Below are 72,089 nucleotides of genomic sequence, written 5' to 3'. Positions count from 1 at the left end.
TATTTTGGATGCTGTACACATACTAATATTAATGCAGGTAAAATGCCTAGAAATCGTTTCTAATCTTCGGTTTTTTATGTGGAAAAATTATGGAAATTTGTCACCACAGAGCTCAGGGATCTCTCAGGCAAAAGGAAAAACAGATGCAGGCTATACAGTGTCTGCTGTTTAGGTGCTTCCCTTGCCATTCTCCTTCCCTGTCAGCTTCCTCCCCCCTTCTCTTGCTGCATTGGGCACCACACTTGTCCTTCTTACGCCTGTCTAGTTCTTCAATTCCCAGGCCCACCGAAGAAGACTTCCCCTGTAGCCCAGGGGAAGCTACACTAGCTCCACTGCCTTGGAGTTGTAGTGGATTCCAAATCTGCTTTCCACCTATGAAGAATTCTCGTTTAAGACAGTAACATAGTCATTTTTCTCTGAGTATAAGTAGCAGCAAGTAGGATTTTGCCTGATGAAAATTTGCTGAATGGAGAAAGGCTATACAGATAATTTAGAAGCCTCAAAGGAGAGAGTGGCTTCAGATCAGTAAAGACTGAAGAAAGGATTAGAAGCTAGGGTCTAACAAACCCGTAGAAATGTTTTTGCCTGAAAAGGAAATGTGGTTGGGGAAGAGTGGAGGGGCGCTACTTTCAGAGTGATTAGTGGGTGGAGGCATGACCTTCATGGAGCTGCAGGTGGTTTGGGGCAGCTTCAGGTCCCTCCTTCATGGTCCCAGTTTATTAGGAGGGCACATCCTGAGAATGCAAGAGGCTGCTCCTATGGGACAAAAATTCAACAATATGTTCCTTATTTCTGACATTCATTTTTGAGTTCATTTATGAATAAGGAAATAAGATAGAAAAACATGTAATCAATAACATGGTCTTTCTATTACAATTGACAAAGGGCAATGCTGAGAAGTCAAATGGTGTCAGAGAGAGATCTGAGTGATGGGAAAGAAAGAAGGATGGAAAGAGTGGCACGTCCCAGGGACCTACAAGAACTTCCTGGAGTCACCTACACAAAGACCACTCTCTTCAGCATTTTGAGCTCTGCTTTGGCCAGCTGAGCTAAAGTCAACCTATGTGTTGTTAATACAGAGCCTCATGTAGTTTCTTTAAATAGAGGATAGTGTTGCAATTTCAAAAATACATTTTATTTATTTATTTATTTATTTATTTTTTACATTGTGGTTCGTGTTGGAAATTAGAGGAAGACCTAGGTCCCAATTTATTTTGAGCACATTTTGTCACAACGAGCTGTCAGAGAGTTGAATAGAAGGATTGAATGTCACTTTTCTTAGTGAGTGTATCTGACTACTAGAGTTAATATGCTAGTTCCCACCTTCACTTATACTCCTTCCTTACCTCTCTCCTGCATGTCTCTCTTCTAAATACCTGGCCAACTCTCAGATAATCTGATAGAAGACACATTTTCATCCTCTGCCTGACCATGTGTTGTCAATGTAATTAAAAGCAAAAGACTGGCACATTCAAATCTCCTGCTCTTGCCTCGGGACACTGTTTCCAGGCTGTTTCTCATATTTTGTACCCAAAAGGCTAAGGTTTGGTTTCCCCACGAAAATACATTTTATTAACTTCGAGCTGAAGCCCCAAAACCTGTATTTGCAAAACTCATTTGTGACTAATCTCTTCCTTTTTTTGCTTTTCCATGTAATACTATGTATCATTTCCTTAAAAAGAAAAAGATGTACATAACAGGATGACACTGAATTGAATAAAGAGGGGTAAATCCGCTGAAAGTATTTATCAGACACCGTTGGTAGACTAGGGATTAAAAGAAGCTGGAGAATGCAGGCGTTGATCCTGCTACCTCTTGCATGCTAAGCAAGCGCTCTACCACCTGAGCTAATTCCCCCATATTACACTTGTCCTTTCTGCCTGTTCTTATAACCGGGACACAAGTACAAATATCGTTCCATGTCCCACTTAAGTGTCCAGGTTTTCAAACACCTCCGGAAACTTCCTTACCAGGGCGAAGCCAGGAGTGAAGCTTCTGGGAGACGGCCTCAGACCTGGAAGGCAGTGACCATCCTCTGCTTTTTCAATCTGAGTCGGGATCCTGACAAAGAGAGAAAAGATCTCATTAGGAAAGCTCTAGTTCTAATCCGATTTCACTCTCCCATTAGATGAAAGAGAAGGAAGTACCGTCCCTAATTAGCAGTTACCTCAAATGCTCTGTTGAATGCATCACTTTTTGATAACGCAAACCTGGAAATAAACCCAAGTATCTTTTTATCGATTGATCCTTCAAGTAACTTATCTTTATCTAATATCTATGTTACTAATTGTTTCTCCATTCAGGAGATTTGAGATCTGTTGTTTCCTGTTAATCTTTGATAGATTTAATTTGCATTTTTGTACTGATTGATGTTGTTGAACATCTTTTAGTGTGTCTATTGGCCATATAAGTATCTTATTTTGTGAAATGCCTGCTCAAGTTTTTTGCCCTTATCCTTACTGAGTGTTTGTATCACTGAGTTCTAAAATGTGTTTTATATTCTCCATAAAAGTCCTTTGTTATATGTGTATGTAGAACACATAAGATGTATAACAACTGTGTGTGCATATAACATATATTAAATTTCTTTTGAAGTCTATGTCTTGCCTTTTCAATTTCTTAATATTGTCTTTCAAAGAAAAAGCATTTTAATATTTTATGAAATCCAATGTACCTTTTTTTGTAAGGGCTCATGCTTTCCTGGTCTCTTCTGAAAAAGCTTTGCCTACATCAAATATGTGCAGACTTCTTTTCTTCTTTTCTTCTGCAAGTTTGATATCTTTAACATTAAACTTCATGTATATAAACCATTTTGATTTAATTGTTGTATAGGATGTGAGGTAAGGGTAGGGAATCATTTTTTCCATACTCAGTTGCCTGGAACGATTTGTTTAAAAAGCTCATTAAATAACATTTTACCTGTGTCATAAATCAGTTGACCACAAACGTTGGTCTATTTCTGGACTATCTATTCTATTCCATCAATCTGTGTAAGTATCCCTGAGACAATACCACATTATTTTGATTAGCCTTAGCTTTATAGTAAGTCTTGAAATCACTTGGTGTAAGTCCTGTATCTTTGTTTTTCTTTTCCTAATTATTTTGGTCACTCTAGGTCCTTCAGAATAAGCTTGTCAATTTCTGTAGAAACAAACAAACAAAACAAAGCAAAACAAAACTCCTGCTGGGATATTTGTTGGGATTGTAGTAAATCTACAGATCAACTCAGAGAAAAAAAATGATGTCTTAATAATATTAAACTTTTCAATCTGTGAATATGGCAAAAACACCAATTATTTAGATTTTCCTGAGTTTTTCTCAGCAATCTTTTGTAGATTTCTATGTACAAGTCTTGTGCACATTGACAAGTTTATCTCTAAATATTTCATTTGTTTTAATCCTATTGAAAATGGTAACTTAATTTTCCATTTTTGTTGATGCTAGTACATAGAAATCCAATTAATTTTTGTATATTGTAATCTGTGACATAGCTATATTTACTTATAATGCTTATTTTTGTAGATGCATTAGGATTTTTCGTGTATCTGATTATGTTGTTTGCAAATGAATATATTTTTCTTATTCTAAAATGATTTATTTATTCATTTATTCTTTATTCATGCGTTCCTTACTTTCTGGCACTAGCTACGACTTTCTGTAACATGTAGAAGAAATGAGAACAGATATTTTGCACTTTTCTCCAATATTAAAGGGTACATATTTGTTCTTCCACTATTAACTCTGTTGTTAGTTGTAGGAATTTCTTAAATGCCCATTATTCATCTGAGGAATTTTCCTTCCGTTCTTAGTTTACTGAGATAATTTTTAAAAACCACGAATGAATGGCAAATTTGGTCCAATATTTCTTCTGCATCTAGTGAGATGATTACATGTATTTTTTGTTTTGTTAATGTAGTATATTACATTTAATTGACTTTTCAATGCTTGACTAATTTTTTATTCCCGAGGCAATCTCCCTTAACTCATGGTGCATTATGCTTTATAGATAATGCTGGATTCAATTTGTTAATATTCTAATTCAGTATCTGTTGGTAAGTGTGTCAGAGAAGGGCCTCCAAGTGCGGGACATGCCGGCCGCTTTCACAGCCCAAAGAAACATGGTGAGCACAGTGCTCCCTTCTAAGTGATGGGAACTTCGAGATGCAACAATGAGTCTTTACCTTGGAGGAAATGTCTGAGAATTTCACAGATCCTAAAAACTTTCATTCACGGACCAAGTCGATGAATGGTTTCTGTGTTTCTCTCCCATCCTCTGGAACATGCAGGGCTTAACAAAATCTATACCTTACTTGACACTTCTTGCTCACTGAAGATTTAAATGATACTATCAATACAGTGTACCAATGTTTTGCTGATAGTCCAGACAGTTCAATTCTCTTTGGACTAGATCATGAAAAATTGGGGGACTTGATATACCTCTGGAGCAAGAGCATAAATGCATACTTTTGTCTATTCCATGTGAATATGAACTGTTTCTCTTCCTCCTTCCTGATAGAAATAGAAAAGAATGCATTCCCCAAATCAAAGACTGCATGCCAAAGACCATGCAATTGTTGCTTCTATGTTCATATTGTTTATAACCTGATTAATTTATTAACTTTACATTCCAATTCTGTTTTCTTATGTATTTAAGTAAAAAGTGTTAATTATGAGAAATTCTGCACTATGGCACTGCTAATATTGCAATCTATATCCCAGACTTCGTTTTACCGACAGAAGAAAGAATACCCTCATCAATTTGTCATGTGGAAGAAGGGACATGGGTTTGTAGTGAAATTCATGACTTTTTCTGCCTGAATATTAATTAGCAGAAGCATGTTCCATTTCTTTATATAGACCCACTCTTAGAACCAAGGTGAACTGAGTGAAAAATACACTTGCCTTTTTATTTCTCTTCTCAAACTAACCATTCTTGAATCTACCTTTATCACTTTTCTCCCAGGACCTCCTAGTGGAAGAAACTGTGAAAATGGCTGGTGTCACTTCAGACCCAAAAGGAAAAGTGGCACATCATGTTCAGAATCTGATTAAATAGAGTGTCAGTAATTATTGCCTCTGCTTAAAGGATTCAGAGCTGAGTTTGTTCAGCTACCCTGTCCTGAGTAATGGCATCATGCAGGTGTACTTAGGAGTAAATTTAAAACTCCCCCTTACTTTAGGATCACAAATCTCCTAGGGTAATTGCAGGAGTGATTGGGGAAGAGCAGTCTACTCTGAGGAGGTCAGATGGAGACTAAGTGAATCCTGCGGAATCGAAGTAGTGTCATATGACAAAAACGCAACTCCAACACTACTACGTCTTGGATTTCTTCTTTGTTTCCTTGGTTAATTTTCTTGCTTCACTCCAAAAATCGTAGCATAAAGCAAATTATTGTTCTGCCTATTGCTTTCCACTTTACTCATCTTTCACCTGGTGTCTGTGTGATTATTTCTCCATTCGGGACTGAGACCTGTTATTACCTATTACATCCCTTCATTCCAGAATGTGGAACTCATTAGATAAGTTTCAGATCGTTGAATTTAATGGTTATTTTAGAGGTAATTAGATAGTTAAATTTAACACTTTTAGCTCCACATAATGATGGAGTGCAAATATCTATTTATTTATAAGTATCCATAGGCGGGGATCAGAATCAACATTTAGAAGACCCACTCCCCAAAAAAAGACGACCAAGAAAACAAATCGATTCTACTACCTTGGATTTATTAAACTTGCTGAGCAAAGAGCCCCACCTCTGTGGAGTCCCAGTACTGCCTAAAACAAGGGCGAGTCAGAGACCAGAATTTACAGGGTTTGGGGACTGGAGATATTCAAAGGACAGTTTTAGGGGGAAAGTTAGCAAGGTCCTTCTCAGGAGGGACTGGACAGAATTTCTAAACTAGGCGAATCATAGGTTTATTCAGCGGAACTTAGCTGCCGGAACATGAAGATCTGTGCAGAGTTGCTGGATCAGTTTGGCTTTGGTCTTATCTTGGATCACCCGGTCTGAGTAAGCTGGTGTTACAACAATTAGAGCTTAGTGCGGCGTGGCATGGTTTGTAGACTTGTCCTGTGCTGTAAGTCACAAGACTTTCGCAGCTTCTCTGTTTGTTCATTTCTCAATTTGTCCTCTTTCCTCACCAACAGGGCTGCCCAAGAGATCAATTTACAGTACAGCTACTGGAACTCACCTCTGAAGAGGCCCTCTGCAAATCCAGAACACTTTTTTTTTTTTCTTTTTACAAATAAGAAAGTTGAGGAGCAAAACGACATGTCTAACGTCACACATTGAGCTAAAGACAGATGGGATCTGACATGCGTTTGTCAGTAACAGTACTAGCACACATACAGCCCTTGTTAAAATCGTAGGGACTTTATGTCGTGAGACACTCAGGGCTCAGCTGATCTCGGTGTTCAGTTGTGCCTGGTTTTGGATTTGCGCCTCGCCCTTGGGCAAGTGCAGAATCCCGGGGTTATACAAAGCGCATCACAGTTAACCTCTTTGTCCCAGTTCGCAGAATGAGAGCTCAGAGCCCGGCCATGGGAGGCTCGGTTATATAGGCAGGAAAATCAAGGAACCCAGGTATGAACAGGGGCGTCTGGGGCGCGGAGAGAGCTCCTATCCCTGCCGTCTACCTATCTCTCAGGCTTGGCCCCTGGCGTGTAGAAAACCGCATCTCCCGAAATCCCAGAAAGTAAACGTCGCCTAGGTACTCTCTCTCTCTCGTCATTCTCCGGGATGTAAAAGACTCAGGGTCTCTTCACGGATCCCTGAAACCGCCTTCTCCGACGCCTCCAGGGTGACTAAAAGAGAGGGTGGGTGTTCTGTGTTCTCCCGCCGGCGTGTTCCTCTTCACATCCAGCCGCTTGTGTCTGTGCCCGCTAGGGTCTCGGGGGTTTTTATAGGCACGGGATGGGGTCGTGGCGGGCCGGGGTGCTCTTGGGAAATGCAACATTTGGGCGCGGAGGCAGGAGTGCCCGTCCTCACCTAGGTCCGTGGGCACAGGCCCGGGGGTGGAGCCCTCCTCCCCTCGCGTATCCGTACCGCGGTTAGTGCTCTCTGCTTTATGGCCGCAGCAATCTCAGACACTTCTGGAGCGTGTTTTTTTCTTGTTTCTTTCGCTCCCCTTTTCGGGCACCAGCTTTCAAACCACACGGAAGGTGTGTGTGTTTCCCCGATTATCTCCCGGCCTTCTTTCCTTTTCGCCTCGACTCCAGGCTGTGTCCACAACTAAGCTCTCAGCAGAAGGAGGCCTCCAGCTGACTCAAGGAAGGGCATTTCTCGCAGTGCAAAGTGCGGAAGGAAGAGGGGAGCCATACCGAGTGAAGTATTAACCAGAGTCGGTTTGCATAGAGGCGGCAATGGATAGAATTTCAGAAGTGAGGCGGAAAGACAGGCCAGCCCCGCGAAAGATGGATTGGAGAGAGGTGAGAATCTAGTTCAAAAGCCAGGAGAAGGAACAGGACGTCTAGGCAGAGAGGTGGACCATCTGTAATACAGCAAGGGGGTTGGTTGAGACTTCCTTTATTCAGTTATTCGAAATGTGTCTACTGAGCTATTTATTAGTCCCTGGGTACTGTGGGTGCTCCTGCGTATTCAAGCACCTTGTCGATGCTGCAGGATGCGGCCTCATTACCCAGGACCCAAAGCACTTCCAAAAATGAATCCCGAGGAACAGCCGTTTCTCTACTGGAGAAGTGGGCAGCCAGGCGGAAACACGCAGAGAAATAGTTAGTTCTCTTTGGGACAGAAGGCGTCAACCTCGTAAGACCTAGCGATCAGCAGAGCTCCCGGAGAATGTTTCCTAATCCAAAGGCCAAAGGCCATGAGTCGGGCTTCAAAGTTGTCTTGTGCATAAAATACCAACGAACTTATACCTGTTTCATCGAGATGGAATAAAATGCGAACACAAAGACTGTAACGGGACGTATTTCTCTAAAGTGCCCTTTTCAGGTAGAAAAACGAGAGCGTTTTCCTGAGTTTGCTAAAAATGGGGTGGGGTAGGGATCAAATATTCACTTTTGGGAAACATGGGCGAACACAGTGGGAACTGTGCTAGAAGTTACGAGCAGAGGAGCCTGGGTGGAGACTCATATTGGCCTTGACCGCCCGTGGAGAGGAACTGGCGGTAATTCCTCCCGTTTTCCGTCAATTTCTTCAAGGGTCGCTCAGAAGCTACGGAAGCAAAGTAGAAAGGAGTGATAGGGTCGGGCTACAGTACCAGCGGAAGGTGATGGCGTTGCATTTAAAAGGGTGGTCACTAAAACCCCTTGTCATGAAACACTGAAGCAGGTGACATTTGAAGTTTCCTTCCGCCGAGTTGTATTTTAAATGAAATTGCAGGGTTCGAAGAAATTTGCCGAGGATCGTAAAGAAGTTAGCAAAGACCGTAGGTTCTTTCCAGCTCCGAGAACTTTTAGGAAACTTCCTTTGGTGACTGGAATAACGTTCGCCTTCAAGCCTCTCATAAGACGCAGGGTGCCCCCTCCGTCAGCGGGGCCGGTTAGCTCAGTTGGTTAGAGCGTGGTGCTAATAACGCCAAGGTCGCGGGTTCGATCCCCGTACGGGCCACACGCACTCTTTTAATGTCTATCTCACAGTAACAATTGTGCCCAGTGATATCGAAAGTCACGAGAGAACAAGAAAGTAAATGTATATGTACCCAGTAATCTACGCAGACTCTTAATGCTTATTTCACGGTAACAATTGTGTGCAGTGGTATAGAAAGTCGCAAGAGAACAAGAAAGTAAATATATACGTACTCACTAATCTTGATGGGACGTAGTTCCCTGAATCGTAGGGTTGCGTTTGCAGTTTAGTGTTCCTGCAAGAGCAGATGATGAAGAGAGCTGAGATTCCAGAAGGAAATTGAAATCCGGGAGGAACGTGAAAAACAGAGGCGAAAACACGGAAATAAAGACCTGGGCTTTTCATTCTTTTACGGTTTCCAAAGTGTACAGATCCTTCTCTATCATGACTAACTCCTGATACGGGCTTTCTTAACTGTGCATCTGCTTACTTCCTGCAGACCAGTCCTTGGCTTGTGCAGGGTAAAAAAGCCTCTCAAGAACTCCCATTTTTCATTTCTATTTCCGCTCTTTTAGCTTCCCACACTCAATTCTAGAGATACTGGACTTAAGGAAATGTCCCACAGAACGCTGAGCCTTTCACCTCCTCTTTGCTGGTCTCACGGCTTTGTTAGACACAACACCATCTTCTGGGAAATGTCTTCCCTGACACCTCTCCTAGTTTTCTGAGTTTGGGTTGCCTTCCTCCTAGCACTCACGGAGATCCAGGTACAATTTGTTTTGTGGCATTCACCACGTTGTGATTGTCTGTTGCTTGGCCATCTTCTCCGTGAGATCATAACCTTCCTGGGGGTAGGATGCTTATTGCTAAACACTTTTAAAAGTCTGCATGAATCAATGAAGAGTGAGGGATATGTGTGCAGGCAGGATGGAAAGAGTGTCTTGTGGTCCACATGGGCTTCACGGGTCTGTAGAATTCATGCTATCTCAACACGGTGCATTTTGATCTGAAGAACAATAGGCTACACTATATGGTGCTTGGTTCCATTTCGCTGAATGTACTTCTAAGGCTCTGAGTGGCTCTATATGCCCCTAGGATTGGATAGTGGTAAAGGACAGAGCATGCGCAATAGATCCAAAGTCAGGAAAGGTCTGAAATGTCTTAACTTTGCTGAGGCTGAGAGACAGGAATGAACCCCTTTCCGCGTTGGGAATTTCTACTCCACTGATCCATAGCGAATAAAACAGTGAGCCAATGCACCGCAAACCCGTATTTTCTACTACACTAATGTGATTGGCTTTGACGTTTTCAAAATTCAAGTGATCGGCATGATTTAGAACTAATGTTTACAAAACTATAATTTGGGAAGTCCTTAGCTGTAAGCAGACACACAAACACAGAATAAAGAGAGCGATATGTCCTTTACTTCAGTGTCATTTATAACACTGGAGTAATAATACTTGGAGAAGCTGAAAAACTGTATTGACCGACTTACGTAAAAATTAATAAACATTCAGCATAATTTCTGGCACAGAGTGCTGTAAAAGTCCTTGTATGTGGAATATTGTTCACCTTTAAGGAAAATGCTTTCAAGGTCTGAGGAGAGAGATTAACGCATTTCTGTTGCTACTGGCTGTTTTGCTCATTTAGTTGTAGCAACAAGCTTCTGTGAACATAAAAACGAAATAACGCTTAAAAAAATAAAATAGATGGTGGAGGAACACAATAGGGATGTATAGTAAGGTATGATTTTCTAGGCAAAATTTGATTTGTACAAAAGAATGTAGTAAAGGATTTGTGCCTGAATCTTTTTAGTATTCCCTTTGAAGCTTCTTTCGCTTATATTCCAAGGCCTCAATTGTCTTCCTTCTCCCAACAGGATTGCTTCTCTGTACCACGAACATTCTGGTCAGATTCTCCGCTTGAGCATCTTGACCTCTTGAGCACTCATCTTTGTACTGAGACCCCGATAGATGCCCAAATGATGCCCTTCCGTAGGAGGGTTTCTTGCTTTGCCCAAAGAGCAATCAATTTTTCAAGCAATTTAGGGCTCTTTCCTCACCCACCGTCTGTGGAAGCCTTAGAGGGAAGCCTGTTCTTCCCAGGAGAAGAATCCTGGTGGGTTCTAACCTCAACCTGTAAGTCCACTAAGCAAGCTCCTACTGAACACCGATGATGCAAGCTCAATCCAAGAGGCCAGCACTCCACAGGGGGAAGGCAACCAAAGCAGTAGCTAATGCTTACTGAGCAGTTCTTACTGATCAGATCCATCTCTAGGTGCTGCGATCCAGCCAGTGAATCCCAGAGTCCTCATTTCCCATGTGAAGAAAGATGATTGAAGGAAGAAGCAGGAGTGGGGAGTGGGGAAGAGGATGGGGAGTGGGTAAAGGATGTCTTCAAGGTGACAACTTCTCAGATTCCACTCCTAAAAGCTTCTGAATGGGCCACCTCCACACTCCCAAGTCCCTTACCGCCTACGGATTCCTTCCCAGTAGACACTGTCACACAACATCTTATGTATTTTTCTTGTTTGCTTCTGCTCTGTTTCTCCCCTCACTCCTATCCACTAGAAGGTAGTTTCACAAAGGTGGGAATATATGTGTTTTTTCACTGTTAAACGGCTGTACCCCAAACAGTCTCTTAACAAGATATGTGCTCGAGAAATACATGTAGGTTAAAAGAAATGACTTCACCCACTCACCTCATAATTACAATTAGGTAACCTTGAGAGCAGGAATTTGGATGAAAAAGTTCCTGTTTCTTCCATCAGCTAGCGAGAAAGACCAATTATATGATATAGCTTGCAGTTTCTTGTGTCATCTATATCCCTTTACCGCTCATTTTACACTGACAAGCCAAAAAAAAAAAAACCCAAAAAACAAAGAAAACCTAAATCACTTTTCCATTCTAAGCTAACATTGAGTCAGTCTTCAAATTGCTGTCTCATAGCATTTGCATTTCATTATTTAGTGCACCCATTTTGTTTCCCTCAACCAAAATAGCAGCAAAAACTGTATCCCCTCTGATGTTCAAACTCAAAACCTTTAGATTTTGAGATTGATGTGTGGCCTGCTGCAGAAAGAAGGCAGTTCTCGCCTAAGAGTTGACATCCCACATGTTATTTCCCAAGCACTGCTGCTTTATCAGTTCCTAACTTTCAAAGAACACAATCAATGGTGCTTGGAAATCACTCTTTATCAGCCAATCCAATCCTGCAACCAAAGAATTTTTTCCTCAGGACAGGCGGAATCTACCCATTTCTAGTATTCACCTAACAATACAACCATCTTGAGGCAAGAGGCCAGGAACAATTGCACCTGTTTTGCTGACTTTTTCCCTCTTGTGGCCCAGTCATCTGGCTTCTCCCTCCTTCAGAGATCTTAGTCACTCTTACACCTCCCATGGTCCCCTTTTTTGAAAAGACACACAGGACATGTTCAGTCCATAATAGTTCACTGACTGACCAACTGAATGAACGAAGGAATGAAAAAATAGTCTTTAAAGGTGTCTCCTGTCCATACTACTTTGTCTTACTCTCTATCTCCACTTGCATCTACATGACTGGAGACAATCCTGCTACAAAAAGCGTAAAGCAAATCATGTATGCCATTCATTATACTGAGAGATTTATTGAGTTTACTTCATATAGTCCAATGGAACTTCACCAACAAAACTATGTGTCCTAATCTGCACTTTCTAGAAGTAATGGAACCTCAGATAAGTTTCGTTTCTAAGGTGCCAGAGCTGCTAAGTATCAAAGCTTGAACGGAGAAGATGTTTTAGATTTTAAAACGTGATTCTTTCTCTGCTCCAGTTCACAATCTTACTGCCTACTCCTCTCCACAGCACCGCATTCATTCACACACCAAATATCTCATTCCCCAAATCCCCTTTACTTACCTTTTGGGCTTCGTTTCCAAGTCAACTTTTGACACATTTTTCTCCTTCAAACACCACATTCAGTGATTTGTCAAAGAGTAAACATTATTCCCGCAAAACATTTTTGAATCTGTCAATTCCTTTCCGTTGATTCAGTACGCATTCACAGGGAAGATGCTCTGTGCCAGACACTGTTGTAAGTTCAGGAGATTCTAAAGATTCAAGCAGCCCAGTCCTCAAGAGAAGGCAGGATAAATATGGACAAGGGAAGATACCATTTCAGTCTCCGTGTCATTTACAGCTAAATAACGCTTTCAAAAATGTCAGTTTCAATATATCACTCTTTTGCACTCTGAACATTCCTGATTTCCTAGTGATAACATGATCCTGCTTTTCTTTGATTTTTTTTCCTCTTCCTTCTACCCAAATTGTGATTTTGCTTTAGAAAGTTGATTGATTAGATCCATTGCTGGATGAGTGTTGTTCAGTTCTCAAATGTGTTTACTGGTTTATTATCTGCTGGATCTATCAATTACTGAGAGAGGAGTGTTAACGTCTGCAAATGTAATTGGATTTTTCTGTTTTTATCTGGATTATCCAATTTTGCTCATGAGTTTTGAAGCCCTGTGTCCTTATATGCATTTGGGACATTATTTCTCTGGTGTGTTGACACCTCTAATTATGTAACAGCTTTATCCCTGGAAGTTTTCTACAATTTAAAATCTGGTTTGTCTGATTTGAATATATCCACCACAGCTTTCTTTGAGTAATGCCTAAATGACATGCCTTTTCGCATTCTTTACTTTCAATATGCTATGTAACTTTTAATGTCATATATAAGCATATTACTAGTGACTTTCCTATAGTCAGCATATTCATTTATAACACATTCTGACAATTTCTGGTTTTCAACTCATGGGTTTAGATCATTTACATTTAATGTTTTTATACATAAGTTTTTAGATAGATCCACTGTTTTTCTTTTTGAGGTGGAGTCTTGCTGTTGTCACCCAGGCTGGAGTGCAATGGCACAATCTCCCCTCACTGCAACCTCCGCATCCCAGGTTCAAGTGATTCTCCTGTCTCAGCCTCCCGAGTAGTTGGGATTACAGGCACCCGGCCCCATGCCTGGCTAATTTTTTTGTATTCTTAGTAGAGACGGGGTTTCACCACGTTGGCCAGGCTGGTCTCAATCTCCTGACCTCAGGTGATCCACCTGCCTCGGCCTCCCAAAGTGCTGTTATTACAGGCGTGAGCCACCGCGCCCATAGATCTACTTTTCAATGCTCTATTAATCATTTGTTCCCCTTGTCTCAATTCTTGTATGTTCTTGTTCCTAGTTTATTTCAGTTTATTTAAATCTGGTTCGTAAGTGGTCTAGGGATCACCATCCCAGGGGTCTAGGGATCGCCATAATGGCGCAATCTTGGCGCACTGCAACCTCTGCCTCCCGGGTTCAAGTGATTCTCCTGCCTCAGCCTCCCAAGTAGCTACGACTACAGGTGCCTGGCTAATTTTTGTATTTTTCGTACAGATGGGGTTCCACCATGTTGGCCAGGCTGGTCTCAAACTCCTGACCTCAGGTGATCCGCCTGCATTGGGCTCCCAAAGTGCTGGGATTACAGGTGTGAGCCACCGCGCCCGGCCTGGGCTTAACTTTTACATTTTATTTTATTTTAAGACAGGGTCTCACTTTATTGCCAGGGCACTGGTGTGATCTCTGTTCACTGCAACCTCCGCCTCCCGGGTCAAGCGATCTTCCCACCTCAGCCTCCTGAGTAGCTGGAACTACAGATGCATACCACCACATCCGGCTGATTTTTGTATTTTTTTTGTAGAGACAGGGTTTCACTGTGTTGCCCAGGCTGGTCTCAAACTCCTGGCGTCAAGGGATCCGCCCATCTCGGCCTCCCAAAGGGCTGGGATTACAGTAATGAGCCACCACGTCTGGCCTTGGGCTTACCTTTCTAGTCAACCTTGATTCATTGTCTTCCTTCAAACACCACATTCGATGATTTGCCAAATAACGGACACTATTCTTGCACAACTCTTTTGAATCTATCAATCACTATCCACTCATTTAATACATCTTCACTGGGGAGATGCTCTGTGCCAGACACTGTAGTAGGGTCAGGTAATTCAGAGGAAGTATAGACACCCCAGACCTCAAAAGAAGACAAGATAAATACAGACAACGGAAGATCCACCTCCAGATTCACCATCGTCAGTCTTTCTGTCATTTCCAGCTAAATAACACCTTTAAAAATGTTTCAAAATAACTAAGTCACTATTTCCAACTCTTTCAGTAATAGCACCCTTCTGTGTGCTGGACCACTCTTAATTTCCTGGTTATAACATGATCTTACTTTTCTTTTAATTTTTGTCTTTGCTTTCTGGCTAAATTTTTATTTTGCGTTATGAAGTTGATTAGATCCATTGGTGGATGGTGTGGTTCAGTTCTCCAACATGTTTGTCGATTTGTTGTCTACTAAGTCTACCAATTACTGAGAGAGGAGTTTTAGTGTCTTCAACTTTAATTGGATGTTGCTATTTTTACCTGGCTTATCTAATTTTGTTTATGTGTTTTGAAAATCTGTGTCCTCATATACATTTGGAACAGTATTACCCGGAGAATGGACAATCATAGTTATTTAGCAGCCCTCATTATTCCTGAAAAGTTTCTCGGCTTTCAAATCTACTTTGTCCGATTTTAATGTAAACATCACAGCTGTCTTTGATTAATGCTTGCATGAGGTATCTTTTCCACTCTTTCCCTTCAATCTGCTATATAACTTTTATTCTGATATATAAGTGTACTGTAGGTGGCTTTCTTATAGTCAGCATATTTATTTTTAATACATTCTGATGATCTCTAGTTTTTAATGAAGTACTTAGATCATTTACATGTAATGCTATTATAGATAAGTTTTTAGATAGGTCTGCTATTTAATAATTTATTAACCTTTGTTCCCTCCATTTTAATTCTTCTATGTTCCCCTTTCTGTCTTGTTTTGGTTTATTTAAATCTGATTAGTAAGTGGTCTAGGGATTACCATACACATATGTAACTTTTCACAACATACTTAGAAGCAATATTTTACCACTCAAGTTGAATATAGAAACTTCATCGAGAGTTAGGCCCATTACACTTACCCTTTTATCTTATTTATGTAGTATGTCTACATACAATGACAACTGTTTCTGATAGAGTTACAATTTTCGCTTTCAATCACCAAACATACCTTAAGGAACTCAAGAGAAGAATAAGAGTCTGTTATGTCTACCCAGACATTTTCTATTTCTGCTTTTGTTCCTTCATTGATGACGTTCTAAGTTTCCTTCTGGTATCACTTTTCTCATCTCAAATCTTTGCTAATTATTTTCTAGCATTCTCGCTAAGAATGAGAATGGATTTACTCACCTTCCAATGAGAATGCATTTATTTGCCTTTATGTCTGAAAGATACTTTTGCTCCGCATAGTATTCTGGGTTGATAGGTCTTTTTCTTTTGTTACTTACTAAATACTATGACATTTTTTTTCTGGCCCCTGTGGTTCCTGAAGAGAAATCTACACTCATTCACATGGTAGTTTCTTTTCCATTTTCCTTTGACCACTTTCAAGATTGTTTTGTGCTTTCCTCGTTTTCAGCAGTTTGATTATGATATGTTTTGCAATGGGTTTCTTTGGGTTTGTCCTGCTTGACCTTTGCCGAACTTTAAAAACCTGGTTTATATCTTTTGACAAATTGGATACATTTTCAGCCATTAATTCTTCAAAGTTCTATCCCACAAAGTCCTCTTTGTCCTCTTCTTTTCAGATTACAATAATGTGAATGTTAGATTTGTTGTTTTTATTTGTCCCTGAGGCTCTGTTCATTTACAAAAATCCTCCTTTCTCTCTATCATTCAGATTATGTAGGTATTCTTGTTCTGTTTTCAAGTTCGTTGGCTTTTTCTTAGCATCTGCATTCTGTTATTGAGATCATCCAGTTAAGCTTTTTATTTCCCCTAAGAGTTTTGGTTAACACATTTTTTTAATTCTTAAGTTTAAAATTGGTTTTATATATTCCAGATATTTGCTGACACTTTCCAACGTTCCATTCACTTCACGAATGTTATCCCCTAATTCTAGGAGCATTGTTATCATGACTGCTCTAATGTATGCGTCAGATGATTTTGACATCTGTGTCCTCTCAGTATAGTTATTCGAGGAGTCTCTTTGCCATGTGAATTAAGATCTCCCTGATTTTTCATAATGCTGAATATTTTGGGGCTTGCAACCTGGACTTCTTTGGATTATGTGATGAGACGCTGTGTTTTGTTGAAATCTTAAGAATAATATTGCTATTTTTGTTTTTGCAGACACAAAAATTGCCTTGTATTCAAGTTCCAAGTACCAACCAGCCTTCCATGTGTTGTTGTTTCAAAGATAACTCTATTTGCAAAGCCTTTGCACTGCTGTTCCGAGATCTCCGGAATGTGTGCAACCCAGTGGTCAGTGAGGACTGGAAAGTTGGCCATTGCGCAGTTCAGCTCTCAGGCTCTTTTTTGGTAAGTTGTTTGGGATTAGAGCCACTTATTCACAGCTGGCAGGTGCGTCCACAGGCTCATGAACAACTTTATGGGTTTGCTTTCTATAGTATCTGTCCAGGCACATTCTAGTTACTTGACACATCCTGGTTTCAGTCCCCTGACCAGAAAGCCGGGGCGGTATTTACCCAGGTGGCGCTGCCCTGCACTTTTCACAATTGTCTCACATTTAGGACCAAGCTGCAGGCAGAAACAGGGAGAAAAGAACAGGTGTATATGTCCCTTGGCTTCACAGCTCCTTGAAGAAACAGAAAATGAATTACACAGTAGATCTACACTATACTGAATGCCAGGAGGGAGCCGTCACCAGCCCTGTATTGTTGCTGCTCCTATGTCTTGAACCAAAGCAGCATCCTCCTCTCAGACACTAACTTGGGTTTGGAGATCTGAGTTTTTGGAGACCCAAGGTCCGAATAATAAAGCTTGGAGAATGTGGGCATCGATCCCACTACCTCTTGCATGCTAAGCAAGCGCTCTACCACTTGAGCTAACTCCCCACATCAGGGGAGCTTTATTTATCCTTAGTGGGTGGCATGGAACACAGGTGATTTCAGGGACTTCAGCGCAAAAGCAGGACTCTACTAAGAGCAGATCTCATTGATGGCCCAGGGCAAGGCCCAGTGGCTACTCATTCTCTGCAAAGAAGGAGAAAAGGGAACAAGGACAAAATCACAAAGGGAAAACACGTGCTTCCAAAATGCCAAGTTTAGGATATTCCGGGAATATCCTAAACCTAGAAAAAGGCACATCCCAGCAAAGGAGGACTTGCCTAGACCTGCCCAGCTAAGGTGTCACAGATTTTTAAAAAACGATTAAATGATAAAAAATGATTAAATGATTTTATGTGTGTGCGTGCGTGTGCGTGTGTGTGTGTGTGTGTGTGTGTGTGTGTGTTTATAAAAGTGGGATGGCATTATCACTTGTTCCTTGTAGCTGAGACTGTCTGGGGGTTGTGAGAGGGTACGCATTTCTGGAAGGCAGAAAGCTCCTGTTGTTTTCATAACTAGGCCCTTTCACGAATGAGGCCAGTGTGCTGACCACTCCCCTAGGAAACCCCTGAAGAGTGCTTCTTTCACTTACATCTGAGATATGGGTTGCCTCCTTGCATGTACAAGTTACGTGTCCAACTACACGTCAGAACAACAACAACAAAATTACAGAGCAGAGCCATGAAGAATAAGAGACAAGATCATATCAGAGTGTAAGAATATGTAAAATATCAGAGTGTAAGAATCAAAATTGAGCTATGCAGAGAAGGAGTGGACATACGTTGGAGAAAACCGGGCTGTTTTTAGGAATTCCTGTGGGAAGAAATAAATCTGTTCGATTTAAGTGGAGTGTGTGTGTGTGTGTGTGTGTGTGTGTGTGTGTGTGTGTGAGAGAGAGAGAGAGAGGAGAGAGAGAGAGAGAAATACACATGGAGGGAAGCAGTGATTGAAAAGCCTGGTCCCTTAGAAATATGTTGGGAGAGTTTTATGAAAACTTAAGATAAATTGAAAAAATCCCAGGCAAAATGCTTAAATAATTAAAGCAACATGTTAGAGAAAGGTATTTAGTTTTGAATGTCTGAGCTCGAACATGAGAAAACAGGAACTGGGGAGACAGGGAAAGAAGTCATAAAGATATTAAAGGATTGAGATTTATCTACATTTATCATGTCAGCTCCTGAGGTGGACAGCAGGAGTCTTTCCGCAGCGCCAGGGCCCATGACACTTCAGGGTGCTGAAACATCCTGCATAAATAGTGTAGCACGGATGATGACAGAGGTGAATGAAAATGAAGAAAAAGATTCTGGGGACGTCGTGCAGGAAGGATCTACAGTATTTGTCAAGACATTGGGTGGAGAGATTTGAGGGAGAGGAGACAAAGGCACTGGGAAGTTTGACCTAGTGTGGTAGACACAAAAGAGATTCTGAATTAATATCTGATGAATGAATCCACTCATTTGTTTGTATTTGTTACGTGAATGAATGTTACAGGAATGCCCTGGTGTGGAGAAAACAGATGGTGAGACTATGTGCTAGGGTAAAGCAAGAGCTCAAGTTTTTTTGTTTTTGTTTTTTAATTTAGAAAGAAATCTGCTTTTCATATCTGGTTTTCCTGTTTAAAACTACATAATTTGAGGAAAATGGTTGAACTCCTCTGAGCTTTAGTGTCATCTACAAAATTTGGATAATGTTACTGAGGGAAACTGAAAAGACACATCAACCAACTTATATAAAGAATAATAAACATTCACTTCCATTTCTAATGCGTGGTGCTGAAAAGTCCTTGTATGTGGAATGTTGTTCACCTTGAAGGAACCTGCTCTCAAGAGCTGATGAGGGACTATTTTAGTGCAGCTCTGTTGTCACCGGCTGTTGTGCTCATTTAGTTGGCACCAAGAAGTCTCTGTGAACATAAAATAAAATAAAGATTGCAGAGGAATAGAGTACAAACACATCGTAAGGTGAGATTTGCACCACAGAATATAGTAAAGGATTTGTGCCTGATTCTTTTTGCATTCTCTTGGAATCATTTTTAGCCTTTATTCTACGTCCCCCATTATCGTCATCCTTCTTCCAACAAGATTGTTTCTCTTCACCATGGATATTCTGGTCAGACTGTCTGCTTAACCATCTTGACCTCCTGAGCACTCTGTTTGTACTGAGACCCTGATTTATGTTCAAATGATGCTCTTCCATAGCAGGGCTTCCTGCTTTGCCCAAAGAGCATTCAATTTTTCAAGCCATTTAGGGCTCTTTCCTCACCCAGTATCTATGTGAAACCTTAGAGGGAAGCCTATTCTTTTCAGGAAGAGAACCCTACTGGGTTCTAACCTCAATCTGTAAATCTGCTGGGGTAACTGGGATTAGCTCAGATTAACAACTGGGGTTAGCTCAGCTACTCCAGAGCTTACTCTCTGAGAACGGATGGTGCTGCTACTTCCCATGAAGGCTGAATAAAAAGAGGCATCTTCAGGCAGGCGAAAGCGCTATGGTAGTTGCTGGCAGATTCCTTCTGACCGTTGGCTATCTCTCTGACCTGATGGGTGAAGGGTGACAAAAATTGGAGACTTGAAAAACAGGCAAAAAAAACCCACAAAAAACAAAAAAAAAAACCCAAAGAAATTTTAAAAGAACCATGCACAAATTCTTAGATTCTTTTATCCAAATCCTTTGTGTCTGGAAAATAATACCTTACTATATATCTGTATTCTGTTCCTCCATAGTTTATTTTATTTTATTTTATTTCAATGTTCACAAGAAGCTGGATGCTAGCTACCAAATGAGCAAATCAGCCATGACAACAGAACTTCACTAAAACCTCTCATCAGATATTGATACAGTCAAGGCCCTCATGAATGCCTATGATACAAATTCAGTGGGAGAGGCCAGAATTCCACAGGGAGAAAGCAACAAAAGCAGTAGCTAACACTTGCTGAGCAGTTCCTACTGCCCAGATCCACCTCTAGGTGCTGAGAACCAGCCAGAGAATCCCACAGTCCTCATTTTTCATATGAAGAAGCATGCGAGGGATTGACCACCCCAGTCCTCATGTGTCATCAGTTTTCCAAGGAAGCCAAGTAGCCTTCTGTGCAAAAAGCTCTCCTAACCCCCGGTTGCCTTGATGGTAAAAGTACTCTGACGACAGTGTTAGGAAAACATGAGCACAGGTGTCCCGGCAAGATGACTAGAAGAAGGCGAGGCTAAAGTTGTCAAGGTGACAGAGTCCCTGATTGTCCTCCTGAAAGCTGAATGTGCCACCTCCACATTCCCAAACACTTTACTGCCTAGCGATTCCCTCACAGTAGACATCGTCAAATCACTTCTTACGTATTTTGTGTTGTTTCCTGTCTGTTTCTCCCCACTCCTCCCAGGTAGGATGTAGTTTCACAATGGGAGGAATATTTGTGTTGTATACACTTTCTCCCCACTCCTCTCAACTAGGACATAGTTTCACAAAGGTGGGAATGTTTGCGTTGTATTCACTCTTGACCCAAAACAGCCTCTTAACAAGATACGTGTTCAAGAAATATTTGTTGGATGATGAAAAGAATAAATGACTTCACCAATCCACCCAATAATTACTGTTAGATGAACCTGAGAGCGGGAAGTTGGAAGAGAAATTTCCCCTGCTTCCTGTGTCAGCTAGAAAGACCAATGATATGACATAGCTTGTAGTTTCTGGTGTACTCTTCTGTTTTCACCACTCATTTTACTCCAACCAGTGGAAAGTCGAAGAAACAAGAAAACTTAAATAATCTTTCCATTTTCTACGAATATCGGGTCAGTCTTCAAATCCTTATCTGGTACAGCATTTATGTTCCGATATTTAGTGTATGGAACTAATATACTAAAACAATGCCCTCTCTGAGGCTTGAACTCAGGACCTTCAGATTCTGAGACTGACGCGCTGCCAGCTACGCTAAGAGGGCCCGTGTTTGTAGTTCCATAACATCCGATTTATCAAAGTTTATTTCCCACCTGCTTTACGGTTTCAGCTTTTAAAAACCACAATCAATTCTACTTGAAAGTTACTCTGTATCAATCCATGCCGCACTAGGAAGATTCCACACCCAAGACCAGAGGGGTCTACGCCTTTCCAGTATTTCATAGGACCGTCTGGGTTCTGCGTTACCAGGATCAATTGTACCTGTCTTTTGCTACTCTTTTTCCCTCTTGCAGCCCAGTGATACGGCTTTTCCTTCCCTCAGAGATCTTAGTCACTCTTACACTTTCCATGGTCTCCTCTGTTGAAAAAAGACACGAGGTTCTCAGTTCATGATAGTTCACTGACCACCTGGAGAAGTCAATGAAGAAATCGTCATCAAACATGTCTCTTGACCATACTACTGTCTTCCTTCATATCTCCACTTGCATCTACACGACTGAAGACATTGACGCTACAAAAAGCACAAACCGCTTATAATAGTACCCTCCTTGTTTCTTACTCCTTTGTTTTTTCCTGTGTGCTATTAATTACACTACGAGATTTATTACGTTTACCTGGTCCAATTGAATTTTGGTAACGAAACGATGTGCCCTAATGTGCACTTTCTAGATGTAATGGATTCTCAGATAATTATTGTTTCTAAGGTGCCACAGATGCTAGGTGGCAAACCCTGAACTGAGAAGTAGATTTAGTTTAGATTCCAAAATGGGAGTCTTTCTCTGCTCCTGTTCATTATCTTTCTACCTGTTTTTCTCCACAGTGGTCCACAGTAGTCCATTCATGCATACACCAAATTCTCAACCTCCTCCTGGGCCTAGACTTCCAAGTCATCTTTGACTCATTGTCCTCCTTCAAACACCACATTCAATGATTTGCCAAATACTGAAAATTATTCTTGCACATCTCTTTTGAATTTGTCAGACAGAAAGCCAGAGTCAGGGAATGAAGGATTTGGCACAAACTCAATTCTTAGAAAAAGGTCCCACAGGCAGATCAGGAATAGGGTGTATGTGGCAGCAGGCAGTGAACTGTGGTTATTTCCATCTGCCTTGGGCCTCACCATTGCAGTACCCTGTCTACTATTTAATGTAATAACATCCTGGGAAAATTCCTGTAGATAACCTCCTATATTACAAACAGAACAAATGAGGACATTTTTCAGGGTCACACATGAAACCTGGTAGATTTTTTTTTTTCTCTAAGTGGACAATGAGCTGGACATCGACCTAATCTTGCAGTAAATGCTCAGCAGAACATGCTGTAAAGCCATTCCTTCCTCATCAATCCTCAGAATCTGGTGAGGGTGAGCTAAAGGGGAAGGGCAGGAACGTCATGATCCACATTGAGCTGAGCAGAGGGACCGTCCCTACATTTCACCTCAGGAAAAGTCTGCAAGGAACTGAGATGAAGCTCTGATACAAGTCCCCTCTAAATGCGGTGACCTTCCCGGTTGCTCGGGACTTTTTGGTGGCGGTGCCAGGAGTAGAGAGAAAAAGAACATTTTCATATGTAGCTCTGCTGTCGAATCCTAGTAACTGAAAGGGTCCTCCATTGCTCGTGTCTTCTGGTGCCCACAGAGGCCCAGACCCCAGCTGTAGGCCTCTGCACTCTACCAGTCTTGCTCCAGACCCAGAACAGTGGACTCATTTTCATCACTGAGGCCACAACTCAAATATCACTGTCTCAGAGAGTCCTTCTTTGACCTCTCTGGCTGAATCAATGTCCTGCCTCTCTCTCCATCTTTTAAATAAAATTTTTAATAAATTGGAAAGCATCTTAAATTATTTTTTATTTTCGATCTCTCCCCTGGAATATAAGCTTCTTGAAAAGCTGACAATCTAGATCTCCCAGTTTATGCCCAGTGTCTACAGTTATGATGATACTTTCTTGTATTTTCCTGTTCAGAAATCAATGACATGCAGAGGGAAAGCTTTCTTCTGTGTGTTTTCTTTCATAGGGTAAGTTCAAAAAGAATTCTTAAACCAAGATAAGATGGCAAGCTGTGAGCTTTTCTGGAATGAGCAAGATAATTGGTCACAGGTGAAAAGAAGCAAGATCAATCTACCCATGAAGATTTCGCAGTTATTTCTACTTTGTAATCATAAAGTATGCCCTTTTGAGCTCTTACTGGTTTGAGGAAAAGGCAATTGGCATGACAAATTTGTAATAAATAGATGTCATCAGCTTTTCCCAGTGGCCTGCCATGATCATACAGTGGTTAGTATTCTGCATTGTGGCTGCCACATCTGTGGGAATCTGAATATGACAGTCTGAAATCTACTTCTTTGTTTTTTTCAATCCCAGAAACTGATTCTAAGGCTTTAATGGGGAGCTAGGTTTTGTGTTATTTAGATGTAGAAAGAAAACCTTCTTTGACTCCTTTCTAGGCACTGATTATCAAACCAGACAAGAATGATAAAGCATAGATTTTTACAATCCACTATCCTTCAGCTTCCCTTTCTTTTCTATCTCCACTCAAGGCAGTATCCACAGTTACATTTAAAAATGAGGAGCTATCCAGACGCCTTGCTCAAAGGTATTGGCAAAGTCTCAGAAGAATAAAACAACAGGTTTTGAAGCTGAATTAACAATGATTTTGTTTTCTGAGAGTGTGCATAGGATTGAATTCCAGGAGTAAAGCTGGAAGACAGGCCAGGTTTTTACGAAGTGCTTTGAATGTCAGGATAAAATGTTTAAGCACTATAAGCAAAGTTTGCTGGTAAATGAATTTAGGACAGACTGTAACTGAATTTGCATTTCAGTATCATTCCATTAGGGCACAGAGTTGAGAGTTGAGTGCAAAGATCATGAGGAAGGTCAGAGCATTACCACAATGGTCTAGGCAGAGAAAGTATACATCTTTAACAGGGCAGGGCAATGGAGTGAGACACCTTCATTCATTCAACGAATCTTTATGTGGGGGCATATGGTATGCCCCTAGGTTCTGGGGATGCTGAGTGCCAGTCTGAGGATTCAGCCATTGAACGGTTGCTAGATGACATTGACCCGTGAGTCACGAGTATGAGGCTCTTTCAAAATTTAATCTCATGTGGAATTATATGGGGAGATTCCAAGGAACCACTGTTTCTCTACATGGAGAAATAGCATTCTGTAAAACAGTATATGGTACACAGGAAGAGAAATTAAGTCTAAGTTTTGAAGTTGAATGTGACAACCTCATCTGTTGATTGACTGGGGGAATTGGTAGAACCTTCCTTTCTTAATCGGAAGATCCTGGTGTGGGGGTTTAAAGCAAGTTCATTTTTCTGTGCATAAAATGTCAATTCACTTATCTGATTAAGAAGAATATGAATCCAATCAACACAGATGTTAAGCAAACATATACAGTCCCTGATTTAGGATGGTTCAACTTACAATTTTTCAATGTTACAATGGTGCAAATGTGATATGCATACAGTGGAAACCCTACATCAAATTTTACATTTTAATGTTTTCTTGGACTAGTGATATGTGGTATGATCCTCTCTTTTGATGCTGGGTAGCGGCAATAAGTCACAGCTTCCAGTCAGCCACGTGATCATAAAGGTAAAAAACTGATATGCTACAGTGTAATGTGTTGCCAGATGATTTTGCCCAAATGTAGGCCAAAGTGCTCTGGGCACACTTAAAGTAGGCTAGGCTAAGCTATGATGTTTGACTAGGTGTATTAAATGCATTTTCAATTTATGATGCATTTATTGGAATGTAACCTCTCTGTAAATTATGGAGCATCTGTACTTCCATAATTCCTTTTATAAAAGCAGGTTGGATCTGCAACCAGAAGTTGGTGCAAATTTCAGGAGAATCAGAGTATTTCCCTTTTGGAAAAATTGGTAGAGTTAAAAGTTGGAACTGGGAGAGAATCCAGGAGCAGAGAGGCTGAATGTGTGCTTCTTTGCCTTTGCACCTTTGCAACTTTGCTCAACCTGATAGGTTGGGAAAAGGAGGAAATTTTATCTTCAGTCAGCCTCTGAGGATCATCAAAGTACTATGGAGACAAAGCAGGAAGAAGGTCTAGAGACAGACGAGGATATGGGGATAGCAGGGTACGTTGCATTGTAACAAGGGTCATCCCACTAAGCAGGTGACATCTGAAGTTTCCTACTGTAGAGTTTCATAGAGACCAAAATTTCAGGCTAGATACAAAGAGGAGAAGATAAACTTTTGTCTTAGTAATGAACCTGAGTAGGGGAAAAGTAACTCTGAAGTACGTATTATTATTGACCATTCAGGGAAACGCCTTAGAGATCTGATCAAAGCTGTTAGTATTCTTGTAGTTCAGTTGGTTACCATGGGCTGTCTTCAGCGCCTAGGGAGTAATACTACCTTGTTAGAAATCCCAAGACAAAGTGAAGCGTAACTATAACAGGCGATCTTGTACCAATGATTTTGCAAGCAGGAAGAGAATGCGAAAGCAAATTCATAAATACTTTTCTCCTGCGCGCACCCACAGTGCTACTGAAAGTGGTTGTCAGTGACGGGGCAACCTGGGCAGTGGTATTAGTGGCGTCTGTCTTTTGACCCCTGAAGCGTATCTCACCTTCTAAACGTTTAGAAAGAATACTTGAGCTATATTAACCTACAAGGTCACGACAGAGCCAGGAGATAAGGCCCTGTTCAGAGAATCCGGGTCGCCCTCCCTGTCTCCGACTCCTTTTCCGTTTTCTGTCGCCGGAATTATTTCAGCCGCCTCCCGCACGCTTTCAGCGTTGCCCTCATTCGAACAGGATAGAAAAACCCGATCATTCACTGCCTGGAATTTGTCTCCTGCTTCTCTTCTGCGAACTGACCGGCCCACTGGTGCGTCTGCGTCCGTCGCGAGGCGTCGGTCCTTCCCCGACGGCGAGCGCCAGGCGGCGGCAGGGACTCGCCACCCGCGGCCCTGGAGTCGGGCCATGAGCGCCTGCGCGGCGCTGGGTCGCTGTCCAGCAGATGTCTGCGCGGGAGACCCAGCTAAGTCTTGTGCGGCTACCTCCTCCCGGCTGATCCCAATCCGGTCCCCCAGCCACTCGATAGAAACACAATTCACATCGTCCCCGTTCCTGAGTGAAGATCTCGTCGCCCACGACCTGCTTCGCCTCGCTCGTGATGATTTCTTACACTTGACTGGGGATCCCGGTGCGTTCGGCCCTCCCTCCTTAAGCTTCTGTCCTCTATCCGTTATGAAATTGTGTAACTTGTTTTGGTGTGAACTGATATAGCTGAACTTCGGAAGAAATTAGGCAGGATTCCCCGAAAATGTGTGTGTGTGTGTGTGTGTGTGTAAAAAATAAATATCTATATATAACATATATATTATATTATACATGTAATATATATTATACATGTAATATATATATTTAATATATATTACTGCTCTTTGCGGAGCAGGCTAACCAGGTAGTGTGCCCAGAATAATCAAAATTTTTGTTGATTCTCAGGAGGGAGCATTAAAATAAAGAGCCAAAAGTTCTAAAACGGGGGACTTTTCACTCGAAATGGGCTGATGCAGAAGATACTATTAGTCAATTTGTACCAGATTCTTGTTTTATTCTGTTGTAAATCTTTTCCAGCCTTCTTCACCTTCCGCCACCCAATCTTTCTCAGGTGTGTGAGGATCCAAAAAGAGTAATAATGTAAGTTTTATGAAGACCTCCTCATAAAGAAAAGTTTTCAGAAATATCGTTTTCTGTTTACTTTTTGATATGTGGATCAGAAATAACACCCCATCTTTCCAGAACACAAGGAGGGGGCAACTTCAAGCTAGCAGTTGAATTGGGAATCTTCTGATACATGATGCATTGCATCATTGGCCCTGCTTAATTAAGTCAACATAGTTTTTCAAAAAAATCGTATTGTGTTAAATTTTATTTGTAAAACTTTCTACCAAATAAAGATATGCAGATTAAATAAAATTTCTAAATGTTGTTGATAGCACTTGGCCTCCCTCCCATTTGTCCACTGTCAGCTTTCCAGCTGAAAAAATGTAAAGATTCACGGTCTACTTGAAGCATCGTTAGTTCATTTCCTGCCAGCCTCAGGTCCTTGACCTCAGTGGTGAGGAACCTGAAAGCAGCAGATGATGGAGATTTTAGGATTTTGTTGTTGGAAAAGGAAACCAGGTGTCAGGGACCAGTATAAACAAATGAAATAACAGAAACACTGGTAAACACAATCAGGCTACTAATTCTTGAGAGTGGTGTTCCTTTCTGTACTTCTAGTGTGCAGAGTATGCATCTCAATGGTGACTTTTATTACAATTGTAAACAGGTGTTTCCTCAACTGTCTTCCCTACTCCATTGTAATATTCCTTGAGGGCAGCACATTCGGGGTCTACAAAAAGTAATTTTACATTAAAAGTCTGTACACATGCATGAAGGGTTGAGTGAGAAAAATGATTGCAAGCATCAGGAAAAAGGTTTAACTCTTAAAACAGGTAGGCTCACAGGTGTATGATCCTGTACTATTCCAACCAACACGTTTAAATGAAAAAACAGTGTACTGCTATATACAAAAGTGGTTTTCTGGATTTCTTGGATATAATAACTTTGAGGCTCACAGTGGCTCTTATATCCTTAACGTAGGAGAGAGTTGGCGCTGGGCATGTGTCAATTAAACCTAAAGCCACTGACAGACCATAGGGCTAGGTCGGAGCCAGTGGCTGAGAAGTTGGCCCCCTAAGTGAAGAGAATGTCTAATTTATTGATAGGAAAGTAAAAGCTTAGTGAACCAAGTGCACGCCAGACAGACATTTTTCATACCGTTTACGTGGCTGGTTTGAGTTAATGCTAGTGATTAGGATTTAGAACACAATACCCACCAAACTTGTTAATGAAATATTTAGCACGAAGATCTCTACATTACTAGAAAAAAACTCGGGAAACTCTCAGCAACAGCTCTACAACATTAAAACCACTCAACTGGCTTAAACAAAGTAGATTTATTACCACATCTAGTAAGTCCAGAGAGTAGAGAGGTTCCATCATGTCATCAAGACCCATGATAAATCTTTAAATATTTTGAGTTTTTTGAACTTTGCACTCTGTCACTCTCAACATATGGGTCTCATGTTTTGGCTGGCTCCCCTGCAGTGCCTCAAACTCTCACAGTCTCATGATAAATTTCAGAAAAACAAACAAATCGACCTCTTCCTTGTATCTCTTGTTGAGGAAAACTTGTCCTATATGATCTCCAGTAGATTTTCTCTCACATTGTGAGACGATCCCAGTCATGAAACTCCCAGAAGGCAGAGAATTTTATCAAAACTCAGGCTTCATAGGTGAAGAAAAAGCTTTGTCACTATTAGAAACTCCTGCCAGGGACCACAAATAACAGTGAGGGGGTGGGATGGGCCTAGGGAGTCTACAAGGTGAGGAGAAAGTTTTTCATTATCAGTCTCCAAGAGCCAAAGATGCATTCATCTTCTCCCACACAACTGTGTCTTCTCTCCTGTAAAAACCCAGGTTCCTAGACTTCTAATCCATATTTGAACAATGATTAGTGAAAGGCCAACTCTTTTCAGTCTTACACAGTTATTAAACTAGGGTGTGCGTGTGACTGTGAAGTCTTGAACGACAGGCTAGATATGAACTTTCAGACGTTACCCTTGTCACCACTGCCAAGGTTAGCCTAGCCATCTCTACCCAGTTTCCTCTCTGTTTGATATTGGATTCACATTGGTTACTGATATTTACACGGGCTGCACTTGGATTGGTTGCAGTAAAGCACATCGAAGCCAACAAGGAAGAAAGCTGAAGAAGCAGAGAATTCCTAAGGAAAGAAATGATATAGATGAAAATGACTACAACATTTGATATTTATTTTAAAATTACAGCTTTTAAACGGGCTTAACAAATGAGAATGTTGTTTAGGTAAAGTACAGGTTATGCTGGTAGTAGGAGATCAGGAAAAAATAAAAATTAAAAAGTTAAAAAATAAGTATAGGTTACTCTATTAATCCCATTTCTTTATCCCAGCCCTTGCCCTACTACAATTTATTTTACAAATTCTCTTATCTCCAAGACTTGGTTCTATCAGAATTTATAAGAGAAATAGATTCTTTGCCTTCTATGAAGGCAGAATTCTAACAGAGTAAGAACAGCCGTGATGAGCAAATGAGAAGCCATTGTACCAAATAATGCCTAGAAACTAGCAAGGGAAACAGTTGAAACTGATAGATATGATGGTCATAGATTCAGGACCTACCCCAACGTCCACTCGCAAAGGCCCAAGAACACTTACCAGATAAGAGAAATAGTGCGGCACTGCATCAAAGGATGAAAGGCAGGAAGAGAGGGGTGGTTTTCACTTTCTTGTATAACTTATTTACTTTCAAAGCCTACAAAGAGTGCAGCAGTAATGCAAGGAACGCACAGATACCTGTTACTCAAAAAAAGAAAAAAAGGTGATGATCCATCACCTAGTTAGCTTAGTCTACTGCCTAAGGGCTAATTCCCAGAACCTTAAGTCGTCATTTTAGCTCCCCCTACTCTGGTTTCTTTTTCTCCTTTTTCCCTGAATCCTCCCTTTCCTTAGCAGTCCCTGAGCAGTTTCCAAGAGACTATATCTAATGGAATGCCACCCCACCCAGAATCAGGACTATTGAGGGAATCTCCTTCCTCCTATTCCTTACCTATAATGATGAAGGTGATTGTGCAGATAAGGTGCATTTCCAGGTACCATGAAAGAAATGAGGAAAGGCCAGGAGTATGAAGCTTAGGGAGAGAAGAAGGGTGCTGATCATGAAAATTCAACCAAATATGAAGTAGTCTGAATTCACGAAGGAGAGAGAAGAAAGGCTAACAGCTCTCTAGGGCCTCCTATCTTAGTCTGAGTGCCCAGATAGCTAAAAGATGCAGTTGAGGGACTTTAAAACAGGAATAAATGGCAGCTCAGGGGAAGCGCAGGGGTAGAGGGAGAAGAATGCTGCAAAAATATCTAGAATCATGAGTCTACCTGAGCTGTATTCCTAGAGGGCCCCTGGATAAGATATGCTTTGAAATGAGTTCCTATTACTGGTACGAATGTTTCCTCCAGGTAAACTAGGGCAGAAAAAGAGGCTGACAATTTCTGGAAGGGACTGGATTGGAGCTGGACCCTCTCTTTCAAGAACAGAACTTACTTGATTTTGATAGAGGAATCCAACACGTGACTTCACCACTGCAGACTGCAAAGAGAATACTAAGCAGACTTGGGAACTGCCTGGGATTTCCATATTCACCCAGGTCAAGAGGTTGAAGGCCAACCACAGAAGGGCAGAACCAGTGAGAGTGCAGATGAGGATTAGAATGCCATATAGTCTAATTATCCCAGGTTTCACACAAACAAGCACTGAGTGAAAAAAGGAAAAGACGTCAAATGAATTAAGATTTCCTCAGTCCCTTTGGGATTTCTTCCCATTCTTAAACACCCATCAAGGCCTGCCTCCTTGTCTTGACTCCTACTTAGTTTCTAGGATTCTCCCTCCTTCTTATACCCCAACCAAATCCTCTTGGGGCCACAGACTGACCCTCTGTCCCTCACCAGCAAGAACTGAGATCTTTTTCTTTAATCTCAACTTTTTATGTGAATCACTTACTTGCACACAATCATACACAGCCTTGTATTGTTACTAAGCTTTTCCTGGGCATATATCTTGTCTCTCCATCTAGATTAAAAGTCTCTAGAGGACAATTATCCTGAATTCTTCATTTCCCACCACATTTATCACAGTGCTTTCTTTACATGTAGCAGGATCTCAGTGAGTATCTGTTAACAGCAAGGAAAAATAAAAAGCCACACCACATGCCAAATACATTCCTTGGTGATGTCAAGAGAAGTAAAATTTTTGTCTGGTGCTCTGTATACTCAACATTCCCCTCCTGACTTCTCCCCTCAAATCACAGCCTTTTTTTCACTTCTACTGTTTATGTTCCCAGCTTACCTTCTCTTTTATTTCTTCTCTTAACCTTCTTTCTGTTTCTGCCTGCCAGGAGTGTTCTCCTTCAGCTTTCATCATTTGGTTACGCTCTGTTTTCGATAGCGCCTTTTTACACTGAGGCCTATCCTAGCTTCTCCTCAAGAGTAGAACCCTGTGATCCCTTCCTCTCTCTCTATTGGCAAGAAATTTAGTGACATCATAAGTATGTGAACTCTGCCCCCCAAGCGTGAGATCCTACCTTGCTCCCCTTGTTTTTTCAAAACACCTCCCATACTCTTCAATCCAGCATGGCTCTGTTTCTCTTGGCACTTGCATGCCCCCAGAACTACAGCTTGCGCCCTTAGTTCTAAATTCTAATACTGACTGGGTAGAATACTGTAATCCTACAAGAATGAAGGACACTTGAGAGAGAATACAGAATAATCTGGACAATATCTGGGAAGATGTAAGTGGAAACCAATTATGTGTTAAAGAACAATGGGATATACTACATCCTTTGCACTCTACCAGAATAATGTTAAGATATGTAATGCCGATGAAGGAATTAGCAAATAAGTGGGTAAATGAACATAAGCTGAAAAAGCAGACCGTTGCTAAAATCCCCCATTGAAGTTTACCAAATGTAAGCTCCAGGAAACTGGGATGATTTTTAGTGGTATTATCTCGGCCCACTGCAACCTCCACCTCCTGGGTTCAAGCGATCCTCCTGGCTTAGCCTCCTGAGTAGCTGGGACTACAGGCACACACCACCACGCCCAGCTAATTTTTTGTATTTTTAGTAGAGACAGAGTTTCACCATGTTGGCCAGGATGGTCTTGATCTCTTGACCTCCTGATCCCCCTGCCTCAGCCTTCCAAAGTGTTGGGATTACAGGCGTGAGCCACCACACCCAGCTGATTTTTGTCTATTTTATTCACTTATGTGTTCTGAGCATCTAAAATACTATCTGGCACAAGACAAGTGCTATATAAATATTTGTGTAATGAATGAATGACTGATCCAGGAACAAAAGGCTCATCATCAGAAGAGAAGGTTGGCATATCTGCCAGTTTCCCCTGGTTGACTGTTTCTGTTGGATATGTATTATGCTAATATATGTATAGGATTAACTAGGATTTAGAGTGTGCAACAGCAACACATGTCTCATTAAATTTTAAAAACTAACTAGAATGAGTGTTTACAAAAATAACTTAGGACAGTGTAAAAATTTATACACCAAATAGTTTGCATTCTTAACCAAATTTTAAAACTAGCAGCACACAGGCTAGGATGAGTTATCATTGTATACATATTTGAAACTATGTTGGACACTGGCTGATGAAAGAGGGTAGCATACTAATGCCATTGGCTGGGGGAGAGAAGGGATATTTACAGCAGAAAGTCAGAAGTAATTCACCTAGGTAAAGATTGCTTCTGCCAATAATGTGCTCACGGAAACTCATCCCTGAGACTTACATAGAACAGATATTATAAGATAATATCTTTAAATCTGAAGGTTGGTGGGGACCCCATTGAGAAGAGTGCCTATTTTCTCCTGAGCTATGAATTGACCCAGGAAAACAAAGATGATGGGCAAATATATTTTTACTGATGTCAGAAGAGAAATAAAGGAAAACTATAAATATATTTAGCAAGCAAACTGTTCACTGCCTACAGCAGTCACCTACTCTTTCCCTTATATATGAAGTCTCAATCAATATATTAAAATCATAACTCTTCAATCCATACTCCCTTTAAAGCATATACTCTTTTAAAGTGAGAAAACTGTTTTTTGCTTAAAATGGTATATAAAAGAATCAAATAGCAAAAGCTGGAACCAGAAAACCTGTATTCAAATCATAGTTTTCCACTTACTATTTGACCAAGTCACTTCCTATAGTAAGGGATTACTGCTAAACTTGCTGGATGTGATAATAGTATGTGCCTATATAAATAAAACAAAAGAGTCCTTATGTCTAAGACATACAAACTGAGAAATTTAAAGTGAAATGTTATGTCTGGATTTCACTTTAAAACACTCCCTCCACCTCACCCTCTCTCCACAAAAAATGTGATGGGGAAACAGAGAAAACAGGATTGGCAAAACTGAGTACTGGGAAGTTTGTTAACTAATTATATCAACTTTTGTGTTTAAAATTTTCCATCATAAGAAGTTTAAAAAATATAAATTTGACATCTCAGTCACCCAACGGGCTAAAAGCTAATTTCTCTTTCTCTTAAAAACGCTGCTCACCAGATTGAAAATGTCACCTGCTCTCTATTACATTCAGTTGTGCTCACTGATATGTTTCATTTTAGATGGTATAACTTTTCCAGGTCTCTCAGATACAAACTCTGCAAGAGGTTGTTTTGTTTGTGTATACTCATTTTATTAGTCACATAAGTGATCAAAGACTGTTGCTTGACTATGCATTATTTTAACAAAAATAATACCTACCCCTATAGAATTGCTATAAAACTATATTTAGAAAACAAATGTAAAAGTATTTTTAAAAATGAGACTCCATATAAATGCTTCTTCATTATAATTATTATTGGAAATTTAAATCCTTTGCCTTATTTTTAAACATCACACCATAATTGGATATTATGTATCACTCTATGGAGATTCCTCTTGTCTCATTCTAACTAGAATGAGTTTTTAAAAGAATCACTTAGGAAAATGTAAAAATTTATACCCTAAGTTTCTATTCTTACTCTAATTTTAAAACTAGCTGCACATAGGCTAGGACAAGTTATCATTGTATATATATTTGAAACTATATTTATTGCCCAGATTCAGAATATTTCAAAGTCAACTTGCACTACAGCTGACCAATGATACAAATCCATTTTTGATTCAAATATTATTTTCTAAAGTTATGCAAACAGTACATTTAAGGAACTTTCCAGACATTCAATAAGAAACAAATTTCATTTCATAAGCAAAGGATGCACCAAAGTTTCCTAGGCAAGACATAGGAAAAACAAAACCTTGGAAAAATATTTTTCCCGGAGAATATACAGTCAACACAAAATGTATCAAAACAAACATAAAATGTTTAACCTGAAGAGACAAGTTTGTCTTCCCAATAGACAAAATTCTAAGTGAGTAAGACAGATGACTGCCAACAGATTGAATTTCTCAGATTATGGAAATAAAATCATGTATTACTTGCATGAAGATCTCTTTCTAGGAATTGATGTTTTCCATTACTGAAACCTAGTGCCATGAATTATGGGACTCCCCTTGCTATCATTTTATGCTCAATACACAATCTATGATAGGCTTAGATGGCTAGCTTACAAGGAAGGAAATAATGAATAATAATAATAATATGTTATTTAATAAGTATTATTCCAGGCATTTGATATAAATCATCTCATTTATGCCTTGTAGTACTCTCTTGAGATAGAAATTTCCAGGTGTTGCTCAATAAGACAGAGGTGATGCCTCCTGGAGAAGGGTAATGGCTGCATAGGCAGTTTCCTTAGTGAAGTCACTTCTGGTTCTCTCTCATAAGCTCTGACATATGATTTTATCAACAAACTGAGTGAGGCTGTCTCTCAGGAGTACATCAACCAACCACACAGATACTAAGTAGATTACAAATCCATAAATGTTCAATGTGAAATAAAATTGTCAAGGGGTTTGCAACACTAAAGTTGCGGGTCTGTACATTCTTTGCTCACAGGGAAGCGGCACTAAAAGTCAAATTGTAATAAGAATGGTATTTTGTTAATTTATAGCAAAATAAAACTGTAAAGCAGATCAAGAGTTCATTCTCTTTCTATATGTTATCCACCAACAAAGTCAAATGTAAATAAAATGAGTATAAATTCATAGCAAGAAAACACAAACAATAGAACAACAGTTCTTCAGGACAGTTAGCCTGATAAAAACAATGATTGGATACCCTTACCTAAGACATTCTCTTCTGGCAAACACTGATGACATAAACATAGCACTGAGAGGACAGGCATCCTGGGATGTATATGCAGAGTGAAGAAAGGATAAAAATTTGAAAAAGAAAAAAACAAACACACGGCTCATCCACTTGTGTAAATTATGTATAATAAATCACAGTTCTATTTCGTCTACATTGCTAGAAAAATTAAAATTTTTTATCAAGATTAAGACAAAATCAGGCCGGGCACAGTGGCTCATGCCTGTAATCCCAATACTTTGGAAGGCCAAGGCCAGTGGATCACTTGAGGCCAGGAGTTTCAGACCAGCCTGGCCAACATAGAGAAACCCGAACTCTACTAAAAATACAAAAATTAGCTGGGCATGGGTGGCGCATGCCTGTAATCCCAGGTACTCGGGAGGCTGAGGCAAGTGAATCACTTGAACCAGGAGGGGAAGGCTGTAGTAAGCCAAGATCGCAATCTGGGTGACAGCGTGACACTCAGTCTCAAAAATGATAATAATACTAAAAATTAAAAAATGTGAGAGACTATAATTATCTTAAATTTGTCAAATACTTTTCTGTATCCATTAATATGATTATATAATTTTTCTTCTTTAGCCTATTGGTGTGATATATTGATTCTGGATGTGGAATCAACCTTATATACCTGGAATAAATTCCACTAGGTCATAGTGTATAATTTTTTTTATACATTGCTGGATTCAATTTGCTAATATTTTGTTCAGAATTTTTGCATCTGTGTTATGAAAGACATTGATCTGTTGTTTTTCTTTCTTGTAACATCTGTGTCTGGTTTTGGTATTAGGGCAATGTTGGCCTCCTAGAATGAATTAGGAAATATTTACTGTGCATCTATTTTCTGGAAGAGAATATAGATAATTGGTATAATTTCTTCCTTAAATGTTTGGTAGAATTCACCAGTGAATCCATCAGGGCCTGGTTTTTCTCTTTGGGCAAGATATTATTAATTCCACTTTTAAATAGATACAGGCCTGTTCTAATTGCCTAAGATATTATTAATTCCATTTTTAAATAGACATAGGCCTATGTCTCCTTGTGTGAGTTTTGGTAGATTGCATCTTTCATAGAATTAGATCATTTCATCTAGGTTATCAATTCGTGAGCACAGTTGCTCATATTACTCCACTATCCCTTTAATATCCATGGAATAAATAGTGATGATCCCTCTTCCATTTCTGATATTAGTAATTTGTGTCTTCTTTTTCTCTTAGTTAACCTGGCTAGAGTTTTATCAAATTTTTTGATCTTCTCAAAGAATCAGCTTTTGGTTTTGTTGATTTTTCTCTATTTCTTCTTTTCAATTTCATTGGCATTTGCTCCAATTTTTATTTCTTTTCTTCTGCTTACTTTGGGTTGAAACATATTCTTTTTTAGTTTTCTAACTGGAAGCTTAAATTACTGATTTTATATTTTTCTTTTCTGATATATGCATTCAGTACTATAAATTTCCCTCTAAGCACTGATTTCACTGCATCCTACAAATTTATAAGCTGTATGTTAACTTTTATTTAGTTTGAGCTATTTTGAAATTTTAATTTCTCTTAAAAATTCTTCTCTGACCTATGTGTTATTTAGAAGTGTATTGTTTATTCTGCAAGTATTTTGAAGTTTTCTAGCTTTCTTTCTGTTATTGATTTCTCATTTAATTCTATTGTGGTCTGATAGCATATTTTGTATGATTTCTAGTCTTATAATTTGTTAAATTGTGTTTTATGATCCAGAATGTGGTCTATCTTGATGAATATTTTACGTGAGCTTGAGAATGGAATTTTGTTTCGAATGAAATAGTTAATAAATGTCAGTTAGATCCAGTGGAATGATGGTGCTGCTCAGTTCTGCTATATCCGTACTGATTTTCTGCCTGCTGGATCTGTCAATTACTGTTAGATGGGTGTTGAAGTCTCCATCTCTAATACACTATTTTTCACTGCAGTTCTATTGGCTTTAGCCTCATATTTTGACGCTCTCTTGTTAGGTGCATACACATTAAGGTTTGTATGTCTTCTGGGAGAACTGACACTTCCATCATTATAATGCTAGAATGTAATGTAATGCTCCTCTTTATCCTTGATCTGAAGTTGACTTTGTCTAATATCAATTTAGCTACTGCAGCTTCTTTTGGTTAGTGTTAACATGGTATATATTTCTCCATCACTTTACTTTTAATCTATATGTGTCTTAAATTTAAAGCGGATTTTTAGGAGGTAACATATAGGTAGTTGGATCTTGTTTACTGATTGAGTCTCTTTTCCTGTTTTTGTTTTTTAGACAGGGTCTCACTCTGTCACCCAGGGTGAGTGCCATGGCTCACTGCAGCCTCGACCTCTTGGGCTCGCCCAGGAGATCCTCCTGCCTCAGTCCCTCCCTGTCTTGCCTGAGTTGCTGGGCCTTTAGGCATGTGCCACCATGCCCAGCTAAGTCTCTATATTTTAATTGATATATTCAAAATATTGACATTTAAAGTGATTATTTATATAGCTGGATTGATATCTACCATATTTGTTACTGTTTTCTATTCATTGTCCTTGTCCTTAGTTTCTTCTTCTTCTTTTTTTTTTTTTTTTGTCTTCCACTTTTTCCTCTCTTTTCTGGTTTTATTTTGTAAGATTCCATTTTTATCCTTTCTTAATATATCAATTATATATCTCTTTTTAAACCTTTTTGGTGATTATTCTTGTGTTTGCAACAAATATTTACAATCAATCCAAGTCCACTTTCTTTTTTTTTTTCAAGATGGAGTCTTGCTCCATCACCCAGGCTGGAATGCGATGGTATGATCTCCAGCTCACTGCAACCTCCGCCTCCCGGGTTCAAGCAATTCTCCTGCCTCAGCCCCCTGAGTCGCTGGGATTACAAACGCACTCCACCACGCCCAGCTAATTTTGTATTTTTAGTAGAGACGAGGTTTTGCCATGTTGGCCAGGCTGGTCTCGAACTCCTGTCCACAAGTGATCCGCCCGCCTCGGCCTCCCAAAGTGGTGGGATTATAGGCATGAGCCACCATGCCCAACCAACACGTTATTTTTTTGACACATCATACCCACATATACATGGCAAATGGTAATTAGAAAACAAAACAAAGAGGACATCAGCAAGACAGTGGAATAGGAAGCTCCTAACTTTCCTTAATCCCACAAACACACAGAATAAACACCTAGACATGAATTAATTCCCTTTGAGAGAAATCCCGAAACTAGTTGAGAGATTCCTACCTAGTGGGCAACTGAGATAATAACCACATTGCAGCTGAGACACACTAGTGCCATAAATCTAACCCTGGGCACAGTGCCTTGTAATTGGTAGGGAACCCCCAACTCCCAACTTCTCCATAAAGAGCAAAAAATTTGGACTACACATCTACTCCCCTAACTTTTACAGTTAGCACCTGAGGGGCTAGCTCCTAAATCACCTAGCTCTGAGATTTGATGAGGCTTACCATTCTCAAGTCCCCAGGGACCACAGAAAACAAAAAGGTGGTTTTAAATGGATACAGGAATATTTCCACAGGCTATTCCCTCTGGCTCAGTGCAGACAGAGCAGGCAATAATGCCCAGCTGCCAGTATATCCATGGAAAGAGTTAGACTACACATCTGACATCCAGACTTTTCCAGCTGCTCCCTGAGGGTCTAACTTCTAACCAGCCTGCATCTAGGAGGTGAGAGAGCAGACAATTAGTAGTCTTCTGGGAGCCTGAATAGGTGTGTGGGCACCTCCTGCAGCTCCTTTCCGGGGCTCACTCCAGAGACAGAAACAAACCTCCAGTTAACCTGCTTGTCTCTCAGAGTTATCAGCCAGCATTTGCTAGGCCCCTGGAGGTGACAGACAGCAAAGTAATGGTTTGAAAAATGTGCAGTTTGAGAGTGCAGGTATTTGCCCCAGCTACCCTCCTGGCTCAGTGCTAAGCAAATGATGATAAACTCCAGCTTACAGCTTCTACTTGAGGAGAGAAAGGATTGGATTACACACCTAACATCCCAACTTTTCTAGCTGCTACAGGAGGGACTGGCTCCTGTCTTGACTGTTTCAGGACACTAATGGGACTTGGTGTACTCTAGTCTTCTGGGGGTCAATAAGAACAAAGATGATGGTCTGTATGACAATAAAGATTTGAGAGGCTTGGGAGGCTGAGGCGGGCAGATTGCCTGAGCTCAGGATTTCGAGACCAGCCTGGGTAACACAGTGAAACCCTGTCTCTACTAAAATACAAAAAAAATTAGCCAGGTGTGGTGGCGTGCACCTGTAGTCCTATCTACTGGCAAGGCTGAGTCAGGAGAATTGTTTGAACCCAGGAGGCGGAGGTTGCAATGAGCTGAGACTGCGCCAGTGCACTTCAGCCTGAGCAACATAGCAAGACTCCATCTCCAAAAAAAAAAAAAGATTTGAGAGGCATCCAGTACCTCTGGTTGGACTGACTGGTGAGTTTCTTCTATATTAGGCCAGTCTGTGAAGACTGGGAGAGGTGGTAGTTTAATGTGCAGAAACCAATACACAGTCAAGAAAAGTAAAGAAATAAAAAAATATGTTCTAAACAAAAGAAAAAGACAAATCTCCAGAGATTGACCCTAATGAAATGGAGATAAATGATTTGCCACATGGAGAATTCAAAGTAATGGTCATAAAGATGCTCACTGGGCCGGGTGCATTGGCTCATGCCTGTATTCCTAACACTTTGGGAAGCCGAGGCAGGTGGATCACCTGAGGTCAGGAGCTCAATATCAGCCTGACCACATGTTGTAAAACCCCCGTCTCTACCAAAAATACAAAAAAAATTAGCTAGGTGTTGTGGCACACACCTGCAATCCCAGTTACTTGGGAGGCTGAGGCACGAGAATCGCTTGAACCCAGGAGGTGGAACTTGCAGTGAGCTGAGATCACACTGCTGTGCTCCAGCCTGGGCAACAGAGCGAGACTCTGTCTCAAAAAAAAAAAAAAAAAAAATCTTTGTTTCAAGATGGCCGAATAGGAACAGTTCCAGTCTACAGCTCCCAGTGTGAGCGATGTAGAAGATGGGTGATTTCTGCATTTCCACCTGAGGTACTAGGTTCATCTTACTGGGACTTGTTGGACAGTGGGTGCAGCCCATGGAGTGTGAGTTGAAGCAGGGCTAGGCATCACCTCACCCGGGGAAGCGCAAGAGGTCAGGGAATTCCCTTTCCTAGCCAAGGGAAGCCGTGACAGATGGTAGCTGGAAAATCAGGACACTCCCACCCTAATACTGCGTTTTTCCAATGGCCTTAGCAAATGGCACACCAGGAGATTATATCCTGCGCCTGGTTCAGCGGATCCCACACCCACGGAGCCTTGCTCACTGCTACCACAGCAGTCTGAGATCCAATGGCGAGGTAGCAGCGAGGCTGGGGTAGGGGCATCTGCCACTGTTGAGGCTTGACTAGGTAAACAGCACAGCCGGGAGGCTCAAACTGGGTGGAGCCCACCACAGCTCAAGGAGGCCTGCCTGCCTGTGTAGACTCCACCTCTGGGGACAGGGCATAGCTGAACAAAAGGCAGCAGAAACTTCTGCAGACTTAAACATCCCTGTCTGATGGCTTTGAAGAGAGCAGTGGTTCTCCCAGCACAGAGTTTGAGATCTGAGAATGGACAGACTGCCTCCTTAAGTGGGTCCCTGACCCCTGAGTAGCCTAACTGGGAGGCACCACCCAGTAGGGGCCAACTGACACCTCATACGGCCAGGTGCCCCTCTGAGACAAAGCTTCCAGAGGAAGGATCAGACAGCAACACTTGCTGTTCTGCAGCTTCTGCTGGTGATACCCAGGCAAACAGAATCTGGAGTGGACCTCCAGCAAACTCCAACAGACCTGCAGCTAAGGGTCCTGACTGTTAGAAGGAAAACTAACAAACAGAAAGGACACCCACACCAAAACTCCATCTGTACATCACCATCATCAAAGACCAAAGGTAGATAAAATCACAAAGACGGGGAGAAACCAGAGTAGAAAAGCTAAAAATTCTAAATATCAGAGCGCTTCTTCTCCTCCAGAGGAATGCAGCTCCTTGCCAGCAACGGAACAAAGCTAGACAGAGAATGACTTTGATAAGCTGAGAGAAGAAGGCTTCAGATGATTGGTAATAACAAACTTCTCCAAGCTAAAGGAGGATGTTCGAACCCATCGCAAAGAAGCTAAAAACCTTGAAAAAAGATTAAACAAATGGCTAACTAGAATAAACAGCATAGAAAAGACCTTAAATGACCTGATGGAGCTGAATACCATGGCATGAGAACTACACGATGCACACACAAGCTTCAGTAGCCGATTAGATCAAGTGGAAGAAAGGGTGTCAGTGACTGAAGATCAAATGAATGAAATGAAGCAAGAAGAGAAATTTAGAGAAAAAACAGTAAAAAGAAACGAACAAAGCCTCCAAGAAATATGGGACTATGTGAAAAGACCAAATCTACGTCTGATTGGTGTACCTGAAAGCGACGGGGAGAATGGAACCAAGTTGGAACACACTCTTCAGGATATTATCCAGGAGAATTTCCCCAACATAGCAAGGCAGGCCAACATTCAAATTCAGGAAATACAGAGGATGCCACAAAGATACTCCTCGAGAAGAGCAACCCTAAGACACATAATTGGCAGATTCACCAAGGTTGAAATGAGGGAAAAAATATTAAGGGCAGCCAGAGAGAAAGGTCAGGTAACCCACAAAGGGAAGCCCATCAGACTAACAGCAGATCTGTCAGCAGAAACTCTACAAGCCAGAAAAGAGTGGGCGCCAATATTCAACATTCTTAAAGGAAAGAATTTCCAACCCAGAATTTCATATCCAGCCAAACTAAGCTTCATAAGTGAAGGAGAAATAAAATCCTTTACAGACAAGCAAATGCTGAGAGACTTTGTCACCACCAGGCCTGCCTTACAAGAGCTCCTGAAGGAAGCACTAAACATGGAAAGAAACAACCAGTACCAGCCACCACAAAAACACGCCAAATTGTAAGGACCATCAGCATTTTAAAGAAACTGCATCAATTAATGGGCAAAATAACCAGCTGATATCATAATGACAGAATCAAATTAACACATAACAATATTAACCTTAAATGTAAATGGGCTAAATGCCCCAATTAAAAGACAAAAGACACAGACTGGCAAATTGGATAAAGAGTAAAGGCCCATTGGTGTGCTGTAGTCAGGAGACCCATCTCTCATGCAAAAAGCCCCATAGGCAAAAACTCCTCTCCTATTCAACATAATGTTGAAAGTTTTGGCCAGGGCAATCAGGCAAGAGAAAGAAATAAAGGGTATTCAAATAGGAAAAGAGGAAATCAAATTGTCTCTGTTTGCAGATGACATTATTACATATTTATAAAACCCCATCATCTCAGCCCAAAATCTCCTTAAGCTGATAAGCAACTTCAGCAAAGTCTCAGGATACATAATCGATGTGCAAAAATCACAAGCATTCCTATACACCAATAACAGACAAACAGAGAGCCAAATTATGACTGAACTCCCATTCACAATTGCTTCAAAGAGAATAAAATGCCTAGGAATCCAACTTAGAAGGGATGTGAAGGACCTCTTCAAGGAGAACTACAAACCACTGCTCAACAAAATAAAAGAGGACACAAACAAATGGAAGAACATTCCATGTTCATGGATAGGAAGAATCAATATCATGAAAATGGCTATACTGCCCAACGTAACTTATAGATTCAATGCCAACCCCATCAAGCTACCAACGACTTTCTTCACAGAATTGGAAAAAACTACTTTAAAGTTCATACGGAACCAAAAAAGAGCCTGCATTGCCAAGACAATCCTAAGCAAAAAGAACAAAGCTGGAGGCATCATGCTACCTGACTTCAAACTATACTACAAGGCTACAGTAACCAAAACAGCTTGGTACTAGTACCAAAACAGAGATATAGACCAATGGAACAGAACAGAACACTCAGAAATAATACCACACATCTACAACCATCTGATCTTTGACAAACCTGAGAAAAACAAGAAATGGGGAAAGGATTCCCTATTTAATAAATAAATGGTGCTGGGAAAACTGGCTAGCCATATATAGAAAGCTGAAACTGGATCCCTTCCTTACACCTTATACAAAAACCATAAAAACCCTAGAAGAAAACCTAGGCAATACCATTCAGGACATAGGCATGGGCAAGGACTTCATGACTAAAACACCAAAAACAATGGCAACAAAAGCCAAAATAGACAAATAGGATCTAATTAAACTAAAGAGCTTCTGCACAGGAAAAGAAACTACCATCAGAGTGAACAGGCAACCTGCAGAATGGGAGAAAATTTTCACAATCTACCCATCTGACAAAGGGCTAATATCCAGAATCTACAAAGAACTTAAATTTACAAGAAAAAATCAAACAACCCCATCAAAAAGTGGGCAAAGGATATGAACAAACATTTCTCAAAAGAAGACATTTATGCAGCCAGCAGACACATGAAAAAATGCTCATCATCACTGGCTATCACAGCAATCCAAATCAAAACCACAATTAGATACCATCTCACACCCGTTAGAATGGCAATCATTAAAAAGTCAGGAAACAACAGATGCTGGAGAGGATGTGGAGAAATAGGAATACTTTTACACTGTTGGTAGGTTGTAAACTAGTTCAGCCATTGTGGAAGACAGTGTGGCAATTCCTCAAGGATCTAGAACTAGAAATACCATTTGACCCAGCTATCCCATTACTGGGTATATACCCAAAGGATTATAAATCATGCTACTATAAAGACACATGCACACAAATGTTTAGTGCAGCACTATTCACAATAGCAAAGACTTGGAACCAACCCAAATGTCCATCAATGACAGATTGGATTAAGAAAATGTATCACATATACACCATGGAATACTATGCAGCCTAAAAAAAGGATGAGTTCATGTCCTTTGTAGGGACATGGATGAAGCTGGAAATCATCATTCTGAGCAAACTATCACAAGGACAGAAAACCAAACACTGCATGTTCTCACTTATAGGTGGGAATTGAACAATGAAAACACTTGGACACAGGGTGGAGAACATCACACACCGGGGCCTGTCATAGGGTTGGGGGAGGGGAAGGGATAGCATTAGGAGAAATATCTAATGTAAACAACAAGTCGATAGATGCAGCACACCAACATGGCACATGTATACATATGTAACAAGACTGCACGTTGTGCACATGTACCCTAGAAATTAAAGTATAATAAAAAAGAAAGAAAGAAAAACTCTTATGAAACAATAAAAAATGATGGACAATCCAAAAAAAACCAAAAAAAGATGCTCACTGGGGTCAAGAGATAAATTCATGACCAGAATGAGAATTTCAACAGAGAGATTAAAAAATTAAATAGTGACAAACAGAAATCACAGCACTAAAGTATACAATAACTGAACTAAAAAATTCAATAGCAGGGTTCAACAGCAGACTAGATCTAGCAGAAGAAAAGGATCAGTGAACTTGAAGACAGGTCATTAGAAATGATACAATCAGAGGGAAAAAAAGAAAAATTGAAAAAGAGTCAACATAGCTTAAGGGACATATGAGACACCAGCAAGTTGATCAACTGACAGCAATACAATAGTAATAGATTTCAATACCCCACTTTGAATAATGGATAGAACATGTGGCATGTGGACAGAAAAATCAATAAACAGCTAACTTGAAAAGTGCTATAGGCCAAATAGACCTACAGACATATTTAGAACTTTTCACTCAAGAGCAGGAGAATATTTCAGAAGCACACATGGAACATTCTCCAGGATAGATCATATTTTAAGTCACAAAACAAGTCTTAACAAATTCGAAAAGATAGAAATCATACGAAGTGCCTTTTCCAACCACAATGGAATGAAGCCAAAAATCATTAACAGCAAGAAAACAGGAAAATTCACAAACACATAGAAACTAAATAACATAATCTTGAACAACCGCTGGGTTCAGTAGGAGATCAAAACAAAATTTTAAAAAAACTCCAGACAAACAAAAATGAAAATACAACTTACCAAAACTTATCAGATATAGCAAAAGCAATACTAAGAGGGAAGTTTATAGTGACAAATGCCACATTACAAAACAAGAAAGCTCTCAAATAAATAAACTAGATTTCAAGGGACTAGAAAGAAGAACAAACTAAACACAAAGTTAGCAGAAGAAAGAAAATAATAAAGATCAGTACAGAAATAAATCAGAGACTAGAAAACAATAGAAAAATAATAAACAAAACCAAGAGTTTTTTAAATATAAACAAAACTGACAAACCCTTAGCTAGATAAGGAAAAAAAGAGAAACTCATAAATAAAATAAAAAATGAAAGAAGGCATTACAACAGATGCCTCAGAAACAGAAAAGATCATAACGGATTATTATGAACAATTATATGTGAACAAATTAAATAACCTAGAAAGAATGGATGAATTCCTAGAATAAATAGCTTACCAAGACTGGATCAAGAATACAAAGCCTAAACATTTTAATAACAAATACGGAGATAGAAGTAATAATAATTTTAAAACCTCCTGTCATAGTCTGTTTTGTGTTGCTGTAACAGAATAATTGAGGATGAGTAACTTATTTTAAGACAAAAAAAAAAAAAAAGAGGTTTATTTAGCTCAGTTTGGCAGGCTGGGAAGTCCAAAATCAAGCATCCCATCTGGTGAGGGCCTTGTGCTGCTTCAACTAATGGTGGAAAGCAGAACAAAGGGGAAATGAGTGTGTACAAAGAGATGAAACACAAGAGGCAGCCTCACTTTATAATAACCTGCTGTCATGATAACTGAGACTGCATTAAACCCTTCATGACTGCATTAATCCCTCCATGATCCAATGGCCTTTTAAAAGTCCTACCTCTTAGCACCATTACATTGGCAATTAACTTTGAGTGTGAGTTTTTTGGGGACAAACTACATACAAACCATATAGCACCTCCCAAAAAAAGAGAAGTTCAAGACCAGAAGGCTTCACAGCTGAATTGTGACATATATTTAAAGAAAAAATAATACCAATCCTTCTTAAACCCTTCCAAAAATAGAAGTAGAGGTAATATTTCCAAACTCATTTTATGAGGCTAGCATCACTCTGATCCCAAAGCCAGACAAAGCCTCCACAAGAAAACTAAACTATAGGCCAATATCTCTGGGTGAACATAGATGCAAAAATCCTCAATAAAATAATAGAAAACTGAATTCAACAACATATCAAAAAGACTATACACTGTGATCAGGTGGGGTTTATCCCTGGGATACAAGGGTGGCTTAAAATACCCAAATCAATCAATGCAATATATCACATTAACAGAGTGAAAGATAAAAACCATATCATCATAGATGCAGAAAAAGCATTTGACAAAGTTCAACATCCACTCAAGATAAAAACTCTCAACAAAATAGGTACAGAAGAAAATTACCTCAACACAAGAGGGCCATTTATTAATATCCCACAACTAACATCATATTCAATAGAGAAAAACTGAAAACTTTTCCTCTAAGATCTGGTGCAAGGCATAGATTACCACCATCTCCATTTCTATTCAACATAGCACTGGAAGTTCCAGCAAAAGCAATTAGACAAGAAAAAGAAATAAAAGGCATCCAAATTGGAAAAGAAGAAGTAAAACTGTTTGCACATGGCATGAGTCTATATGTAGAAATTGATAAAAACTCCACCCAAAAATCTATTAAAATTAATAATTAAACAAAGCTGTAGGATATAAAATTAACATACAAAAGTCAGTTGTGTTTCTTTACACAAACAATCTACCTAAAAAGAAATTTTAAAAAATATCTACTACGATTGGTACAAAAATTTAAATACTTAGCAATAAATTTAACCAAGGAGGTAAAAGATTTGTACACTAAAAACTAAAACGTTGATGAACGAAACTGAAAAAGACAAAGTAAATGAAAAGACTTCTGTATCAAAATAATTAATATTGTTAAAATGTCCATAATACTCAAAGCAATATACAGATTCAACACAATATCAAAATTCCAATATTTTCCACAGAAATAAAAACATTCTGAAACTTGCATAAAACCACAAAAGACCTTAAATATCCAAAGCAATCTTGGGAAAGGAAAACAAAGTTGGAGGCATCACACTACCTGACTTCAGAATGTACTATACGAAGCTATACAATCAAAACAGCAGGGCACTGACATGAAAACAGACACATAGACCGATGGAACAAAATAGAGAGCCCAGAAATAAATCTACACATTTACAGTCAACTGATTTTTGACAAGGGCGACAAAAATACACACTGGGCAAAAGACAGCCTCTTCAATAAATGGTGTTGGGAAAATTGGGAACCCACATACAAAATAGTAAGATTACACCCTTATATTACACCTTACATAAAATTCAACTCGAAATAGGTTAAAGACACAAACAGAAGACCTGAAATTGTAAAAATCCTAGAAGAAAATATAAGGGAAAACCTCCTTGACACTGGCCTTTGTAATGATTTCTTGGACAGGACACCAAAAGCTCAGGAAACAAAAGTGAAAGTAAACAAATGAGACTACATCAAACAAAATATCTGCACAGAGAAGAAAACATGGGCAAAACGAAAAGGCAACTATTGGTTGGCAGAAAATATTTGTAAATGATGTATCTGATAAGGAGTTAATATCCAAAACATATAAGGTATGTCCAAAACATATTGGACAGCTCAATAGCAAGAAAACCAAATCTGATTAAAAAATAGGTAAAGAACCTGAACAGATATTTTCCCAAGGATGACATAAAAATGGCCAATAGAAAAAATGCTCAACATTTCTAATCATCACGGAAATGCAAATTAAACCCACAATGAGACATCATCTCACACCTGTTAGAATCACCAATTTAAAAATATAAAAAAATAACAAGTGTTGGCAATGGAGAGAAAAGGGAACCCTTTTACATTGTGGGTGGGAATGTAAATTAGTACAGCCTTTACGGAAAACAGCAGTATGGCTGTTCCTCAGAAAATTACAAATAGAACTACCACATGATCCAGCAGTACCTTTTCTGGGTATATAACGTGAAAATAAAATATCTTATGCTCCCAAAATCACAAAAGGAAAATTCAAGCTGGAAAGTGCTCAGGGCAAATTTGCCTCCCATTCTATTCAAAGTCATCCCTCCGCTCACTGAGATAGATGCATACTCTGATTGCCTCCTTTGGAAAGGTTTATCATAAACTCAAAAGAATGCAACCATTTGTCTCTCCCCTACCTGCGACCTGGTAGCCCCCTCCCTGCTTCATCCCCGCCTTTCTGGAAGGAACCAATGTACTTCTTACATATATTGATTGATGTCTCATGTCTCCCTAAAACGTATAAAACTAAGCTGTGCTCCGACGACCTTGGGCACATGTAGTCAGAACTTCCTAAGGCTGTGTCACAGGGGTGTGTCCTCAACCTTGGCAAAATTAACTTTCTAAATTAACTGAGGCCTGTCTCAAATTTTCAGAGTTCATATCCCCAAAGTAAATGAAATCAGGATCTCGAAGCAATAACTGCACGCCCATGTTCACTGAAACATTATTCACAATAACTAAGACATAGAATCAACCTAAGTGTGTGTCCACCAACGAATGGATAAAGCACATATGGTTTATATACACAATAGGATATTACTCATCCTTAATAAAGAAGATCCTGCTGTTTGCAACATGGATGAACCTGGATGTCATTATGCTAAGTGAAACAAGCCAGATACAGAAAGAAAAATACTGCATGATTTCATATGTGGATTATAAAAAAGTCAAATACATAGAAGCAGAGTAGAACAGTGGTTACCAGGGGTGGAGACGTGTGGAAATGGTTGAAATGTTGGTCAAAGGATACAAAGTTGCAATTCTGTAGGATAAGTCTAGAGGTGTAATGCATAGCATAACTATAGTTAATACTGCATTGTGCATTGGAAACTTGTGAAGAGTACATTTCATGTGCTCTCACCACTTACACAAAATAGTAACTGTGAAGATATGTATTATGTTAATTAGCTTGACTGTAGAAATCATTTCACTGTGTACATGTATCAAAACATCACGTTGTACACCTTGAAGATACAGTTTTTATTTTTAGAACACTGTTTGGGATTAAAAGACCAGCTAATTCTGCCTTAATCTCTCATTCTCATCCACAATGTCCACCCATAAGAAAGACGCCCGATACTCCGTGTAAACACACACTCCCCATCTCCAATACACATTTACCTTCTAGAGACAGCCCTTTTCCCCATCCTCTCCCCTTAAAACACTCTGAAGCACAAGGTCTGTAGCCTAGTAAGGCACTTTCTGAAAAACCTGGTTTAATCCAGCATAGAGGCCCAGTACGGAACCTGCTTCAGTTGCTTTAGCCTAGAGATTTCAACTCCCAGGTCCCAGGGAGGGATGCTCCAAGGAAGAAATAGAGGCCCATTCCAGGGCTGTTTCTCGCAGACTAGCCGCAGAAAATGCAGCCCAGCACCACTTCCTTTCAGTAGCAACCCGTTTCCAACACGTTTGCTAAGCGGGAACGGAAGTGAGCGGAAAGGAACGGCTTTGGTAAATCCCACTTGAAGGATTTCGTAATCCTCCCAGGGATTCCCACCACCCGCACTCCACGCGCAGACGGCGGGCCTTCCTCCGACGCTGGGAGAAGGACCCTGGGAGAGGCAAGGGAAGGGCTCCGGAACCAGCGCAGTAGCGGGACGCTAGCCCGCCCACACGGCGGCCACTGAAGGTTCTCCAGGGAACGCCTGAGGCAGTGGGAGCGTCCGCCCTTTCCCAGGTTTCCTTGGAAAGAAGTATTCGCTTTCGTTTCCGCAAACAAAGCATGCTCTGCGCTTTCAGGACCGGTGGCTCCCGTGGAGTCCGCAGCTGAACCCAGTCCGCCTTCGCACGCGTCTGAGGGAGAAGCGGCCCCGGGACTCAGGGCGCGCGGCCGAGGAACTTGTGATGTGACGACCAGAGCAAACACGCCGGATGTTCCTGTGTAGGCCGTGTAACCAGTGACCGGAAGTCGGGGCTGTGTGCTCCAGTGGCGCAATCGGTTAGCGCGCGGTACTTATAAGGCAGTATGTGTGCGAGTGATGCCGAGGTTGTGAGTTCGAGCCTCACCTGGAGCATTGTTTTCCAACCCAAGATAGCATCACTTGAAGTGCCTTCCCCCCTGTAATCCTACTCCACCGTCTTTAACGTGTTTGGAATTGTGTACACAGTTTATTGTTACTGGTTTCCTTAGCCCTTTTAGAACCAAGCAATGCCAATTACCAAAAAATCCATTGCAGTGCAGTGAGTTATCTACCTTCTATCTCCACTTTGTCCTGCATGTCGATTTGAGATAAAGAACATCATCTCTTTACATCCTTCTTTCCACTTTGCTGTTAGGATCATCGATCATCGTTCCTCGGGAAGCCCCTGGCACATACTTACTGGTAAGAAACTCCCATCAGGTGATAAGCATTGAACTCCATTTAAGGAAACTCGAAAGTGGGAAATAGTAAAAGTTTCCTGTCGATTAAAACTCTGATTGAGGGGAGGGGGAGGACTGATTTCTGACGACAGTTTCCCCTCCAGTATTTTCCCCCACTTGATTTTACCCTGATAAAATCAACAGTCATGGATGATCTAGCAGCCTTTATCAAGTGAGAAAGAGCACCTGGTGTCCTCAGGCATTCAACTACCTGGACTTGAAAAAGGATGAGTGGTAATAGACCCAGAAGCCTGAAATCTTTAGAACAGCATTACAAGAATAAGCATATTGTTGTGGGTGAGTTGGGTAGGACGTAGATAGGGATTTTGACTTTAAAATATGCTTCCCCTCCCTATGACACCTGGGGTTTGCCTGGATATAGCTTTTATCATATGCTTCCCAACTCTTCACCAAGAGAGGGAATTGAACTGAGTAATTTGGAGTTGTTTTCCTAGCTATAAAGATTGCCATAAACCTGAAAGCACGTGTATCCCACTTGGGACATGTCACAGAGGTGAGTGGAATTAAGCTGAGCACAGATAACTCTCTCTTGAGGTCTGTATTCCTAAATGGGTCTTGCATGTATCTGGACATTGTCCAATCACAGAGTATCTCCTGAGAAAGGTTAGGGAGATCCCATTCAGGAACGCACCAGATGATAATAAAGTGAACACTTTCTCACTTTGTAGCGTTTGGTAAGCCACTGGAGTACCTTAAAAGCTATCAAAGCATAATCTTCAAATATATATATAGTAACTAATCATCAAATATTTATTTAAGTCACTAATGAGGAAAGGAGGAGTATGGTAAACTGATTGCAATAACAATAGAAAAGGCTGGTAAATGTATGGTCAGTGGGGGAAAAATAATGCAAGAGATTGCAAGTTTGAGTAAAAAACTAGCTAATGTCCTATGGGGCAGTGAAAACTATGGCCTTTGGGATTTTTTTTTTTCTAAAAGACAGAAACTAGTTGCATCTTTACTGGGTAAAAATCATTCAAAACTTAATCTTCTACATAATGATATTTAACCTTGTAATCTATTTTCTAATCAATAGTAAATAGTGACCTCCAAAAGTTACATTAACTCAGAGGATTACTTGCCCCTTCAGTGGGCTTGTTAGACAATGCTCTAGTATTATTTTGAAAGAGTACTAATATCTTTTTTTGCCTTATTTTTTTTCTGAATAGATTTAGTACCTTAATTCAATTATTTTATCTCTGTTCCTGATCAATTGAGGGTATTATTGAGTATCTGCAGAGAGTGTTTAAAAAATGTTGACTTTTGCCATAAAGAATTTTTGTGAACTGGCTTAAGCCAATTTTGTGATAGACAACTTTTGTTGCTTTTGGTAGATGTCCGTCAGCAGCTTACTTTATAGTATAAAGTAAAGGATAGTTAGCTACAAGATACCAACAAGTTATAGTGATAGCAGATCTTCAACAAAATTTTGTACATATATAGTCACTTATTAGAAAGCAAGCAAAAAACAGTCATAAAACCTGTTCTCTAAGCTCAAAGAAGTTCCTATGGTTCTGTCATTTGTTTTTGTTGTTGTCATTGTTGTTTTACTAACTCCAAAACTACCTTTCATAAAAGCTTTGCTTGAGGCAAATGCAACAATATTTCAGAATCAAGATTCAGCCAAACATCTCTAAGAAGAAAACCTCTGGACACAGCAGGACACAGGAATACTGACAGCTCCAGCCTAGGGCACCATCCCTCAAGTTAAAGGCTACAGAGCTCATTTAATTTTTATTCCCTTTGAACAGTATCTCTTAAATATTTAATTCATTTTGGGAACCACTAATTTACCCAGGGAGACTATATTTCTAATATTTGTTCCCTTCGCCCCATGGGATCTTTGTTTCTAATATATTAATTAACTAATTAACAAGGACAAATTTCATCAAAGAAACCCAGTATCCAATATTCCATTATGCTAATTATGACAGCCTCTGGTGTTTATCAAAAATAAAGAAAACTGAAGTACTTTTAGTGGGCACTTCAGCAGTGTGGTTTTGTTTATTATGTTAAATGACAATCCCCCAGACTGTGATACCAGGGCAAGGGACTGACCCTAGAATCATTTAAAATCATTTTAATATACACATTTGTATTATACAGTATAGTTGATTAAATCATTGCTCCTTCTCTATATCCACAACCTTTTTGTGGGTGGAGTGTTTGTCTTCACTTGTGGTAGATTGGATTCCTGAAAATGACTGAAACAGTATCCCTCAGTCCCTTCTGCAATGTGACCTTGGCACCTCCCCAGCTAGAAGTAGAGTCTATTTCCCTTCACCTTGAATTTGGTTTGGGTTTGTAACTAATTTGAGCAATGGAATGCAGCAAAAATAACATTTTGTGATTTCTCAGCCCAGGCATTAAGAAAACATTTTTACCTTTAAGGAGAAGCCAGCTCCCATGTAAGAAGTTCAAATGCCTAGAGACTGTGATGGTGTGCAGAGGCTCAAGCTAACCACATGGAAAGACATGGAGAGATATTCCTTGCCAACCCTCAACTATTCCAACTATTCTAAGACATCAAACCTGTGAGTGAAAAAGCCATCTCATACCTTACAACTCTAGCAGATGCCACATAGTGCAGAGATAAGCTATCTCTGTCATTCTCTGTCAAAATTGTAAAATCATAAGCAAATAAATAATCATGGTTGCTTCAAGTTACTACATTTGAGCGTAGTGTTTTAAGCCACTGCATTTGAGATGGTTTGTTATACAGCAATAGATAACTGAAAAACAAAGTCCCTTGACTTAGACTTGGCCTCTCAACTACCTTGGCCAATGGAATGGGGTAGAAGTGATGGTGTGCTTATTCCCAGCCTAGGCCTTAAAAGGCTTTGCCTATTTCCACTTGCCTTCTTGTACCTCTGCTATTGTCACAAGAAAAACAAACCCCAGATCACACACTGGTCTAAAGAGGAGGATGAGAGACAAAGAGAAAAATTTTCTGGCTGCCTCTGCTGCCTACAGATTGAAGAAGATCCATCCAGCTGAGCCCAGCCTAGACCAGCTGACTTCTCCAGTAAGCCTGTATGAAATAAATGCTTATTGTTATGTGACCTTGAGCTTTGAAGATAGTTCGTTATGCAGTAATTGTTGATTCTTTCACCCTGTTTTTGTTAAACTATTACATCTTAATAGGAGTTCACAATTCAGTTATTCAGGCATGATCACAAAGTCATTAGGAATAGAACACAGAATATGAAAAGCATTGTTTTAGTTCATTTTGTGCTGCTATAGCAAAATACCTAAGACTGGGAAGTTTATAATGAACAGAAATTTATTGGCTCATGGTCTTGGAAGCAGGGAAGTTCAAAATCAAGGGACTAGCATCCTGGCAAGAGACTTCTTGTTGCCTCACCTTATGGCAGAAGGTCAAAGAGTGGGTGGGGGTGGGGGGCAGGGGAGAGAACAAGAAGGGACAGAACTCTTCATTTTATAAGAAACTCAGTCCCAAGATAATGGCATTAATCCACTCATGAGGGTGGAACCCTCATAATTTAAACACTTTTTGAAGATCCCACTTTCCAATACTGCCCCACTGGGGATCAAGTTTCCAACACACCAATATCACTTTATCCATATTTTCTCATCAATATTTACCCTACCCTTTCTGAGGAATAAAAGGGAAGCAAGCAAATTTCATGTCCTTTGCAAAATTGTGGTCTGTAACCTCAAAGCCTATGGGTAACCTTAGACCTAATAATTTCCTCATCCACCCAGGACTGTTTTTGCATAATTTCCCCTATCTCCTTAATAGCCAAACTCCATGATAATGCTTCATTCTTAGCAGATAATCTTACATTTTACTTCACAAAGAATCTAGACTCTCCTCTGATTTACATCATTTCCCTCTTCTTTACATACATTTATAATTCATCAGCATCAGTTACCAGCTTTATTGCTTGCCTGATTTTTTTAGAGATGTCTCTCTGTTCTTTAAAGACTAAACTCTTCATCTGCACCTCCAAATGCCAACTCCCCATGATGACTTAACCTTAAAATAAAGTATGTATAAACACACAGTCTGTCATCTTTAAATGGACATATACACTCACACTCTGCATGATCCAAAGATCTATATGACTACTCTCAAGAGACTGCTCTTTTTTACTCCTTCCCCTCAACATGTACTTCCAGAAAGAGAAACCTGGATAAATACCTTTCCTTTCCTTCCAGTCTTCAACCCACCGCAATCTGGCATCCACCTACCATTTTACCAAACTGCTTTGTTAAGGCTACTGAGATGACATCCTCACCAAGACAGTTTTAGACTTTTTTTCTAACTTGTACTCAACAATATTTGATGGTTGACTAATCTTTTGTAGGTGAGGTTTTACTCCTTGGTATCTCCAACTCTCCAGTTCTTTCAGCTCTCCCCTTTCCTTTGTAAATATGAGTTTTCCCCCAAGATTCAGTCATTGGTCTGCTTTTTAATATTAAGCTAAATTAAATCTATACTGATGAATTTCAGAGATATGTAACTTGCTAAAATTTTGTGTATTTCTTTTATGTATGTAAACCACTGCACAAGATTAAGAATCGTGAGTCTATATTACATAATCTTCATTGTTTAAGTTACATTTTATACCAATATTCAGGAGAGCCATCTTCCTGTGCTCCAAATTCTTATTTCTGACTTACTTCTTGGTATCTCCACTTCCACATTCCACATTGTATTACTAAGGGTTCTCCAGAGAAACATAACCAACTGGAAATTTTATATATATGTATAAAGAGAGAGGTAGATAAATAGATAAATTGGCATTTATTTCAAGATAGTGGCTCACATGACTGTGGTATCTGGCAAGTACAAAATCTGCAGGGTAGGCCAGCAGACTGAAGACTCAGGAAAGCATTCGTGTTGCAGCTTGAGTATGAAGGCATCCTGGAAGCAGAATTCCCTCTTCCTTGGGAAACTCCAGTCTCTTTCTCGTAAGGCCTTCAACTGATTAGGTGAAGCCTGCCCGTGTTATATAAGGTAATCTGCTTTACTTAAAGTATACTAATTCAAATGTTAGTTTCATCTAAAACATGTCTTCACAGCAACATCTAGACTAGCATTTGACCAAATGTCTGGGTACCATATCCCAGCCAAGTTGAAGTGTAAGATGAACCATCACATACAGGTATTTCAAAATTAATATGTCTAAACTTTATCTATAATATTCTCCCTGAAACCTGCTCTTCTCCACTGTTCACTTCCTCAGTAAATTACCACAGTCCTACCACTGAAGATGGAAACTTAGACCTTCCACAGGTCTAAGTTCCTTTACATTCAATTGTTCACTAAATTCTGTCTTTCCTAATTTCTTCACTGAAGTTTTTGGGTTTTTTTGTTTTTTGTTTTTTGTTTTTCCAGAGGCAAGGTCTCACTCCGCCACCCAGGCTGGAGTTCTGGGGCACAATCATAGTTCACTATAACCTCCACCGCCTGGGCTCCCATGATCTTCCTGCCTCAAACTCCCTAATGGCTAGGACTACAGAGCTGTGCCACAGAGAGATGGAGTATTGCTATGTTACCTAGGCTGGTCTTGAACTCATGGCCTCCAGTGATCCTCCTGCCTCAGCCTCTCAAAGTACTGGAATTACAGGCATGAGACACCATGCCCAGTCTGAGGTTATCTTCTGCCATTCTTTTCTCCCTCAGTTTGTCACCACCATACATTCCTTCTTTCTGTTTTTCTAACCGGCCCCCGCTCATTCCTGCCTCAGGCCTTTTACTGTTGGTATTCCCTGTGCTTTCAAGCCTTATCCTATTACAAAGGTGGTGCTAACATGTCAGAATTTTTTAATCATTTGATTCATAGCTCAACTGTCACCTCTTTAGACAGGCCTTTACTGACTACTCCTTATTTTGTTAACAGCTTCATTGAGGTATAATTTACATATCATAAAATTCACTAATTTTAACTGTACAATTTAATAACTTTTAGTAAACTTACAGAGTTGTGCAATTATCATTATGAATCAGTTTAGAACACTTACATCTCCCCAAAAGAGAGATTTCCAATCTCTCCCTCATGCCCATTTACAGTCAATTTTACCTCCAACCCCAGGCAATCTCTAATCTACTTTCTGTCTCTACAAATTTGCATTTTCTGGAAATTTTGTGTAAATGAAATAAGTAATACGTGGTCTTTTGCATCTGGACTCTTTCACTTAACATAATGTTTTTGAAGTTCGTCAGTGTTGTAGCAGGTATCAGTAATTTGTTACTCTTTATTGCTAAGCAGTATTTCATTGTATGGATACACCCCTTTTACCTATCCGTTCACCCGTAGATGGACATTTGGATTGCATCCATCCATATTTTGGCTACTATGAATAATACTGCTATGAACATTTGCATACAAATTTTTGTGTGACGTGTTTTCATTTCTCTTGGATACCTGGGAATAGAATTGCAGAACCATATGATAAATTTATGATTATCTTAAAGGACTGCTTTCCAAATAGGCTGTTCCGTTTTGCATTTCCACAAGCACCAGATGAGGGTTCCAGCTTTTCCACATTCTCACCAACTTTGTTATTGTCTGTCCTGTGTTTTTTAAAAAATAGCTATGCAGGTGGGTACGAAGTAGTACTCATTGTGGTTGTCAACTGCATTGCCCTAATGACTAATGATGTTGAGATTTTTTTTTCATGTGCTTAATACTCATTCATATGTCTTCTTTGGTGAGCTGTCTATTAGAATATTTTGCTCAGTTTTAAATTAAGTTTTTTTCTTATTGAGTTATGAGTTCTCTATATATTCAGGATGCAAGTTCTTTATCAGATATATGATTTTTAAATGTTTTCCCTTAGTCTGTGGCATGTCTTTTCATGTTCATAATGGTGCTTTTAAAAGTGCAAATGATTTTAATTTTGATGAAGTCCAATTTATCAATTTTTGTTTTTTTGTGAATTGTGATTTTAGTATATATCTTAGACCTTTTTGCCTAATTTAAAATCATGATGATTTTCTCCTATTCTTTCTTCTAAATGTTTCATAGTTTTAACTCTTATAGTTAGGTCTTCTATCCATTTTGAGTTAATGTTTTATGTGGTGTGAGTTAAGGGTCTAAATTTATCTAAATTTATTGTTGTTGTTGTTGTTGCATGTGAATATCCAATTATCCCAGCAGTATTTGTTAAAACAAAACAAAACAAAACAACTGGTTTTTTTTTCCCCCAACTGCCTTGGCAACTTGGTTGAAAATGAATGGAACACAAAGGTAAGAGTTTACTTCTAGACTGTCAGTTCTGTTCCATTTATCTACCTTTATGACAGGGCTATACTGTCTTGATTCCCTCAGCATATGATCTTCCATTTTAAAACCTGGAAGTTTAAGTTCTTAGCTTTTGTTCTTCTTTTTTCAAGTTGCTTCTACTCTTCTAGATCCTCCACAATTTTAAGTAAATTTTAAGATATACTTGCCAGTTTTTGCAGGATTTCTATAAGAATTGCATTGAATCTATAGGGTAATTTAAGGAGAATTGCCACCTTAACAATATGGGTCATACTGAGTCTTTTAATCTGCGTTCATGTTCCATGAACATGGACTACCTCTTCATTTATTTAGATCTTTTATAATTTCTCTCAGCAATGTTTTATAGTTTTCAGCAAAGGGCTTTATACATATTTTGTTATATTTGTTCTTAAGAATTATATTCTTTTGAATGCTATTGTGAATAGAATTGTTTTCTTAATTTCATTTTCAGGTTGTTCATTGATAGAATGTAGAAATACAGTTAATTTTTAGATATTGATCTTGTATCCTTCAACTTTGCTAAAACTCTTTTATTTGTTCAATGTATGTGTGTGTGTGCATGTGTGAGTGTGTGTGTGTATGTGTGTATTTCCTGAAATTTTTGGCATATAGGATCATGTCATCTGTGAATATAGATGATTTTATTTCTTTCTCTCAAGTATGTATGCTTTCATTTCTTTTTCTCTCCTGATTGTACAAGCTAGAATATACAGTACAATAGGAAACAAAAGTGGCAAGAGCAGACATACTTGATTTGTTCTCAATCTTAGGGAGAAAGCATTCAGTTTCTTATTATTAAGTATGACATTAACTTCAGGTTTTTCATAGAAGCCCTTTATTAGGCTATAGAATTTCCTTATATTCCAAGTTTAATGAGATTTTTTACAAGGAATAGGGATTGGATTTTGTCAAATGCTTTGTATCTATTAAGATGATCAGTGATTTTTTTTAGCTTTCTATTAATATGGTGCTTTATATTAATTGATTTTCAGATATTAAACCAACCTTACATTCCTGGAATAAATTCCACTTAATCATGGTGTATAATACTTTTTATATATTTCTGGATTTTGTTAATGTTCAGTTGATGGTTACTGCACTTATCTTCATGAAGAATATTAGCCTGTAGTTTTTTGTTTATTTTTTTAAAGTAGGTCTCTGTGGCTTTTCCATATATATATATATATATATATATATATATATATATATATTTTTTTTTTTTTTTTTGAGATGGGGTCTCACTCTGTCACCCAGGCTGGAGTGCAGTGGTGCTATCTCAGCTCACTGCAACCTCCGCCTCCTGGGCTGAAGCAATTCTTCTGCCTCAGCCTCCCGAGTAGCTGGGATTACAAGTGCCTGCCACCTCACCCAGCTCATTTTCTTGTGTTTTAGTAGAGATGGGCTTTCACTGTGTTGATCAGGCAGGTTTCTAACTCCTGACCTCAGGTGATCTGCCTGCCTTGGCCTCCCGAAGTGCTGGGATTACAGGCATGAGCCAACGCGCCTGGCCAGCTTTTCCTTATTTAATATAAATATTTTATATTCTAAATGTATAACTATATGAATATTTGTGGATTTCCTATTGACACTCTTTCTCCTCACTTTTACTCCAGCTTCTCTATTTCCTTGTGTATTTTGAATTTGTGAATGTGAGCATCTACCATTGCACTATATCTGTGGGAATTCTCTAATACCTGGGTTGAAGTTTCATGCTTCAAAAAGGATTTTTTTTGCTTAAGGTATTGTAGACCATACAAAAAATAAAAACAAAACTTAAAATTTAAAAAATCATGAAATCCTATTAAGGCCAGTGTATTAGTTTACTAGGGTTGCCATAACAAAGTACCACAGTCTGGGTGACTTAAACAATAGAAATTATTTTCTCACAATTCTGGAGAATTCTCCACAGGCATTGAGATGTGACTACATGCTTTCCTCTTATTAATACTCTCCTATTCTCACACTTCAGATTGCTGCTGTGTTTTCCATCTCATTCTATTAGGTGCACCTTTTCTCTGTTTTCAAAAAAATTACTGAAATATTTTACCTACCCTACTGCTACTCCATTATCCTTACCTTTTACTGTTGATTGCTTTTTAGTTCCATTACTACCATTTTAATGTGGCTTATGAGGGGAAAAAAGGAATAAACGTTTTTAGTCTTCCTCAACTGACAGGCCTTTAATTTTATAGACTAAAAGTAATACCGTAGAAAGGTTAGTAATAAACTTAAAGAATATGATTTTTAAAATATTTTGTAGATAATTAGGGCACGTATATTTTTATATTGAAATTTTTCTAAGGTTGCAGTTTGAGTTTAACACAAAGAATAGTGCAGAATTACACTGATCTTCATATACAGAAACAAAAGTGGGACCTTTTGTTTCTTTTCTTTCCTGTCAGCATTATCTTGATTCATAAAGATGAAAGAGTCTGCATTTATGTCTTTTCTTATGGTCATTTTCTGTCACAAGTTCATGATATACTTAAGGCCGAGGGTCACACCTATCTTTGCCCTAATTTATAAAGATTGATCATAGTGTCATTAGAAGCAATGTCATATCATTGTGGAACAACTATCCTTTCCTCAAGGAAATTATTGTCCCAAGAGATTGAAAATTAAGCTAATAAAATGCAGGGCCATTTATTATTGCTATAGTGCTCTGACTAAAGAAAGTTGGCTGGGAATGTTTTATGAGCACTGAGATACTGGCCTAAAGTCAGTAATTGCCATATGATACTGACATTCCTTCAATGTCCAGAAAGCACAGTGCCCAGAAACCCCAGATCTACCCCAACTGTGTCAAAAGAAGTAGTACCCTGTAGAAGTAGTAGAATACTGTAACATCACAATGCCTGCTCAGCCCTGAGGATTCAAGTCCATGTCAATACTTCACTTGCTCATGTCTCAACTCACACAACATTCCCCAACTCACCTCACACCTTCCTGTCTACCCATAGTTTCATCATGGCTTTTGATTTAAGTATTTATTGCAGCTAAACTTCATTTCCTTCTCCGTGTCTAACCTGAGTCAGTATTAATGACTAAATAATTAATTCAGTATCATGATAGATCAGTCACTCTGCCAGACAATTTAGATTTTTTTTTAGACAGAGCTCAGATAATGAAAAGCTTTTGAGGAAAGATTTTTGTATTCCAGGAACACCGATGGAGAACAGTCTTACCCTTGTATTTTCTATCAAAGTGGTATTCATTCTGAAGTGACTGATCAAATGGGAGTTATCCATCACATAATTCTCCATGTAAACAGCTAGTTGTCTGATTAAATTATCTTGAGGAAAGGAATGTGTCCCAATAAAAGTAATATTCCTTAGTCAACTTTGCCTTTAGAGATGGCTAAGTAATATAATTTTACCAATCAATTCAAATATTTTACGGGGATGTCTGTAAAAGTTTTGTTTTCCTAAATTATGTATGTATGTAGTCTCTATAATATATTTTTCTTTGTTGCTTTACCCTTTCTCTCTGTACTTAGAATGCTGGTTAAATAACTGAGCAATAATTGTGCCAGCCAGAAGATAAAAGCCTATGACAGGAATGACAGAATGAAAGGCTAGAAAGAATCTGTCTTTACAACTTCCTGGAACCTCTGCACAAGCCTTAGATTGCCTAGTACCAGGATTCTTCTTAAAACAAAAAGTAAATCTATTTTTAAAGCCTTGATTAAGTTAATACTCTGACATATGCAGGCAAAAGCAACCCCTAAAGTATACACCCTTAGTTCCTGGAGGAATCATTGCAGAAAGTAATTTCCCCCAATTTCCTAGGTGAGCACTCCAGCATTTAGCAATGCAGACATCTCTGCTGATCAGCACAAAGGGGCTGAGACTGGCATAACCAAATATTAGAAATGTTTGAATAATTAATATAGCAGAATCATTTGTCAAGATGGAACCTATGTAGAAGGAGAAAATAAAATCTGCCCAATAAAAGAAAAGGAAACAGGTCATGAGAGTGAAAGTACTTTGAGTAGCTCTGATCTCTGGACTGGAATTATTTGCAAACCTGGAGCTCTGAAGGTAGGAGACACGCTTGTGATATTTATACAGACGATAAGCCATGTACCCACTGCTCCAGCCCATGAGATTCTGAAAGATGATATCCCGAAGAGCCATGAGAGTGAGAAAAACCCACCTATTTGCTTAGAGGGTAGCGTATAGCAATAACTAATATGTGGTCTAATTTCAGACCTGTTCATGCTATTAACTGTTCTAATGTACTAGAGCAAGTTGGAGCTTATCAGAAAATTAAAGATCCAAAAGAGGAAGAGATAAGGAAGAACTTGCCATGCAGTCCATAGTTTGAGCTTTCTCCACAAGGTGGTCCTGGGACTGATGGTGATGGCCTGGACCACGATGAGGAGACAGGTGGTGCAGATGGAAAGGCCCCGAGCGACCCTCCCTAAATAAATTGAAGTTTTACAACCAACATTACCTAGGAAGTTTCTGAAACTAAAAACTGCAGTTATATTTCTGCTACTTGTAGTATAAATAATGATTACATTTGAGAAAGCCAAATGAAGAAGGATAAGTTCTATGGGTTTTTTTCTCAGAACCCATGACAAAAGTATATACATGTCCTACAAATATAAGGAAGTTTCCCACAAATCCAGGTCCAGTAAGGAAAAGGAAGACTATTGCCTGGATGAGGTTACTCTAAATCATCTTCTGACATCATGGACAGAGCTAGAAAAAAAACCTTTTGAGAAACACAAAGAAATAAAAATGACATGTTTCAGGTCTGTGGTTTTTCTCTGTGTTAATTTCAGAGAAAAGAACAGTTTCAATTATGAAATATGTAAGTGTACATGATTCTGTCCTAGCAAACCCCTCATCTCATTTTTTTATCTCTTTCTTCTTTTCTTCTTGCTGCCATTGATACAGAGATAACTACAATTTAAACATACACTCCATACTCATACACATTCACCTGCCTTTCCAAGAGATCCTTCTATGTATTCCTCATGTCTAAAATTTACATGACAGTTTTTCCCAGGACAAAAGCTAAGCAAAGGGCAACATCACTTTGTCAATTTCTAAGCCATGATCCTGGGTATTGTCTTCCATGTCTCCTCCCTTTCATTATGTACATTTGATAAATTACCTTGCTCTAGTGGTCTGCATTTGTGCCCCACCTCGATCCTTTTTTCCAGCCTGTAGACAGTCATCCCTCAAATGAGGAGCAAACCAACAAAGAATCACAGCTACTCCAAAGAATTGTACTTGGCCAAATGAGAGGAGTTTCACAGGAAAGGCCATGTGGCTTACTCCTCTCCCCACACCCCGTGCATAGACTTAGGTCAATAACTAACACAGAAGTAGGGGAGTAGAAAAGTCCAGCCCCTTGCCTGAAGGTGGGACTAACTCCATGGTAAAATGTGTCATCCCAATCTCCCATGTGGATGAGATCAGATGGAAGCTAATTATTTTTTCTCCTGCCTATCCTGTTTTTCTCTCCACTTCTCCTGAGAACACTTGTAGTGAATCCTTATAATTTTATGTTGCCTTGCCATCCATTTAAAATATAAGCCGGACCTTCTCATACTAGCAGGGTTCAGTCACCCTTGACACAGTTTGCAGCTGTATCTATCCCCTCCCTATGCCTAGTTCCTCAGTGTGGTTTCTCCAGATATCTGCTTTATACAACTGCTCCCTGGTGACCACCTCCCAGTGGGACAGCTAAATGCAGCCTGTTTCACTGGCCCCACTGACCCTCACACCTCGCATAGACTGTATGGATATGCCCAGTGACCACCTTTCAGTCACTGTGACTTCATCTCCTGGAATTCTTTCCTACCTGCTTTAAATCCGTCAATTAAAACTCTCCAAAAAAAAAAAAAAAATCTGTTTAGGTAACACTCTGGACCCAATATAGGCATTGGTCCACAGGTCCCTTTCTCTCTCTCCCTTCCTTTGCTCCCTGACCTTTGTGTGTGGCCTCCAGGTGTACCATGTATCCCTCAGAGGTGTAAGAACCAAAACTTCTTAAACTTTCACATTGTGGTTGTGTCATTAAAGCCATGCCTGCAAGAAACAGGCATGTTTAGCACATGGTCTCCATGCATACCCTTCTCTTCTGAGGGGGCAGTATAGTTCCCCCTGCGAAGGAATATGCTGAAGTGAGTACAAGCAGCTGAGACCTAAAGTTCAAGTGAATATTTTTCTAACCACAAGAGCATTGTTCTTGTGTCAGCTAAGTTAGGTAAGTGGTAGAAAAAAAAAAAAAATGAGGGAAGAGAGGAGAACTTCTAATCATGTCCAGAAGAACTGACCTGGGAGTCCATGTTAAGGCTCCATGCCTCCAGCCTCACATTCTGTAGGTCAGATGTTCAGTGGGCTTGGCTGCCTTTTCTGCTCCAGTTGTTAGAAGGCTGAAGTCAAGGTGTTGGCTAATTTGAGATTTATCTGGAGGCTCTGAGGGGGAATCTGTTTCTAAGCTTAATTAGGCTGTTGACAGAATTCAGTTCCCTGTGTTGGTAGAACTGAAGTTCACTTTTTTCTTGCTATTAGCCAGGAACATCTCTTATATCCTTTAGGCTGCCTGTATTCCTCATCATGTTGGCCACTTCTTCAAAGAATGAACAATGCATGAAGAATCTCTCTGACTTCTCTTTTTGTCTCATTTCTTTCTTCTAAACAGAGAAAGTTCTGTTTTTAAGAATTTATATGATTACATTGGGCTCATCCAGATAGTTTCTTTATGGTTAAACTAAGGTTATGAGTTTGGGGGCAGAATACCACAGAGGTAAAGTACCCTTCTCATCACATCTGTTATGGACTGAATTGTCTATATGGGGGATTGTCTTTCCACAAAATTCATATGTTGAAATCCCTACCTTCAATGTGATGGTATTTGAGGGCAGGGCCATTGGGAGGTAAGCATTTCTGGCATTAATATTTCAAATGTTGAGATGATTTGCAAGATATTCCTCAATTTTATCCTTATTTAACATATTGTTCTCTGGATTTTTAGCAGACTCCTTGAAGAGACTTTTTCTTTCAACTCATTCAAATCATCTAAGTGGAGTTACAAGATCAATTTAATAAGGTTCTAGAAGTAAGAGCAAGGTGGAAAGATACAACAGAGTGAGAAGAGAGAAGAGAGGGAAAGGGAGAGAGAGAGGGAGAGGGGAAGGGTTGGCAGAGAGAGAGAATCAAAGTTGTCCAAAGAAGTTAGTAAAAAGGGAGTCAGAAAGAGAGTCTGATGGTTGTTCTGTTCTCCTACTATGAAAGGTAAAATGAAATCTTATGAAAGCCTAGACATATACATCAATCTAGACATATACACATAGACATATACAGCAATCTAGACATATATATCAAGGCACAAATTCAAAGAATTAGATAGTGAAACAGGAATCTACTGGGAGTAAACAAATTTTGGTCCTAAGGAATGGATGCAGGAGTTTAAATACTAGTTTTAAATGCTAGGGTGAAATAGTTTTAAATCATAATCATAACTCCTCAAATTTTACTGGTTTATTGTAAGATGCTTTTTTCCCTTGACTATATTCATGCATTTGTTATATGTCTACATAATAATTTGGTTTCACAATTATTTTAAACAGCTGCTTTTTCAGTTAAAACCAGTTTGTTTTTCATGATCATGTTGATAGCTTCATAACAGTCAATAGAGTGGTCATATAATTTCCCTTTTAGTCATTGTTCTATTTTAAAAATTTTGATTTTAGGATAATTAATTGGCTAAGGCTTGGCACCCCTTACAGATTAATTTTAGCAACTGATAATTTTAAAAATTAAGATATAGTTGACAAAAATTGTATATATTTATGGTATTACAATACGATGTTTTGGTATATGCATGCCTTGTGAAATGGTTAAAAGTAACTGACAATTTTGTTTTCAAATTTGTTGCTTCTTTTCACAATGTTACTGCTAAAGCTTAAGTAATCTAGATTCTCTGGTATAAATGTACAATCTGGTTCCACAATTACTTTAGTATTTTACATTTACATAACAATAGAGTATAGGTTATATATGTATAAATATCTGAGATCTCTATGTAGGAGAATATTTGAAGATTCTTCCCCAAAATTTCAAATAGTTTTCCAATTACATTGTCTTTTGTTTTAAACCTATTATCTCTAAAATTATTTAAAGTTTTCCAAACTCTTCTTTTAAAAAAACCAAATATTTTCATGTACCTCTTTCCTATTTGTATGTTGTCTTTGGAAAAATGTTTAGTCAAGTCCTTTGCCCATTTTTAAATTAGGTTATTTGTTTGTTTTTGCTATTAAGTTGTATGAGTTCCTTATATATTTTAATATTAGCCCCCTGTATGGTTTGCAAATAGTTTCTCCTATTCTGTAGGTTGCCTTTTCATATTATTGATTGTTTCCTTTGATATGCAGAAACTTTTCAGTTTGATGTAGTCTCACTTGTTTATTTTTGCTTTTATTGCCAATACTTTTGGTGTCATTTCCATAAAATTGCCAAGATCAATGCCAAGGAGCTCTTCCCCTGTTTTTTTCTCGTAGTTTTACAGTTTCAAGTCTCATATTTACATCCTTAACCCATTTTGAGTTGATTTTTGTGTATGGTGTAAGAGACAAATTTTGTTCTTTTGCATATGGTTATCCAGTTTTCCTAACAACATATATTTGAAGAGATTATATTTTCCCAGTCAGAAAAATGCAAATCAAAACCATGATGAGATATTACCTCACATTTATTTGCATGGCTATCAAAAAGTGAAATGACAATGAGTGTTGGTGAGGATGTCAAGAGAACCTCTGTACAGTGCTGGTGGAAATGTAAATTGGTACAGCCACTATGGAAACAGTATAGAGACAGTATAGAGACTCCTCAAAAAATTAAAAATAAAACTACCATATGATCCAGCAATTCCACCACTGGGCAGATATCCAAACAAAAAGAAATCTTTATATCAAAGAGATATCTGCACTCCCAAATTCATTGCAGCATTATTCACAACAGTCAAGATTGGAAAACAACCTAAGTATCAATTTACATATATATAATGGAATATTATTTAACCTTAAAAAAGAAGGAAATCCTGCCACATGTGACAACATAGATGAACCTACAGAACCTTCTGCTGGGTGAAATAAGCCAGACACAGAAAGATAAATAAATACTGCATGATCTCATTTACATGTGGAATTTAAAGAAGCTGAATTCATAGAAATAGAGAGTAGAATAGTGGTTGCTGAGGGCTGAGGAGAGGGGACAATGGGGAATTTCAGTCAAGGAGTACAAACTTTCAGTTATTAGGCGAATAAGTTCTGGAGATCTAATGTACAGCAGGATGATTGTAGTTCATAATGTGTTATATACTTGAAATTTGCCAAGAAAGTAGACCTTAAATGTTCTCACCACACACACAAAAAGGTAACTGTGTGATTTCATGGATATGTTAATTAACTTGATTGTGGTAATCACTTCAAAATGTATACTTATCTCAAAACCTCATGTTGCACATCTTAAATATATACAACTTTTACTTGTCAATTATACCACAATAAAGCTGTAGAAAAATTAAAAAACAAAATTTTATTATGGCAGTATTAAAACACACTGAGAATTAGAGAGAATTGTAAAAATAAAAATAAAAATCTGCAAACTCATCTCAGTTTCAATAGTACCTTATATTATCTGACCTCACCCGTAGTTCTCCTCCCTGCCTACTTTTTCCAATTCCTTTCTTTGGGAAAATATTCTATAATTAAGAAACTGAAACACAGCAGGACCTTCTCCACATCCTCTAGAGCAGTTACCACCTACAAATCTCATAGTCCTGCTAGAAAATATATAGAGTCTGGTTATTTTATGATGAAGAGAAAAACCAACTGCGTTGAAGGAAAAGGAAATCTGAACATATTACTCTTTGATGAAACACTTGGCTTCACAGAAATAATGAGTGATCTGTGGAAAGCCAATATTTTCCTCTCAGATGAAGGTATCATTGTTATGGTATCACTTTTAGTAAAAATAATACGTGGGTGGCATTTTCATTGTAATGCAATAAGGCTGCTTGCTTTTATACCTACCAATGGTGATTCCGACTGATTGCAGTGTTCCTTTACGAATTCCCATTTATTTTACATCTTCCTCCCTCATTTTTTTTAACCAAGGACTCACTTCACAGCCAAACTCCCTCATTTTTGTACCCTAGATGACTTATCCTTGCCATTTCTCTCTACTAACATCTTTTATGCTTGTCCAAAGAGCAACTGCCAGAGAGCTTTGTCTTATATTCCTTATGTGTTGTGTATGACATATACTTTAACTCATTCATTCATTTTCACATTTATTCAGTAATTACTTCTAGAAGGTGGGAGACTGGGCCCCCATGATGTCATGATGAACAAAACGTTGCTGCCCTTCTCAGTCTCAGACACCAATGAGGGGCTTTAAATCTAAAACAAGTCACCGCCAGTGTTAGGAGGGTTTGCTGAGGCATTGAGGGAGCAGTGGCGACATGTATTTTCTCATACTTCTCATACTAGCAGGGCTCAGTCACCCTTGACACAATTTCCAGTTCTATCTATCCCCTCCCCATGTAAGAAGAAATTGGCCTTTTTAAGTTCTGGAGAGCAGGAAGGGAGAGAGTGGAAGCTAAGATTCCCTAGAGCACATTATGTGACCCAGAGAGGAAAATGTCCAACACAGCTGGCCTTTCTGAGCATGGACCTGGTATCATCACCCACTGTCATCTCCCTGTCTTCTATTATGGCCTTGACAGGGTTTGGATTTGTGTCCCCACCCAAATCTCATGCCAAATTGTCATCCCCAATGTCGAAGGTAGGGCCTGGTGGGAGGTGATTAGATCATGGGGGTGATTTCTCATGGTTTAACACCAGCCCCTTCGGTGCTGTCCTGGTGAGAGTGACTTATCCCAAGATCTGGTTGTTTAAAACTGTGCAGCACCACCCCACCCTCTTCCTCATGCTCTGGCCACATAAGAAGTGCCTGCTTCCCTTCGCCTTCCGCCAGTTTTATGTTTCCTGAGGCCTCCCCAAAAGTGGAGCCAATGCTGCCGTGATTCCTGTACAGCCTGCGAAACCGTGAGCCAATTAAACCTCATTTCTTTATAAATTACCCAGTCTCAGGTATTTCTTTATAGCAGTGAGAGAACAGACTAATCCAGATGTGCAGATTTTTCCTTGGAGAATTTGTCAAGTTTCTTACTTTCCTCTGTTTGATAAGCCCAGAAGCCTATGTAATGCTCTCCTCTCAACAAGACGTGTGTGGCCCCTGCTCCTTAAGCCGTCACTTGCCTAAGTGCTCTGAGGAACACTGCCACCCACCACGAGAAAGAGGGGAGATTGAGAAACGCGGGCATCGATCCTTGGCTTTGCCACACTCACGTCTACCATTTGGGTTATCCCTATCCCCACACCTGTTTTATCCGTTAGTAATTCAAAAACATGGACACCATGCCCCACTGGCACTTAAGGGACAAACTCCAGTCGGAGCCTGTTGCCTGATCCAGACTCATCTCAGCTCTACCCAACCCTGTCTGCACCCTAGGAGCCTTGGAGTCTTTTTTTTTTTTTTTTTTTTTCTTGAGACAGTGTCTCTGTCACCCAGGCTGGAGTGTCTCAGCTCACTTATAGCCTCGACCTCCCGGTTCTGGGTTCAAGCAATCCTCCCGCTTCGGCCTCCTGAGTAGCTGGGATTGATTACAGGAGAGTGCCACTGCGCCAAGCTAATTTAAAAAAAAAAAAAATGATAGGGAAGGGGATCTCACCTAGGCTGATACGGGGCTTGGAGTCTTTATAAGGAGGACTTATCCAAGGACAAGGCGAATCCATTGCTCTGTCCATAGGAGGGTGGGGAAAAATTGAAGGTGGCCGCGAGAAAGCTCTGATTCACCAGTTTCACGTTCCTGATTGTACAGAGGAGCCTGGAGCAGATGGGTCCCAGCTGCGGAGGACGTTGCTGACATCCTCACAGTCCCCAAACTCTCTATTTCCTTGTTATTAAAACAAACGTGGTTGTGATGTGGTTGTTACCCATGTGCCGGAGGGTGGAGGTTTCCAGTGGCTGTCATCTCAGTCCTCAAGATTCTCTGACCACTCAGTTTCCAGGTGATTCAGATGTGCTCCAAGCACTCCTGCTAGGCCCTAGCAGGCTTGGGTGAGCTGTAGAGCCCCTTTAAGACTCACACTCCCAGAACATGGCTCTTGAGACTTTTCACTTGTGTTATAAAAAAATGTGAAACATACACTCAAACCGAATAGCATAATGCCCTACTATAAGCAGGGATCTACTATTCAGTGTCAGTCATTAACATGTCAAGCCTCCTTTTCTCCCCACCACACCTTCAGTATATAATTTCATTCCACTAGTAAATACTTCAGGATATATTGCTAACAAAGATATTTTTTAAATACTAAAACATAGTAACAACTATGCAAATATCACACCCATCAATGATACTAATTCTTTGATAACATCTAATACTGAACAATTCTTCAATAGTCCTTGTTCAAATTCCCCTGATTATCTTGACTTCTTATTATTAACTGCTTATGATTTACCTGGAATAAGTCCCCAATAAAATCCAATGCTGTATTCTTTTCAAGTATCTCTTCTTAAGTCTCTTGCTATCTATAAAATTATCACTCTCCCCCAACTTTGTTTTTAATTTTTAAATTATTTATTTATTTATTTATTTTTGAGACAGAGTTTCACTCTTGTGGTCCAGACTGAAGTGCAATGGTGTGTTCTCCGCTCACTGCAACCTCCACATTTCAGGTTCAAGCGATTCTCCTGCTGGAATTACAGGCGTCTGCCACCACACCCGGCTAATTTTTTTTTTTGTATTTTTAGTAGAGATGGGATTTTACCATGCTGGCCAGGCTGGTCTCGAACTCCTGACCTCAGGTGATCTGCCTGACTTGGCCTCCCAAAATGCTGGGATTGCAGGCATGAGCCACTGCGCCCAGCCATTCTCCCCTTTTTATAAAATCTCATGACATTTAATTTCTTAAGAAATCAAAATATTTGTGCAATGTAATTTTTTATATCTGAATCTTTATCCATTCCCATGGTGCCATTAAACATGCTGTTTCCCCCATATATTCCATAAATTCACAACTAGATGTATAAGCTTGATTAGATTCCGTATGATGTTTTGGTTTTGGCCAGATCCAAATTTTCCACTAGAGGCTCTAAAATAGGTAATCCAATTATGATTGACATGACTATGGCAATACAGGATGTTTTATGGAGAAATGAACATTCTGAAATAGATTTTAGAGCAAGATAGGATTTAGAGCAAAACCATGCACACTGCAGAAAACAATTCAGAAACAGTTCCCAGATTGTTTGTGATTCCAGCTAGATGTAAGTGGATTTTAAAGGTGTAGGATCAAGATAAAAGGAATATAAAGTTGGATCAGGTCAGATTTATTGATATGGGAACATTAAGCAGAGATTATGAATTCAATTTAGCTTGAGGGGTTAGGAATGGCTGTAAATATTGCTACATTAGTTGATTGAAAAAGGGACCCAAATTGGCCTGCAATAAATGAAGCCAAAATGTCAAAACCTCCTTAGTATACTGTAGAGGGACTTATCTAAAGCCTATGAGTGATTGAAATGCTAAAGACAATTTATGGTATAAAATCTGCTCATCCAAACCAGGAGACTATAGCTGTGACGAATTCATGAGGATAGCCCCAGCACCCTAGTAGAGCTCTGTGGGGGATCTTCCCTCTTAGATGGAATCCCTAAACACAATGGGATGATTTGATCCTAAGGTGACAGGGGCCAAGAGGAGGCACTTAACCACCAAAGACAAGGTGAATATGGTTACTATAATGATGAGTAAGACCCAGAGAGATCTTTGGCACTCACCAGTTGATCATGGTGTCTGTAGACCTGAAGTGTATGAGAGGTCTACTGAAGTTTTGTTTGATCTGTAGAAAGAGAACATCCCTAATCTAGTAAACAGAAATGTGATTTGAAACATTAGAACAGATAATCAAACAATTCCCAGATTTATCACAATTCCTGTGATTTAAATCAATTCACAGATGTGTAACCTCTTGAATGAAGGGGAAGCCAGGTCCCCATCTCAGCTACACTGCCAAAAATGTGTACTG

The 72,089-nt window shown here is 39.5% G+C and overlaps 2 long non-coding RNA genes and 4 other non-coding genes across 7 annotated transcripts; 3 read left to right on the top strand and 3 right to left on the bottom strand.

Annotated features, from left to right (window-relative positions):
* Positions 1–8,499: 8,499 nt before the first annotated feature.
* TRNAI-AAU lies at positions 8,500–8,573 on the top strand. The gene has a single exon. It is a non-coding gene; the product is annotated as a tRNA-Ile (tRNA).
* An 8,852-nt stretch (positions 8,574–17,425) lies between these two features.
* On the bottom strand, positions 17,426–17,498 carry TRNAA-AGC. The gene has a single exon. It is a non-coding gene; the product is annotated as a tRNA-Ala (tRNA).
* Positions 17,499–21,345: 3,847 nt separating this feature from the next.
* Positions 21,346–21,418, bottom strand: TRNAL-CAG. Its single transcript has one exon. It is a non-coding gene; the product is annotated as a tRNA-Leu (tRNA).
* Positions 21,419–29,192: 7,774 nt separating this feature from the next.
* Positions 29,193–32,077, bottom strand: LOC116275260. Its single transcript, XR_004184246.1, has 3 exons — positions 30,992–32,077; positions 30,047–30,744; positions 29,193–29,752 (listed from the first exon to the last, which is right to left on the bottom strand). It is a non-coding gene; the product is annotated as an uncharacterized LOC116275260 (long non-coding RNA).
* Positions 31,693–53,380, top strand: LOC103883553. 2 transcript variants are annotated; one of them, XR_645827.4, is made up of 4 exons: positions 31,695–31,778; positions 50,075–50,273; positions 50,612–50,658; positions 53,109–53,380. It is a non-coding gene; the product is annotated as an uncharacterized LOC103883553 (long non-coding RNA). The 2 variants fall into 2 exon arrangements; XR_004184245.1 differs by lacking the exon at positions 50,075–50,273 and having other exon boundaries at positions 31,693–31,778.
* Positions 50,256–50,349, top strand: TRNAI-UAU. The gene is made up of 2 exons: positions 50,256–50,293; positions 50,314–50,349. It is a non-coding gene; the product is annotated as a tRNA-Ile (tRNA).
* Positions 53,381–72,089: the final 18,709 nt, after the last annotated feature.

The sequence above is a fragment of the Papio anubis genome, chromosome 6 (assembly GCF_008728515.1).
Source record: "Papio anubis isolate 15944 chromosome 6, Panubis1.0, whole genome shotgun sequence".
NCBI lineage: Eukaryota > Metazoa > Chordata > Mammalia > Primates > Cercopithecidae > Papio > Papio anubis.
The sequence above is the reverse complement of the archived record's forward strand: the minus strand, read 5'-3'. Positions and strand labels throughout refer to the sequence as shown.